The sequence below is a fragment of the Coptis chinensis genome, chromosome 7 (genome assembly GCF_015680905.1).
Source record: "Coptis chinensis isolate HL-2020 chromosome 7, ASM1568090v1, whole genome shotgun sequence".
NCBI classification, from domain to species: Eukaryota; Viridiplantae; Streptophyta; class Magnoliopsida; order Ranunculales; family Ranunculaceae; genus Coptis; species Coptis chinensis.
Genome location: NC_141462.1, coordinates 9,634,064 through 9,706,152, shown reverse-complemented (window position 1 = coordinate 9,706,152; position 72,089 = coordinate 9,634,064). Strand labels below are relative to the sequence as shown.

Here is a 72,089-nt window from a genome sequence, read left to right as displayed (position 1 = left end):
TTTTTGGCATCACATTCGCATTCGGTTGAACTTACAGAAAGTTATGACTACATATGTTAATGAATTTGTTTTTAGGAGGATAGAGTTTGCCATTCATAAGGAACTAACGGCGCAATTTGTAGCACACACGTTTGCAGCCTCCCCTCCATAATTTTTTATATTATCATTCAACAATTAATTTATTTGTTTTTTTTTAAAAAAGAAAAGAAAAGAAAAAACTATATCTAGTTAGATGTACAAAACAAAATAAAATTCTCCTCCTCTCTCCCCTCCCCCCCCTCCTAATATATCTAACAAAAAAAATAGGAAAGTGTGGGGCCCAAAAGTCCCCAATCCAATGGTAGGTAATTATTCTCACCAAAATATGACTTGGCAAATCCAAGTGTTTGAAGGGTTTGTGCAATTTTATTAAGTGCAATCAATACAATGGGATTTATCCAAAAATCAGCCAAAAGTCAACTGGGTTTCTAAACTGTTGGGCCTCCAAATTTGATATGGTACTGCATCAATTGGGTGACCCAATTGATGTTATTGGGTTTATGGATAATGGGCAATTGGGAATGCCTTGCGCCAAAGGCGCGATGAGTTGTTTCGTGCCAAAAGCATGACGTGTTGTTTCACGCCAAACGATGAGTTATTGGGATTGCGCCACAGCGTTGAGGTCTCCTAGGTTGTAGGCCCGGGCATACCCTAGTGTTAAATAATATAATCCTGGTTCCGCCGCTGTTGTTGCCCACTCTCACCAAATTTTGCTATTACTGATCAAATATTACTTCTTACTTCATGTTAATTTGGCAACATGCCAATATAGTTGCTTAGGAAGGGTGACAACATAGCATGTGCATGGTCTATAAAAAGCTCTAAACTTTGTACAACAGTGGAGCAATAACTGCAATATTTATATCTCTCTATCACCAAAGCAGTGAGAAGGGAACAAAAGAGATTGGAAGAGATGGAAAGGTCTAAGAACAAGTGGCTGGACGTGTGGCTAGCATAAATTTCAGAAGAATGTGTTAGAACTACTGTGGGACGATTTCAATTGATTGGGTTGCTAGACTTGCTTCTATGAAATGAAAGAAACAGAAAAGGATAAATAGTCTCACATTATGTTCGATGACAAGTGCAGCTTGTGCGTACGTACGAGTGTATATATATCTTAAATTGAACTGGAAAATAATAGAGAGAGAAAAACAAGTGCATTAGTTTTACGCACCAGAAAAATGTATACATAGGAAAATGTTTAGCCCCACACGCGGCTCGCCCCATTTCAAATCACTACATCGATTTGGGATGTATGTCAATTTTTATGATTTTCATGACAATGATATGATAAATGCAAGCTCTTAACTATATAGAGACATAGAGCAGTACAAGTTCATTTAGTCAAGGAATATCAAACTTGTCAATTCAAAAAAATAAAATAAAATAAAAGCGGAATATAAAACCTGTCCTCTGGAATGTCACGATGATATCTTTACAGTTTACACCACATTTTGTTTTGTCATAAATAAATGAGCTATTGTGGAATTTAGTGATCACGCCGAAGTCTTTTCCAATATACTCGACTGTTTGATTTTCGTTGGCTGTGTAACCCACTGTACCCCTCAAGTGAAAAGGCTTTTCGAAACAAAATGAATTCTTTCCGGAGCCGTAGTATCCAAGTACAGCATCGACTTGTTGGTATACGACTCAGATTTGGATAAACCACACAGTTAAAGTTTTAGTTTCCTATTTTAAATAGGATTCTAATTTGATACCTACCTCTATAAATACGAGACCAGTTGGTGGAATTTGTAAGGTTTAATTTGTGAGAGAGAGTTTGTGAATTCTTCGGAATTAGTTTGTGAGTGATTGTACTCTATTTATTTATCTCTTGATTAGTAAAATTCTCCTCTTGCTTTGGTGGATTACAGTTAACGCTTAAATCACGTAAATCTCGCCTCCAACTTCTATTGGTTATTCGCTTTGCATTGGTAAGTGTTTTAATTAATTTGTTTTTTGTCGATTTCTATCACCACATTCAATCTTCTTTGTCCAATTGTCACGCTTCCACATTCATTTAAGTAACACGACTAACAGACTGTCTAACAATTCCCATTTTGTAAGTGGTCAAGCCCTTCAATTTGGTTTGGTTTGTAAGGTACAAAGGTGCAATATACACAGTTAAACATTCAAATGAACTTGGTTGAAAATTGAAATTGGCTGCATATGCATGCAGGTATAGTTTACCTTGTTCAATATTTTGTGGAGAGAAAATTGATGAAGTTGGTTGAGTTCATGATCTGGTAAGGACAGCCCGAACTGCCACATTGCCCAACTTATTGCATTCTCCCACAAATACAAGATCAAGAACTAGAGGAAACATCATCCTCAACATTTTTATTTTTTTTTTTTTTTTTTTGCCATTTATGCAAAAACTACTACATCGTCCCCCTGGAAATCAAATAGTAATGAAACATCAAACGTACATTGCACACGTACACTGTATCATTGTAGATATATGAAGTTAGTTGGAGTTTGTCACAACCCGCCATCAAATGATATTTTGTCCATTGCAATCAAAGTTGGATATATAATAATGTCCTGTAGACAAACTTATAATATCTTTATTTGTCTGCAGTCTCCAGAGGCATTTTTGTTTTGGTCTCTAAAATATTACAGATTTGTTCTAAATCACAATCAATTGGACCACATAACTGTATTGTGCTCAAGAAAGTGATAATTTTCCTTATAAAAGTTTGGTGTGGCAGAATATTTGATGAATTGGCGGTCTCATTTATAATTTAAACCACATATACATACTAAATATTTTTCTTCTTTTTTTTTTTTTTTTTTTTTTTTTTTGGGAGGAGTAAATTGACATTACTTTTATTTACAAGCGACCAAATAAAATTAATCAAAATCAAAATTTTAAAACAAGAAATCCTAAAATTGATACAACTAATAGTCTAAGGGTATCTCCAATGGGGAATGTAAACCGTATAAAGTGGAAATTTTACACCCCAAATATAAAAAAACTCTCTCCAATAGAGTTGCTATACCGTAGGTAAATAGTGTAATAGCTAATAGAGAGGGTGGGGAATTCTCCCTCTCGCTATTAGTTAATAAAAAGCCCGGACGTCACTTAAAATAACGTCTGTTTAACTTAAAAACTCGGACGTCACTTCAACACCAAACTTTATTTTTCTGTTTGCGACGGTCTAAGTCCGTCGCTCAGTAATTTATAAATATTAAAAACACGGACGTTGCTTTGAATGACGTTTGAAAGTGGACAACTATTTGTTTTAAGCTTTTGCGACGGACCAAATCCGTTATTTTACATTATTTTGAATGGGCTGTGACAGTTTAAGTCCGTTGCTATCTATTTTTACACATTTGCCTCCACCTACCATTGGAATAGCCACAAATAGTAAATATACACTTTATGTATTTGGGATTTCTCTAGAGTGTATAATCCTAATGGCGCCTATGTGGAGCCTATGTGGAGGTGGATTTTTCCACTCTCCATTGGAGATGCCCTAAGAGTCCAAATTTATTCACTTTCATGGCTTCATGTTTGGCAGAGTCTATTAGAGTATCTTTAGGAGAGAAACCAAGAAAACACAAAAAAATTTAACCAAACCAAACACCAAACCAAAAGAATACCAACCAGCTTCAGGAGAAACATCAAATATTCGACATCAAATGACGCGGTTTTGGATAAATCGTGCTATATAGCCCACACGGCTTTCTCAAAATCGCACCACTGAAGCCCATCTTAAAAGGCCAAGCCCACACGATTTTTCAGAAACTTCGGCGATGTGTCGCACATTAACTTTTTTCTTTTTTCTCTTTCCAAATCTCTCGCGCGGTTTTAGCAAAATCGCATGATTGAAAGTTCACACTCTAACCCAAGCCCATGCGGTGTTCAAAAAACCGCGCGGTTTTTCCAACTGCGAGAGAGATTTGATACAGCACCAAAATTATAACCAAATTTTGGCCAATTTGGTGTTTGGTTTGGTGTTTTTTTAATATTTTTATCAATATGTGTCTCTCCTGTAGATGAAAAAACACCAAATTATTGGAAATTATCTCACCTAAAAATGCTCTTACAATTTGCCGTCTTGGTACCGTTTAACTGGCTTACTGGCCTAAAAGATATAAAGACCTCCAATTATTTGATAAGATTTTATGAGAACAGTAAAGTGTTGTTTAAATTTTACTTAATATTAGGGCCAAGTAAAACATTGCCCAATTACAAATTACTTCAACAACATTCCATATTATATATTTTCTATATGATGGGAAAAAAAATGAACATGTCTTCAGTGCGCAGGTCGTATGGTGCGCAAGTAATATGGGCCTTTGGATCAGTGCTTTTGCCATTAAATACACACGTACTCTTTGGTATGAGTGGCCGAGATGTAATGGCGCACCATACATATGGCGCACCATAGATTTAGCCAAAAAAAAAATAGAGTACCGAAAAAATTAATGTTAATTGGGCCACTAAAAACAAAACGCTTCAACCTGAAGAATCTCATGATTGGGCCCACGAACTGACCCACTAATAACAGGCCCGAGATCTCACAAACAGGGCAACAATCAATTCCGTTACGTTATTACGACAAATATAGGACACGTTCGACGACATTATCAGGCGTCTGGATCTTCTTCCTTTCACCAAACGGAACCTTTTGTTTGATTTATACTTTTGTAAGTGTCTAGACTCTAGACTTGGGTCCCATAATACTTCAATTAAAACTCCAATATAACTTATTACAAAAGAACAAACGGGTTTTAGAGAAAGTGTTCGATTCAATGTTCATGCGCTAAATATTCTAAAACGTTAAACGCACATAATAGTATGCACTTTGCACTAAGGCGATCGAAGAATGCTACACCAGCTGACCGGCCTACACAAGTTACAGATTCCACATACCAGAGCTTGTGCCTATTAGGGTCAGATCAGGCCTCAGGGTATATCCATATTCATATTTATTTGGCGGCAAAATCTTTATCATATCCGACTCATTTGGATTCAGGGCGAATTCGGATATTCCATATATTTTATGACACAAAAAAATATAGAAATTTTCTAACAAATCGTGATTCATGTTTTCGTCGCTGATCCATTTTAATTTCCTAACAAATTGTTTTAATCAAGTCTTAAAAACATGCTTTAATTTCTCAACAAATTGTTTTAATTAAGTTTTAAAAACCCATTTTTTTAATTTGGGGGAGGGGGAATCCCGTTTTAATTTAGAATAAGGATTCCGTTTTAATTAAAAGTGCTAGATTTTTCTTTTTGAATAAGGGAGGAATTCCCATTATAATAGATTCTCGTTTTAATTAAAAGTGCTAGAATTTCTCTTTTCAATAGGAGAGAAATTCTCATTTTAATAGGAGTTGTTGACGTGGAATTTTAAGAGAGCTAGAAAAATACCTCTTGTGGGAGCTTTAATATTAACAAGGTTTTAGACCCGGCCATATGGCCGGAATTATTTCTAAAATTCACAGCCCATAAATTTTTGCAAGGAATTCAATGACGGATAATTATTAACATAATTTTTTAGAATTGATTTAGAGATTGGAGTTGTATAAAATTTCCTTGCGAGATGTTGATTAACTTATTAGAGTTGTGATTGTATTATGAAACTTCTTAAGATTAAGAGCTTATGTTGTATTATGAAACTTTTTATGATTTAAGAGTATCCACGTGGCATACTTCTTTTTCAAAAACGTGCTATCTAGAAAATAGATAGTTCACATAAGATGTACTCTGCTTTAATATAGAGAGAGGTGATATACATTGATCGTGTGATATTAGAAATCTTAACGTCTCTTCCACTCCTTCCTAGATGTTGCATATTGACAAAAACACGTACAGCATAATTTGTTGTTCAAATTTTGTGTATGTGGAACTTGATCATGTGGCTTACTTTCTAATTTGAAATTGGAAACAGTAACGAACCCACAACTTTGTGTTGGGAACATATTTTAGGCATATTTTAGGATTTTGGAATTGCCGTTCCAAAAACCAAAATTCTAGGTGGAGATCCAGTATTCTGATTAAATATCAAAATTTTACATTAACCTTGTATTATCATTTCAATACCGTTTTGAAATTGAAATATTTGACGGCATTCTGAAAATCCGTTCGAAATGAAGAACTATAATTAGTAATATAGTTGGAAACATCCAATTCAACGCACACCAATATAATACAATTTCGAAAATCCAATATGGCAGGTTTTGCTTGGGTCTATAAATATTCATTGTAATGTTAAGTTTTGTGAGCACACAATACACAATTCAGAGAGCTCATAATGTATATGGTACAATGCAAGAAATTATTGTAGGCAATAGCCAAATTTGTGAGTCAATTGTGATTATTGTGCAATATCGTAAGTTTGGGCGTGTCAAAATTGTGTGCATTGTGAGAGAGAGATTGGTGTTTGTGTGAGGCTCATGACATTATAATTATATTGGAATTTGGTGTGTGCACTTGTAGACCTAGGCAATTGTCGAACCACATAAGTTCCTTGTGAGTAATTTAGAAAGTGTATTAGTTGTAGTGTTTCTTTCTCTTTGTATGTGAGTTATTTGGATATAATGAAGTATTCGTAGACAATTAGCCCATCTTGGTGCCATGTCCCATGGCAAAAGATTAGTTTCAAAGGGGAGCAGTCGAATCCGATTCTACCCAAACTAGCAACCAATCAGCCATCCTCTAGTGATAGAAAGTTCTACTCCTTCAAGAATGACTCATCTGTAATTGTTATCCACACCAATAGATCTCTAATATGTGAGCTTGAACTAACCTTCATGATCTCTGTACCCCTAATCCATCAACTGGTCCTGAATTACCCAAAGCACAGTCATCGGTGTTAATCTAGCTTGACAATGTCTATTTCTGGAGGTAGCTTAATGCCTTGCTTGATATTAGGTATTGGGCAATGTCTCAAAGAAATCTTACAAGCAACCTCCCACAAACTTATCTTTTTCATTGTTGAAAAAAAAGTCGTTTGACAAGTATGCACTAGTAGAGACTTAGCTTGATACCTGACCGAGGCTTTACACTTGTTTAGGTCCCTTGAACTGAATACTATTTCTCAACTCTCACAATTAAAAGATACCAAAGTACTAGCAATTGCATAGTCCTATGGATGTTTCAATCTTGGACTCTAAAGTCTTGCAATTTCACTATTGCTTTAGTGGTTGTACGTGTTGGTGTTTTTGTTTTGTCGTTGATTCAAAGATCTATAGTGTAATTTGTAATGATCGAGTAAGGATTTAGTGCAAATTTTTGTTAGTCAGCTTTAGTGTGATCTCTAATGAGTAAGGAATTTTTAGATAAAACCCTCCATGGGTTGCGCTTTTGAGTGAACCCCCATTATTTGGCAACTCACACTTAACTACAATTCCATCCTATTTATGTTAGTGTAACCTCCATATTTGTGCTAATGACCATTCTACAATTGTCTTCTTCTTTTTCCCCAATTCTAATTGCTTCTATTGTAACAATCTTCTTCTCAAAACCCCAAATACCTAAAATCCACCATCAACAATTTGATATGAAAAGATGTATGCTCCATTAAACACATATGTCTAAATTTAACTCAAAGGATAGTACTAAATTTAACTTATCTATCTTAGCCTCTACTGCCTATATAATTTGGGTAGATAGAAATTTTCTGGTTTTTTATCCTCGTTATAAAGCTGTTAACCCATCTCAGGTGCTGGAACAAGCACGAAGGTGTTTTATTCCTGCTCATTCTCCAGTGAATTTGAAATACTTGATACCTGATTCTCATCTTCCTGACCTTTTTATGCTTGCATGTGACGGCAGTTTCGACCCTATTTCCTCACAAGCTGGTGTAGGCTACACTCTAAATAAATGGGCTTATGACTTATGTTTTGCAGGAAGCATGCACGTCTCAGTAGGCTCAGCCGAAGAGGTAGAGCTGCAAGCGGTAAAAGTAGGATTAGAATAAGCTCATCATCTAAGTGTTAGCAAGGTGGTGGTTTGTTCAGATAATAAGAGTATTGTTCAAGAGCTCAATGGAGATTCTACTGTGTCTTGGTGTTGTGATGGTCTTTTGCATGAGATACTTAATCTCAAAGCTAGTTTTAGTTTCTGCAAAATTGTCTTTTGCCCGAGGGAGTTGATCAGACATACCCATCCATGGCAGCATCAGCAACCCTTCATAGTCTTTTAGTCTCTACTAACCAAGTTCCTATGCCTGTGAAACTTGGTTTTTCTGAAGTCCAATTTTGTACGAACTATTTGCTATTTGTTAATGAAATCGCAAAGTTTGGCAAAAATAAATAAATAAATAAAAAATAAACAAATATGTCTTGATCATTAACACAGTAAAAGCTTTTTCTAACGAGTTATTATTATTAGGGTAATTTTGACTTAACCCCCCACAGATGGGTAGCGGTTTGACTAAACCCCCCATTTTTAAAATCATTTGAGTTTGCCCCCCATTCCGTCAATTTTGTGTGTAAATGGACTTTTGGTATTTTAGCTATTGACCATTTTACCCTTATGAAATAGATGTTGCATTGCCCCCCACATTAACACGTTAAACCTAGCTTTGCGAAAACCCCCCAAACGTTGCCATTATTTAATTCTTGCACTCTCTCTTTGTATTTTACCTATTGACCATTTTGCCCTTTCTGACAAATTAAGGGTTTTTTTTTTTTTTTTTTTTTTTTTTTTTTTTTTTCTTCATTAAAACAAATTAAGAGGTTTACTATTAGTTAGTGTAAACCCCCCAAACGTCAGTATGCTATTTGCATAAACCCCCCAATTTTTTAGTTAACCGTAAACGAAGAAGAATAATGTAAAGAAGAAGATGAAATATGATAATAGAACCTGAGATCGTTGATTTGTGTTGCTAACCTCGCAAGTAAAGTACCCCACTAAATGCTCCTGCCATGCTATCCAAAATCAGTACTAGATTATGATTTATTTGATGTTGAATGACAATTTGATAATTTCAGTGTTGGGCTTCCTATTTAATTAGATCTACTTCGGCAAACTTATCAAATTAAACAACAAGACACAACATTGTATGGATGCTGATCGAATGGTAATGACGGGCAACCATTCCGCCCATGATGACGGGATGGGCTTTTGGAAATTCATGTTGGCGAGCTCAGTTGCAGACATGGTTGAACACATGGCAATGTTCCCAGTTGACACTCTCAAAATCCATATGCAAATGTTCGGCACCACTTCCACCGCCTCATCATTTGCCCACCGCCATAATACTGGTAAAGTTTTTACCTCAATTATGCGAAAAGAAGGTCCATTAGGCTTTTATTGTGGCATAGGTGCCGGTCTAGCTCACGCCGTTTTATTTTACGGTTTACGAAGTATCTAAAGAAAAACTAGGCAGAAATAAGCTAGGACACCACCCGTTAGCCCACATTCACAAAGATCGCGTGCTTTCGATGATCGCAAGTGATGTAGTATTGACTCCATTGGATGTGGTGAAACAAAGAGGTTGCAATTAAAGAAGAGTCCTTATAGTGGAGTTAAGGATTGTGTGACAAAGATGTTGAAGGAATAGGGGTTTAGAGCTTTTTATGCTTCGTATAGAATTACGGTTGTGATGAATCGCCTTTTTTTTGTGCACTTTGCTACTTACGGGCGATGAAGAAGGTTTTTGAGTGAGATATCGTTAGAGAATGCGAGTGAAGAACAAATCTTGGTTCATCTAACGGCTGGTGGAGTGGCTGGTGCTTTGGCTAGTGCAGTTACCACTCCATTGGATGTTGTCAAAACCAAATTGCAATGTCAGGGTGTGTGTGGTGCTGACAAATTTAGCAATACTTCAATCCGAATGGTGCTCAAACAGATAGTTGCAAAAGAAGGGCCCCAAGCTCTGTTGCGAGGATTGAAGGCAAGAGTGTTATTTCATGCTCCTGCAGCTGCCATATGCTGGTCCACGTATGAAGCCATGAAAATATTTCTTCATCATGTTCATGAGAGCTCAGTACCCTTCCAATTGTGAGAACTTTGGAAACTAAACAAATATGTCCCAATCGTGAGATTTTTCTTTCTTTTGTTTTGTTAACTAAAAAAAAATTGGGGGGTTTATGCAAATATCATATTGGCGTTTGGGGGTTTACACTAACTAATAGTAAACCTCTTAATTTGTTTTTAATTAAAAAGGAAAAAAAAAAAACCTTATTTTGTCAAAAAGGGCAAAATGGTCAATAGATAAAATATGAGAGAGAGAGAGTGCAAGAATTAAATAATGGCAACGTTTGGGGGGTTTTCGCAAAGCTAGGTTTAACGTGTTAATGTAGGGGGCAATGCAACATCTATTTTATAAGGGTAAAATGGTCAATAGCTAAAATACTAACGTCTATTACACACAAAATTGACGGAGTGGGGGGCAAACTCAAATGATTTTAAAAATGGGGGGTTTAGTCAAACCGCTACCCATCTGTGGGGGGTTAAGTCAAAATTACCCTTATTATTATCTATGTCAATGTCCCCACTTCTCCTTTTTCGAGCTTATAAATGTGTTGACAAATAGTAAAAAAACCTAACAATAATTTAAATTTAAATAATAATGAGAACGTTGTGCCAAGTACACCAATCAACCAACATGAAATCGTCAATTGACAAATTTGACACAACAAACAATCAACTAACCAAACAAGCTTGATAGTTTATCCATTTTGATTCTTTAGTATGAAATGAATAACAAATTAACAAATATCCAATGAAAAGATATATACCAAATAAATCTAAAACTTACCAAAAATACCAAATAATACGAATTGAAGAGACAAAGATATGAGTGGTTCAAAAATATCTACGTCTACGAGAGAGGAAAGAAGAGAATTCACTAATCAAAAGAAAAAGAGTATAATTAGGGTACCCTATAATCACTCTCAATAGAACTCACAAATTTTCTCTTAGGCTGGGTGCAATGGCTCTCCATTCTCTTAAAAACGGAGGGAGTGGCGGTGGTTTTTCCCTCCTATTTCTATATAACTCTCCATATATATAGAGTATTATTGAGAAATAGAGAGTGCATTCCACGCGAGTTGAAATAGCGTGGTTTGTAAAAATCCAAATGGCTCCACTTAAAGTGGCGTAGAATGCAAAATACAATTTCATATTGCCTCATTTGAAGTAGCGTAGAATATTTTTTTTTTTTTTTTGGTTTTCATTCTGCATTGATCGAAGTGGTGTGAAAAATGGGTTTCAAACCACGCCAGTTCAAGTGGCGTAGGATTGTTCAAACTATTGGTTCACCTAAACCTACTATTTATCCGTATAACACTGTTATTTTGAGAGATAGAAATAGAGAGTAGCATACAATTGGACTCAGCCTTACAAACAAGGCTAACAAAGTATTGCTCTCACAATAAAATCTTGGCTCAATCATAATATACAAGACAACGGGTATTTATAGAACCTATGTACATGGCTGAGATTAGTAATTTTTTTTATTGGCAAATTTGTTTTAAATGAGATCAGTAACTTTTTTTTATACTGGCGGGATTCGAGCCCCAAACTTTTGGTATCATCACCCAAAAATTTTACCGACTTTGAGATTAATAATTGGTTCTCATACCAATCAAATCTCCAAAACCGTATGGAGATGAGCTTCATAGCCAATTAGAAAGTGTTTCCATAACCACGGAAAACAGTGGCCCTGTGTTCCCAACTAGTTTTACTGGGCACCAAAAAAAAAGTAGTTTTGGGCACCCAATAGTTTTGCTGATTTCTTCATTTTGATTCTTGGCTGATGTAAATAGCAACTGATACATCACAAGGTAGAAATGGACCACAATTCCCTTGATAGAGGGTAACCTGGTCAGGGTACAGTCACTACAGTGTACCTCAAAATTTGAACTATGGGAAGTTTGGACGACAAGTCCACAACATGATCTGGGTCCATTGCGTGATAAGTTAGCAAGGACCACTTGATCGTCAGGACCAAGGACATCTACTGTCACCTCCGCAAACTTCGATTCCCCCTCCGTCCATGGTCAGGACTCGGGACATGGTTTGCATTTCAGTATCAATAACTGTTAATTGCAATCAATTGTATACATTTCTAGTCGCTGGTTTAGCTTGAGTAGTTAAGTAACTGATCGAATGACAGCTGATATAACATATTTTATAAAAAGAAAGCCTCTCTTGATGTTTCTGGTTGGTCCTAAATTGTGTATGGAGAACCTTATTTAGAATATACGGTGAAGTACCATATATTATTCATAATAATATATATATAACCATTTCATAAATAGGTCATAGGATGAATCTCTGATATGCCGTTTGGATGATATCAAACAACTTGCATATATGATCATAAATGCCTCTAAACTAATAAACAATAACTAAAATCATTCAAAACACGTATACTAAGCGGGCAAACGACGAGTCTATTCAAAATACCACCAAAGTTCAAATGATCAAATTGGAAAAGAAACCCCCACCCCTGGAAAGTCTGCAAACTCTTTGGTGCTTTTCCATATTAGCATTGCTCGTCAATAAAAGGGCCCTAGCATCGTAGGGCGAACATATTGCATACTAAAACAATGGGCGTATTGAAGAGAACATTTGGGCTACCCACATGAGAAGTATACCAATGACATTCAGAGACAGCCCTGAATACAAACTCTAAAAAAATTTCATCATAAAAAACAATGAATTAGAAACTGATTTTTGCTGGAGATGTTCTCCCTACAATATAGATCATCATTAGAAAAAATTAGTACATCTGAAAATGTTTAGACGTATCAAAATTTCCATAAAATTATCCAACGGTCCAAAAATTTTAACTTTCAAAACAACTTTTGACAAAATTAAACATTTTCGTTTGGGATGATTTTTTTGTAAAGAGATTTTCCATTATGAAAAGACTATTTTCACCAAAAATCAGCCCTCAATTCATCTTATAAATCCTCTTTTGGCAGTAGAGTTCATATGAAAATGCACCTAGATTTTATTCTTGTAGAACTTAACACTGTTTTGATCATCACTGCTGGAGAATCATAAAATACTACGACTGTTGCAGAGCATCGGATAGTCATCAACCTAGGAAGGCAGCATTTGGCATTGCTGAATGCTGAAATCTAAAGTTCTTTTTTCTCTTTTGAGTACGTACCACATCGCCAATTCTTCTGTTTTTTTTCGCTAGAGCCACATGATTTTTCGCAATTCTTCCATTACTGAACTCAAGTAAATTTTATCCCAAAATATGATTTTTTCAGAAGCTTGAATTCAGAAACTGAGAAATCACATTAACTCACCAATTCACTCATGCTTGGTTCTTGGATTGGTATGCATGTTATATTGTTATGCTCATAATCACAAGAAAAAAGCACTACTAAAATTTCCTCAATACCAAATGGGAAATGTTGCTTTAAATTGATATCGGCAGGCTACGCTGAAAACCAATTCAAGTGGTTACAAAAGCCTCAGATGCATAGTACATCATACTATATACTTCCACAATAATCAACAAACGACAGCAATAAAACTCAAAAGATACAACTTAAGAGGGTAGAAAGCTGACACTACTTCAGCTGTATAAATTTACTAATAACTAATTCTTTTACAGAGTTTTATATGACCTCAGAACGGCCATACAACAGACAAGAAGTAACTTTGTGTCAGTTAAGAAAATCACCTGTTGACTGTTAGTATACTATAATCACCCTCAGCGCCTTCATAAACTTCATTCTTCCTTGCTCATACACTATAAACTTAAACCCCGTCGCTCTCATCAATGCCGGAGTTTTCTCTTCACAGGGGTAAATCAAAACTAAATAATGCCGATGATGAAAGAATGCTACTTACTGAAAATGGTACTATTAAAGTGTGGCTATCAGAGAAGGGAAATCCACCATGGTATCCTTCTGTCATGGTTCCCAATCGTTAAATTAACTCCTACGCTACTAGTCATCTTGAATTCTCCTATAGAATAGAACATACGCGGCAGATGTCTTGATTTTGTCCACATTGATGGGAGAAACACGACTGTCGTCAAAGTCAAACCACTGATTACCTCCATGCTACAAAGAACAAAAGGGAAACAACATTAGTAGTTTTAGATTCATATATTTTATGCATGCGTGTATGTACATGGGGATGGTTGGGGAAGTGATTATACTTTGCATAAAGCAATGATCCAGGAGACAGGCCCAACGTCTGATCTTGTTGGATGTACCCATTAAAGACACATATATAGTTTAAAAACAACAAGTGAAAACAGGCGTGAAACATAATAAAACACCATTGATACTATTAGGTTATATCCGGGATGAAAAAAAAATTGATACTTTTAGCAAGGAAATAACTAACAAAGGTATAGAAGACTACAAGGAAAAGTTTTTTCTACTACGAAATATCAAGGACAGTCTGATGCAAATCAAAATCATTGTTTATGAACACTCACCACATCCTACATAACTAATTAGCCTAGCAGGAAGCACCTCAGTCAATCACAGCCCAGTAAGCATATGATGTCACCATATTGGTGCCATGATGGATACCGCTGAATTAGTTATTAGTGGATGAGAGAGAGTAAAATCTTTTCAAAACAAGGAAAAAACAGAGAGACTAAGTTCTACCGCAGCCAGTAAAAAGAAAAGGTTATCCTCTCTAGACATCAACCTAGCTGAAGACACGTCAGTTGATGGAAGAGAGAGAGAGCTCAGAACAAAACAAACAAAACAATGAAGTGTGGCATAATGCGCAAGTCACGTGCACAGCTCCGCTAATTGTACTCCACTTTTAGTAGCTGTACGTAAGAGAGAGAGAGAGAGAGAGACTATGAAGACATGCTACGAACAATGCAAGGTAGAAAACAAGATGATACTACTTACGAAAACAAACGCTGTATAATGGCCACCCCCCATACTTCCGTAGTGGTTACTAACTGCAAATAGCCTATAACGGCAAGATGATTGATTGTTTATGCAGGCAATATAAGTTGACAAGTCGAGATCATCAATTGAAAAGTCCACAAAGCTATCCAGCTTGTTCTTCATAAAGCGACTATAAGAGAACCTCTTTAAGTGAATTATGAGAATCTCTGGCAATCTCCAAAGATCTAACTTCTTGCTAGCTTGACGAGGCTCTTTGCAACCAGGGCAATACCTGAATTTGTAATTACATAAACAGCACCTAACATTAGAAATATGTAAAGATATACCCACAATTAGAGTAGATAAGGGAGAGAGCTGCTAATAGTTCCACATATTTAATTGTAAGTGAAGACGCTTTAAATAGCATACAGGATAACAAAAAATATGAATCCACATAAATTTGCACATAAAACCACGCGTTGAGTCATTAAAAGAACTGTATGTGGTCATGAACTAAACTCAAAGCTAAGACACTAGCAAAAGGAACTACTTAAAACAAAATACATGGAAGCAGTGGAACAAAGACTTACCACATGTCTTCCGGTCCTAGAGGCTCCTCCTTCAGAAAGGCCTCAAGGCACGAATAGAGAGAAACAGATTCCTGAGGCCTCTTCGCAAAAAAACCAGACTTGAAAATCTCAGGTAACGAACTAAGATGCTGTGTGTCATAACGTTCAATCAATTTATCTGACCAATTTACATGCAAATTCAAACGCCCTGTTATCTCTGTTACTGAAATCTCTTCATCCATTTCCATCTTGGAATCCTTTATCTTCATTCCCTTGTCATTTGTAAGATAGAATTCTACTTCAATGTCAGAATCTGGGTTATCCTCTACTTTATTAGCTACGTCTCCACTACTATCACGAACATCCTCCATCTCTGGAGCATCCTCCATCTCTGGAACATCCTCAATCTCTGGAACATCCTCCATCTCTGCAACTTCATCACTTGTAATTTCTCCATTACTATCATGAACATCTAAAGCAGCAGCGGAAGGCTTGATGTATGGAGTAAGTAATTTCTGGAAAAGATTGTGGATATCAGATCCATTAACAAGTTTACACAACCTTGCTACCAGTGGAATTCCAAATCCCTTTGAGTATGACGACACCTTCCCATAGATGAATTGCCTAAATATATGATTTTATCATCAGAAACATTAGCTAAAAAGTAGAAATAATGATATAAACTTATTAACTACAAAATCATGAAATAATACTTTAGAATTCAGTTCCCCCACAAGAAGCAGATTTCCCAAGCTGGAATATGTAAACAGGACTGCTATTGTCCAATATGAGGTCTATAAGTGTCTTCATAGAGTAATAACTTGATTTGACAGGATAAGTTAAGAAAACAAAATTAACTATTACACAAGTACAACTGCAACTTTGGCCAGATTATTGGGAAAAAAAAACTGTAACTTTGGCCAGTACACGAGTAGTAATATACAAATATGAAGAAGTAGTTTATGAAGCCATTTGCAGATCTTGACAATGATGAGCAGTGAGACCAGTGAAGACAATGCAAAAGTATATCTGTAAATAATTCCTTGAAACCCTCAGATTTAGTTTGACTTACTACATTATTATTTGAGGAATAAATGAAGTTGAACGGTTTTAAACCGGATGATATTTAGATTAGAAAAGTTAATTACTGTGTCCATGCAATTTCATATTGAATGTTAGTTGCTAGGAAGATTACATTTTTCAGTAAGAGCCTTTGTGTTTGAAATGCTCTGTTGAACTAAATTTGGTTTTAAATATGCTAACTTAGTCTCCGAAAATGCATTCTGACGAGGAAAAAAAAACTCTTTCGAAATTTGTTTTGTAAATTACTGTAATTCATTATATAAAACCTTAGTTTTAGTTTTTTTTTTTTTTTTTTTTATCAGTAAAATGTGATGTGTATATATATAATCATATAGTCAATTTTGTAGGATGAGATATCCTACTCAGATACAACAAAGGGAAAGATAGATACAATATCGATACTAGAGAAAAGAAAAAGGAAACTGCGACTACTAGAGAAGATTAAAACAAAGGGATGCAATCATGCATGGCCGAGCAAGGAACCCCATCTAAACATAATATCCCCGAAAGATGTATCTGTCCACTCCTCCCAAAACTTCGACCAGAGAAAAACGAATCTCTTGATTGCTACAATCATCTGTGCCATAGTCATCGCACATCCTTCAAAGTGTCTCATGTTCCTTTCCAGCCACAAAGCCCACATAATAGTAAAAGGTAAGATGCTCCACACTCTGCATCCCTAGGGGAATGGACACTAAGCACCCAAGAGCTCAACAAATCTTTCACTAACCGAGGAACAGCCCAATACACTCCAGAGTGGTCCACAAAGTAACTCCATATCTCCCAAGAAAAAGGACAATGAATGAGAGTATGACTCACTGACTCCCCATCAGCCATACACAAGGGACAAAAGTTAATGATTATTTTCTTTCTCCTAATGAGATTGTCTATGGTCAAAATCTTATTATGGGTCGCACACCAAATGAAGAAAGAAACGAAACAAGGGATCTTTGCTGACCAAATAAAAGGACTAGGAAAATCTGGAATCATGACCCCTCGGGTGTTAGCCAGTAGATGAGAACACAAAGAAAAGTAGAAAGATTTGGCTGAGAATTTCCCATTCCTTTCTATAGTCTAGTGCCGACGATTCCTACCTGGTCTCATAGTAGGAATTGCCTCCAGCATAAGCGTGAGGGTGGTAATGCTCGCAATATCCTGATCAGTCAAGTGAACATAAATCTCCAAATCCCACCCAAGATTACCATTATTTAGACGCATGAAATCACAAATGGGGCGATTTTTTAAAGTTGAGATGCCATAAAGTCTCAGGAAAGACAAGAATAACGGTCTCTCTGCTACCCATCTATCCTCCCAAAATCTAATTCTACCCCCGACACCTAAGACGTATGTTATTTTAATGCTTATTTGCATCTTCAAAATGTATTATTTGATATATCCATCAGGCATGTATCTGAGCCTTGCACCTCATGCTTCCTAACAGGCTAGCACCTCAAATACGCCTTGTGCAAGTCAATAGTTCTCACTTTGGTGAAAACACCTACATCCCAAGGTAGCTAAGATGCAAGATCCATTACTAATAACAAGGCTTCTTATCAAAGAATCACAAGACACAAATTCAATAAATTTGCTGCCTGAGTTTTTCTAAGCACTAAAATTATAAATCAAAATAACTGTTCTGCCACGACTTATAGCAGCAGATCAACACAAAGACACATCAAACAATTCCTATTTTTCTAAAAAGAGTTAACCAGATCATTGCAACAAAATACTGAACTTCCAAGCTAAATGATAAAAATGATATTATGGATGATCCAAAATAGCAAATGAGACGGATCCATGAGAAGCATGAGACTTCATCCACAATTAAAATAATTCTAGAAACATGTGGATGACGAATTAAATAGTGACTCGATTCGGTCCATTAATGACAAACTATACTAGTGTTTTACGAGTTCTGTTAATTATGAAACCTTTAAATCGTGTAGTAAATTCAAACTGTTCAAAGCACCATGTTGACTTTATTAAGTTGCAACATTAAAGTATCATTTTTTAAAATGAGCCCTCAACGAACGCTGAAAGTATATAAGCCGAGTCATTAATTCATTATGGCGTAGGTAGCAATAAAGAATGAAATTCCGTTAAAAACAAAAACAACAAAGCCAGATGCTCAAACACGTGCTACTTATCCAAGAAGTATCGCATCTATTGTATTACTGGATAACCAAACACTTCATCTCTGATTATATGGCAGACTTCAGAAGCCCTAGGAGAAAACTTAAAATTTATTTATGTTGTAAATAGGTTTAAGATAAATAATGTCACATACTTAATTTTACTAATATAAACTTTGCAAATATTATATAAAACGTTCAGGATATTCAAAACTTGGCTTTGTAGTTTTAAAATGTAAAAGGTGTTACGAGAAACATAGCAATTATAACTTTAGAGTATTGATATCATTAAAAGATGTGATGTTTCCAGACTAAAGCCTGAGAAACTAGCAGTGTTATCAGACCCGGCCCGGACACCAACCCGGTTGAGGTACCTGGTCACTGGTTGGACACTTGGACCGAATAATTACTATATATTCCTGAAACGACAAAGAAGTTGTAGCGCACTGGTAAATATGTGTTATCTGTTTCTTTGAGGTCCTTGTTTCGAATTTTTATCCAAGCTTTTTTATTCTTAAAGACTTAAAGAAAACCCATTTCAATTTTTAGAAAAAAAAAAAATAGTATGGTCAGTTAATATAAAGTTAGGAGATCAAATTTAGACGCAACCAGTAAATATGGCTTGCTGGTAAACCTGAATGGCCCACATTCAAGGTTCAAGTCCCCCCATCTAAAATCCATGCACTTGTCAAATTATTTTTCTAATTTTTAAAATGTATCCTGAAGTGGGTTGAAACGGTTGGTCAAAACCGGCTGAGTTTAGCTGGTTTGATGCAAACCCACCCTGTTTAACTGGGCTGGTACTAGGATTATGCCATTCTGAAAGAGTATTTATGCCATTTTATCTCTCACCGCATGTATGTACATACTTTGTGTGTGTATTGTATGAGTGTGTGTTACACTAAACATTACTAATGTAACTGCTTGTCAACATCAGAGATCAGTTCATTTGGGATTTCTATTTATGTTAAAAGAGGATTCCAAAATCCAAATGTACATTCCAGGTGAAATTGTTTTAAAAAGCCTAACCAAATTAAAGTCATAACTGTAAGTGTTCCCACCATATATGCATACAAGCAACTGATGCAGTGATGCACAAGAAGGCAAATTACACCAACAGACACCCTAAATATCACAAATCAACACTTTGGCAGTGCTTGACAATAATTAGCATGAAATGAAATTGCTGTTCTCCTATGGTAATGTTTTCTTAAAGATTCAGCATCCGGATGATAGCAGACAACATTATCGACATCCAGTTTTTCTGATTTGAGATCATAATAATTAATGTTTTTTATCAATAATAATGCTATGAGAAAAAAGAAAACTCTAAAAAAAAAAAAAAACAGAAGAAGCTTACTTCTCTATCCTTTCATGTGTAAACACCACCAAGGGAGATTTTTCAACATCTTTGGGTAACCGATAAGCAACAAGTCGGTCATCATCTCTTATCAAGGTTAAAGAATCAGATGGCTCTTCAAGGTATCGAATTACCCTATGGTTGTAGATCTGCACAGAATTCCACGTCTTAAAAAAACTAAAAGAACATCTGTAACTCAAGCATACAGTGTTAAACAATATAGGTAATAATCAGTCGTAGTACAAGCATAAAATTAACTTATGCCCTAATGCCAACTGTTAACAAAAGTTACATACCTCAGCCACCAATAGAGTCTCATCATTCTTTAAGCAACATGCATTGCTCAAAGCCTGAATAAGATCCTTGCACTTCCCATACTTGGGCACAACTACGGTGTGCTGAGATGGCTGAGAACATCCATCGCTGCTCAATACTGTCACAGTCATCGACCGCATTGTGGTTGAAGGAAGAGGCAGTGATAGGTACATCAATGGATCAAATGTAACAGAGACCTTACTGCAGGCAGGACAAACTAAAGTGGACCTATACTGACCCTGCAATAGAGTACAGGTAACTGTTAGAAAAGAAGCTTGTGGACTATAATCCTAACTTCCTATTTTAAAAGCCCAAAACCAGCAAGTGAACAAACAAAAGAAACGAGATAACAATAAGCAGTTGGAACTAGCAATGCTTAGGCAACTGAGTTTTAAAACGATAATGACATTAGATGACAGGAAACTAAAGAAACCCTAAATAATACTAGAAAGAATTCTGGATGTTACTCACATGGCAGACATCAACAATGATAGAGTCATTGCGAGCTAGATGGTTCCGCCAATATTCATCAGCCACTTCTTCATCGGGTCGACCATCTGCATCCTTGGCTTCTATATATGGTTTGCACTTGACTCGATTCAAATCTTCATGTAGTCCATCCAGCAAAAAGGCTAAAAGCTCCTGTTAAGAAATCACTGAGACAGATTAACGACGACTTCCTTCTAGATTATATATAAGAGTAACTCTAAAAACAAGAAAGAATGGAGTACCTGTGAATCGTGCTGGTTGAAGCCACTAAATTGAGGTGCGAAATGAGCAAGTTTTGACTTAAAAAGTCGTGCTGCCACTGGAGCTGCTCCAGGAGCCCATAACTTCCGTATTAAGTCCCCAAATGCCAAAGCAAGCTCACCCTGACCAAGAAGCGGGACAATATACGTAAAAATGAAACGAATGTTCCAACCAACAATATATCTCTCCCAAGACCATGAGCAACTACCTAATTAAGAAAGCAATCAAAATAAAAGTCCTTCCAACAACGTGGTTAGAAAACAGGAATAGAAAAAAAATAGTTACATACATTCATTCCCAGCGGATTATCTGGATTTATTTCTCTATTGTAGTCTCCGAGAAAATAATCAGTAAGCTTCGGTGTATGTGCTAAGCACTGAAGAGCACTGTTCATGAAACAAGTGTTACCAAGATTCTGCAATCCTGTCAAGCCCAAAGATCCAGCTGTACTTGGAGCTGAAGAGTTGGAAAGAAAAAGGCAAGATTCCATGTTTCCAGTGCTTCCATTGTTCATAAAAGAAACACCAGAAGAGAAAACTGACATCTTTGTCTGCTGACTGGCTGAATCATCTTTCTTTCCTTCTCTGCTCTTCGTAAAATCAGACAACCCATAAACTTGCAATTCCAGGAAAATCTGCTCAAGTATAACAGAAATTCGAAAATCACGAGTATAATTAGTTGATTTTGACATACAAATATGGTCCAACATCACAATTCCAGTTTTCTACTATATCATTAAGTAGATAACTTCTTTTTTATCAAAGAAAGTTACTATAGCGATATAAATTACCTCAACAGCAAGATCAATAGCCAATGACTATATTACAAGGACACCCAACCAGTACAACTACATCCCCAAAATCAACCAAAAGGAAACAACAAATACAGAAAGGCAAAAAAGCAAAAAAGCCAAAACAAAAAGAGGCAAAAGCCTAAAAACCACCACCAAAATGGTAACATCAGCACTGCAACTAGCAGTGTTCTAAAAAACGGGTAGGTGGCCTTCTAGGCGGTGCCCAACCTTCTCGCTTAGGCATAAAAATGGTTCACAAAACGGTGGGCCGATTAGGTGGTCTGGACGGAAGATTAGTCGAGCAAGGCGATCTAGTCGGTTTTTCTTTTTCTATTTTTTTTTCGCAAAATATGGCTAACTGTCCACAAGAAAAAAGCCAAAAGAAGGATTAAGATTTGAATACTGGTTTAAAAGACAAAAGCCCGATCAAACTTAAAAGAAAAAAGGTGTTTACATGTTCAAATATCAAAAGAGAGTATGTTTCACTTCATCCCACTAAAAATAGATCATATTCTTCAGTCTTCTCTTCTCTTTGTTCAACTCACTTGCCATCTTCTTCAACTCTTATGCTTTTTTAAAAAGTACTTTGGTCTGTGTAATATTTGAAGCACTGAAAATGTTTGATATTTGAAATATTGTAAATATGTAAAGTTAGATACATAGTGGGTGTTTGTGACTATACATAAAAAATATATTATGAAAAACCGCCTAGCGCCTAGCCTGTCTAGGTGCCGCCTAGAAGGCTTAGGAGCTCTCCCACTGTCCAACTACCACCTAGCGTTTTTTAGAACAATGGCAACTAGCAAGTCAGACCACCTCCACTCTCTCCCTCTCACGTACATAGTCAATCCCTGTTCCAACTCATTAATATAATAATTAGACATTGCACTTAAATATTCTGAAAGACAATGCCCGAAACCATTTGTTTTCTTCTCGTAACCAGATTTTCCTTGCTTCCTACTGTCTAACAATAACATTTTTTATAACAATTGCAAAAAGTTAAACGAAAACCATAACAAGTACTTAAGAAAAGGTCAAAAAGAATTGTAATTTATGATGCATCAAATGATTGTCGCCGACTGCTGTATGAATTCTATAATCTTCATACAAAGCCACACAATGTGGGTATAAACAGATATATTGAAAAGATCATTTCAAACTGAATGATCATACCGTCATAATACTTATATAGTTATAAATTACTTAATGGCAGACGAGACCACAAAGTTAATATACTTTAAAAAAAAAAGTTATCATACACTGCTTAATTACCTCCTGATCTGATTGGCGCCGACAATCTTTTGGGAATTTATTTACATCAATCACGGAAAATAAGGTTGTCCGCCCAGAAAAGTCCCAAATGCGTAACTAAGCAAAAGTAGAAGAAATGACTCAGTGAGCATACTGTCCCTTCCGGCGAGACTTTAAATCATTTTTGACCAAGCAATTATATGTACACAACAAATCAACTTACCACCTCATACTCAACATTAAAAATCTTGCACGCTCTTTTGTAAAGTTCAACTGTATTTTCCTACAACAGTAGAAAGTTAATAGTCAAGACATTGAAAAGTTAAACCATGGAACAAAAATTAGTCAAACCATTGAACAAATAACGGTGATTTTCAAGGTCCTAAATGCCAAGTCCTTTATGAAAAAGCTACAGGAAGAGTTTGTACGCCAGAATAAGAAATTCTTAAGCGTCAAGCAAACAAATAGACGTCTACTGCGAAATACTAAAACAGGGTAATAAAGTCTAATACCCATTAATCATCTTTACAGATTACAACCCAATATAGCAAATCTTGCAGGTTTAGCTAACTTGTGTATTTAAGAGAATAGCAGTAACGTAGTCATACTATGCAGAAACTATCATCAAACCTGCCTAGAAATGCATGCTATAGAAGACAAAGACGGGCTTGACCAGAATCAATGTAACTAATTGTATTATAGTAAATAGCAGGAAAAAGAAAACACAAACACAAAGGAACACAGGAGTGTGTTGAGAATTTCTAACACTGACATCATACTTTATACACCGGTTTGTTTGTACACGACTGAAGAAGAATCTCTATAGACCATGTAAAATATCGCCACAAAAAAACAATGAAAGAAATGGCGTTGAACCCAATTCACACCTGCTTCACCTTAGTAATGAAGGAGAGAAAAGCAAGAGGTAGAGACTAGGAGGAAGCACAAGGCTCTTTCTATATCAGCAAACAACAAATACATTAAAAAAAAACTAAAAACTAAAAAGGTGAGAAGCCTATAGACCTACTGCAGAAAATAGAATGAAAGAAGAAAGGAGAGAAAATCTGAACTCTGCCATCATCACGTATATGACAACATTCCAGAAAAAACAAAATACTGGTAAGAATTCCCCAACTAAAACTATTCAAATTCTTTTGCAAAGGTTAGAAAGCACTTTGGTTGTCGCTTAGCTACACTGAAACCTGCTTAAGGAACCATAAAATGCAAAACCGCCGAGCAAGGTGAAACTCCACTTTCAAGATTTCACTTCTAGATCCCACTAGTAGGCTGCCTCTAGCTTGGTTCTACCACTTGGATTTAAATTCCACCAGCACTGTGATAAACCTTATTATCCCACTGTACTATACTCCCAATCCCGGTTTACAAAACAAGTGAGCTAAACGGTGTTTACCACATTGGCCTCCCTTCCCTTGCAAGCAAACCCTAGTTCCACAACATGGAACACTTAGGACATGCTCCGCTTGTATTCATGTTACCAGCAACATTTCATGACTCCATTAACACAAAAGATGCAAGAATTTTACCTTTTTGCTTATCTTCACAGTTAATAAATTTGTTTCCCGCAGCACAGAAAGCCTAAGTTGTAATGGATAAACTTCCGCTGTATCTTCTTCAACAGTTGTGTTGTTCCCAGCATCCTTTGCCACTGCATTAGAATCACTATGCCTGCATGAAAAAAAGAATAACTAAAACAACCACCAACTTTGAGCACACCAATAAAATAAATTCATATCTCAAAATTAGCTATGGCTGTGAGTCTGTGACAAGAAGGCTCGTCATGCTTGCGCATAAAAAAAACCATACCTATACTCCCTGGAAATTGTAGAACATGTGAACTGTGCAAGTAGTTGCTGCGACACAGCATCCTATATTTAACTATTCATACACAAAAACCGTAAAAACAACTGGGAAGTCAATTTCTCCCACCAAAAAACATAGGGGTCAAAAGGCACGCGGGATGAAAGAGCTTGTTTGGATCCTAACATCATCGTACAAAATAGACCATAAATAAGGAACTTCCTATGAACATTGATAGGAGTGGAGTGGAGTATCAAGGAGGATTCATATCAGTGTGACAAACGTTACTAATCTTCCGAGCTAGTAATTTCATACATATTCCAAATCTACTTAGCAAAAACAAAGTAAACTCACTACTAAATTACGTATAAAAGCATAACTGAATCGAAATATTCTTACCATCTGAGTGCCTTCAACCACATTTCACCAGAAACCAAGGCGTAATCCCGACCCGACACCCCCTCCTCCATAGAACCATTCTGACGAGATTCATCTTCTCGATGTAGATTAAATACAATATCCGAGTTAAAATATTGGTTAATAAACTTCACTGCCACATATGAATTAGACGATGACCTCGCCGTATACAAAATCCCTCCTCTATTATTCTCATCATCTTCACTCACAACACTCCCCTTTTGTGCTTCTTTCCACCACCTAACAACAAATTCACTTTTCAAAACCCTAATAATAACAACAACAACAACAACAACCCTATATCTATATTTATGAGATTTAAATGTTTTGAGGGTGTACCTGTAAGGAACGAAGTACACTCGGTCATCATCTTCTTCTGGAAGAGAAGTGTCTGTGACGTCATCAAGGGGAGTAGTATTATCCATTTGAATCTGATAGGAGAGACTGATAACGAGGATGGATCTCTTTTTTATCGTGTCAAGAGAGAGAGAATCAAATAAAAAATATATGTAATGATTTTTGGTTTTTATAGTATGCGGAGAAAAGAGATGAGTAGTGTGTTGTGGAAGTTGATAAGTTGCAACCGTGTCTAACGTTGTACAACCATTGTACTTTTTTTTAACTCACCACTCCAATTACACGTTTACTCAGTAGTAAAAGTCCACGTACATTCACGACATCGGGATACGTGTTAAAAAGAAGCTGTTTATGGGGTGGTGTATAAGTTGATTCGGTGATTCTGGGAACAGATTATCTAATCTCCGGAAGAGTGACAAGAAACTAGTTCTGGTGGACCCATGAATAAGGCAATAGCTGGTGACTCGAGGATATATATATATATATTTTTTTTTCGATAATGACTCGAGGATGAATCCACTAGTTTTAGATGAAAATGTATATTCTTATGCATATTCCTAGTTAGGAATTTATTTCGAGAGAGTGATAGGCTGTCATAAAGATGAATATTTGCGGGATTTGGGAGAGAAAGATTAGAGATAGTGACATGCAGTTGGCATCTCATGGTGACATATGGTGGCAATTTAGAGTATAGAACTTCATAAAAGAGAAAGGTATTCACATGCTACTAATCGTCAATCTTATTATTTAGAAATAGATAGACAATGGAAAAAGGTTTCTTTCTTTCTTGATCTGAAAAAGAGATGCCAGCAAGCCGAACACTCTGATAATAGAACACACATGAACTGGCTAGTTTACACCAAAATAATGAGAACCAATAGAAGGTGTAAATTGTTTAAAGTGTAAAATTTACACTCTAAATGTCAAAAACATATTTCCAATGTAGAAAATTGGGTACACAGACACAAATTTCTTAAGTTAATAGGAAATAGCAAACTTTTTTTTCATTTTTCCTCCATAAAAACTGAAATTTGACATTTGTCTCAAATTTCAGACTGAATTTTACTATTTTGACCTTTTTTATTAGTCCCAACTAAAAAAACTACCGAAAAAAAAAAAAAACTACGAACTAAATCAATTACCAAAAGAGTAGTGGGTTAATCAAAATAACTAAAATTCATCCGAAATCTACAAAATTCCAATTAAAAGTGAGATGAATTTATGGGGAAACCAAAACAATGTGGAAAACATCAACTTCGAAAACAGAAAAAAGGTATGTTGATTACAACTAATTTCAATACAGCTTTGTTTGATGTAATTCAAATTGTAAAATTGTGAAAGGACAAATGGAAAGTTTTTTTTTAATAAGACAATTGTATTATTTGACAGAGAAGAGGAATGCAATTCTGACTCTGATTTTGAAGAATGTGTTGGAAAAAAAATAAACAAAAGATTAAGGTTGAAGAGCATAGAAAGAAAGGAGATGTTAAAAAGGAAAGAGAGGCAACAAAAGAAGGCAATGACAATCGAGATATTGAAGAACTGAAATTTACTATTGGAAAACTGCAATTCCAAAAGCATGAGGAAATAATGGAGCTGAAAGACAAACAAGGTGCAATGAGCGATAAAGAAAGTGTAACTGAAAATATGATTGGAATGGGGAAGAAGCGACAAGAAATAGACTATATTTATCTAGGCTTTGAGTGTCAAACATGTAGAAAAGAGTATACAAATGACAACCTTGCAAATGCAGAGGGAAAAGGAAAGAAAACTACAATCAAAGTTGATTCAGAATCGATGTCATTGGAGAATCTAACAAAAGACAAGTTGAGAGACGTTGCTACAAGCCCACTATGGAAATTTCTGGATGATGACCAAAAGGTTGTGGTGCAAACTTTCTTCAATCAAGATTCTAAAAGGTATTTGATAATAGTTTATGGAATAAGAATGGCACACCCTTTTATTATTTCAACTAGTAATACAATATTATGTAGAAGGTTTTTATTTTTTCTACGTTGGTTTTATATATTTTAAAGATCTACCTTGCCGTCGCATTTTTTTGTTTGGTTATGATGCTTTAACTGCTTTTGCTTTAGTCGTAATTCTTTCATTTATTTTAGCTTGTGTTGTAAATGAGTCCAAAAACAAATTAAGAGTAGTAAACAATAGAGAACCGAGAGCCTTAGAGGTATAGCAATTGGCCTAGGTTGGTTGCATATATAGTCAGAAATCTTAAGCTGTATAATAAAGAAAGATAATATGGACAAAGAAAATAAAGAGTACCATGTTCAGTTTATGCGTTGCCATTTTTGGGTTATTGGCTTTGTTTTCCTTTGTTTATAAATAGTTTATTAACATTATATTGAACAATCATTATGGCAGCACAATAGCATGGACAGGAGATGATTTCAACAATAAAGGAATTGTATTTGAAGATCTAATGTTTAATAAATTTTTAAGTAACGAGGTAATATTTGACAATGCATTATAGTAACACTTCCCATAAAATTATTAGCATTTAATCGTAAAAGCACTAACTATTGTTGACCTATTTTTGTTTTCATGAATCATGTAGATCATTGACTGGTTCATGTCATATTTGAGAGAAAACAACTAAAATACTGCAAAGAGCAAATTCTTCCATTCAATGTGTAAGGTAAATGATATCTACCAATCCCATATTTCTTTTTTATCTATGTTATCTTCTTCTTTTCCTTTTTTTTTTTTGGATAAACTAAAATAGTTACATCTTGTTTCTAGACATTTATAACAGATGAGAACCAAAAAAATGTGAGATCCTTTATAGAAGATGTTTTGGAAGAAGTTGAAGAAGATGTCATGTTCTATTTCTTTCCGATTAACACACCCAAAACAAAAAGGTCAAGGGACAACTACCATTGGATACTTCTGAGATTGGACTATGACAGTTAGGAGTGGATTTATTTCAATACGTTGCTACCAGGAAAGACCTCAAAAGACAAATACAAAAAAATGCTAAACTAATGGTTAGTGACCTTATTAAATGCATCCCTACTTGCTTCTTTTGCGTGGTTTAACATTGTAACTAAATACATTATTATGTTTCATTGTGTTAACCTTAAAGCATTGCATTCAAAACTTATCTTCACAATGTCCAAATAGTTTGTTTTTGGCCTCTACTTGCGAATCATGTGACCAAGTCCTTCCTACTTGAACCCATTAGATAGAGACTCACTTATTTGTTTCTTGTATTATTTAATCTTCTAACTAAGTAATTGAATTTACAGAGAGATAAAGTGACTGAGTTGGTGAACAAAAGACGCTATAGAGGAGGCAAAAAATTGTTGCTAACAGATTCCCCAATTTAAGTTATGGACTGTCCACAACAATGTTCACCGTAAGAGAATAAACTCAACAACTTTATAATTAAAATATATTTATCCTAATTTGGACTTAATATCAATTTCTTCGCAGGGAAGACAATGCAGTTTATGTATGCAAGTTCATGCAATGGTCATACAAGGAAAAAAACCCAATTCTCGTTCCCAAGAAGGCAACTTTGAAGAAAAAATCCAAAAGACTCATGCAAAATTTGCCTATAAGATCTTGTCTGACAAGTACAGAAGTTGGCCTTCAAAGTCAAATAAAAGCAACGAGACTTGAAAAGAAGGATGTAGCTGATTTTTTTTTTCTTATTATCATTTGTGTGTCCAGAGGAATAGGGGATTGGACAGATATATGCACTTGGACAGAATAATTTTCTTAGAATTTCTTCACTTCGTATAATTTCTTTCTATTTATAGGAATCCGTGGATTTTACTTTCAGATTGATCTATATATCTATACCAGATAACTTTTTTAACAACTCACTTGACTGAAATATATGTAGTGATAGGTGTTTGTAGATAGAGAGAACAGATGAAAAACACAAATGCCGCATCTATGTAATGTGCTCTTTACCCAAATAAGAATGGAAATTCAGATGGGCGCATGGCTGCATGTGTGGAAATGACTAACTTTTCTGTAGACGCTGATGCTTTTTCTGAAACTCTGAACACAATGTCTTTCCTGCAACATCCTATAGTAAACAATGACCCACCCTGAACAATTATCCTACACCCTAAGCATTAACCCCTAAACCCTTAGAAACTCAACCCTAACCCCTAAGCCCCTAAATCAATTAGGCAATGAGAGTGTGAATAAGGGATCATGGAAAAATTCTGCAGAGATGTTTGGTCCAACACGCCATACCACATCTCAAAGATTAAAGATTGTTTTAAATTACAAGATAGATTGAGACTCTGTAGAATTATAGCAATCTCATCAAGTGTTTGCAGTGATCTTTCATGGAGTTGGTTTTCTTCTATTCATTTTCTTCCCGTCTTTGAAGCATGCTTAATGAAAATTTTAGCAGACTAGCACAATCATGCCTCAGTACGTGATGCTTTGGAGTTTGGACAAACTGGAATATGACAAATATTTACAAACAAGTGGTCACAAGTTTTGCTTTGTTTAGCTAGTAGAACGCACGTTCATGACACAGGCCCATCAAAAACATAACAAACAACGTCAAAACTGAAAGTCTAAAATATGAAAAGGAAATGAAATCTATAAATAAATAAGAATCACTGGTTCAACAACACAAATCCATACTAAAAAGAAATATAAAAAGAAAAAAAAAACAGTAAAAGAAATGAAAAATTCATCAAACTATGGTTGTCTCTAGCAGCCCACAGTGCAAGTTGCACGATTATGGTACCCATACAAATTGCACCTACTACACTTACGCAATTTTCTCTCTCTCGCACCCATACTCTCTTTCCTTTTATTCCTCCTGCGTCCTGGAGTACGTTTAGTATCAGGTGGCAGTATAAATGACCCTTCAGGCTTCCCTTTTGGTTTCTCAATATCAGGAACATGATTAATCGACTGTGAGTAAGAATCACGAAAAGCAGTAACAGCAAGATACGGGTCACAGAACTTGTGCACGTCTTCACCAATACCGAGTATACATTGTAAATCATGCTCACAAGGAAAAGATTCAATGGTCCACACATTGCAACTGCAGAAGAAACGCTTTAAATCAACGCAAAAGATATTGTCATAGTGAACCTCGAACACATCATCAGCTGACTTTGTCACTTTCCAAGTCCGACCAAGTTGAATTCTCTTGACCAACCTTTTCTCCATTTTCGGACACATCATTGATTTCCATTACCTTAACACGAATCGCATCCAACATTGATGTAATCGGCATGTATCATTCTTTGCCTATCCAAGAATTAAAGCTCTCAGCAATATTTGAACACATCTCCCCAAACCTAAGTCAAAAGAACCGGAACAAAGCGAAACAACTTTAGTTGCTGACAAAAACAAATTAAATGAAAAAGGTCATATATACAACTAACAAGTTTTCTCAGTAAGGATACTATGTCTAACACCATGTCTGACTTATATGTGAATAAGAACTAGTACATTACAAGCCTACACCAACAAACATTATACCACCAAATCTATATACATCTATATATATTAAAAAAAACATTTAGAAAGGATAGAGTACATATTCCCCTGAAAAATATACATTTGCCCAATGCTTATAAGGCACTCTCTCCAAAAATTTATCGACTTCATCTCCACCAACAAGTCACAGCTCACCCATAGTTTTGTCAAATTTAGTGTTAACCACAGCTTACTGTATTTCTGTTTTCCTTTTTTATTTTTCTGCCAAGTATTTTTTTTCCTTTCATTTCCCCTAGTCTCGTCTTAATTGCAAATGCTACATATTTGATTTGCCTGCCCACGCTTGTAAGGCATCTTGGTTGTAAATGTCTGTTAAATGTACTTTTGTCACCAATACCTTAGAGGCTTAGAGTGGCCACTACATGTGTTTCTAGTCCTGTTTATCATTACGAGTTACACTAACAGGTATTGTACAGGTCAGACCATTACATGAGGAGAAGAGGCTGGAAGTGCTAGTTAATAGGGACCTAAATGGTTGTTTCTTGGTAGAAGAGCTGGAAAAGACAGTAGAGCTGACTTTGTAATGCACTCAATCAAATCCCAACCAACGACCAAATATGTCTGAAGTTGTAATGAATAAATACTAAGAGTTATAATGAACAAAGCGAAACAACTTCAGTTGTTGACATAAAGAAATAAAAAAAAGTCATATGTACAACTAACAAGTTTTCTCAGTAAGAAGAAACCTTGAGAGATCACTTCAGCAAGTATGGTGAAGTAATAGACACTGATCATGAGAGGCAGGGTTACATCAAGGCTAAGAGGTTTTGGGTTTGTTGTCTTTGCAGATCCATCTATAGTTGATCAAGCACTTGAAGAAAATCATGTTATATGTTCAAGAATGGTGGAAATGAAAAAAGCTGTACCAAGAGGTGAACAACATCAACATTACCACAATTCTAACCAAGAACAACATAGTAGAGGTTTTGGTAGGAAAAGTAGTAGTAATGGTGGTGGGAATAACACTCAATTTAGGTCTAAGAAGATTTTTGTAGGGGGTTTATCTGCTAGCGTAACCGAGGAAGAATTCAGGGGGTATTTTGAAAAGTTTGGTAGAATTACGGATGTTGTTGTAATGTATGACAAGATCGACTCATAGGCCAAGGGGTTTTTGGGTTTATCACGTTTGACTCGAGAGGAAGCTATAGAGAGTGTGATGAGAATAACTTTCATGAGTTGAATAACAAGTCCTGTGGAGGCTAAGAGGGGTCTTTGAAAGATCGACGACTAATGCTGGTAGGAATCATACTAATAGTCACAATATGAGGAATGGTGAAGGAAGAGGATCTATTATTGGTAGGTACAGTGGGGGATACCCAACATATAATCCTATGTATAATCTTTACACGGGTTATGGACCTCGACTGGTTGCCAGTTACCCCTATGGAGCATTCGGAGGATATCCGATGGGTGGATATGGTGGAGTTGGTTTTTGCTGCACCAAGGAGTCCTTGGAATGGCCCTAGGATTGTTGGTCTTAGGCGATGTTTGGTGCCTTCTGTAAATGCTCCATTTCATCCTGGCTACTTAAATGGTGGAGTTGGAGGTTATGTAGGCATGACAACCGGGCCGATTATCATGGGATCATGGGGCCCCGACACCAATGGCAAATGGAATCGGGCAAAGAAGGTGGTGATATGCAACTTTCAGCAGGCACATGGCCAATGAGGTTAGATGGTGGAATATCATATCTGGTCTTATGGGAAGTTATGAGGTTGCAGTTGGCAAGCAAAATCAGAGGGCACCCGGTTGGATGATTTAAACCATACCAAGTTGGTCTCTGACTTCATTATATGTCATGTGAGGTCAGACTAATTCATACAAATCAAGTTGTAGTCCTTATTTTTAGATTTATGCGCTCTTGTTTAAAGTCCACCATTGTGTCATTGGTATTTTAATTCATTATTAGTATCATATACGGTCTTCGCTTGTAATATAGTTCCCTTTGAATTAAAAAAAAAAAAAAAAAAAAAAAAAAGTTTTCTCAGTAAGAATACTATGTCTAACACCATGTCTGACTTATATGTGAATAAGAACTAGTACATTACAAGCCTACACTAACGGACATTATACCACCAAATCTATATACATCTATATATATATATATATATATATAACATTTAAAAAGGATAGAGAGTACCTATTCCCCTGAAAATATACATTTGCCCAATGCTTATAAGGCACTCTCTCAAAAAATTTATCGACTTCATCTCCACCAACAAGTCTTAGCTTTCCCATAGCTTCGTCAAATTCAGTGTTAGTTGCAACGTATGCACAATCAGAGAGCAACTTCTGAACATAAGAACGTTTGGAACTTTTACTGGACACAACCGTCTTTATATTATTCTTTAAATGCCGAAGACAAAAGCTATGGTAGGAATCAGGAAACAAGATTGGGATATAGGTCACCAACCCATGATGCCTATCAGTAATAAATGTAAGCCTTCTATCGGGCGAAACAACTTTCTTCAAATTTTTCAGGAACCAAGCCCAATTGCCATCATCCTCAGACACAACTACAGGAAATGCCACGGGAAATAAACCTACAAATACAACAAAAGTGTCTATGAAGAATAACATTTTCATTGAAAAACAAACACATTATACTAAAGATACATCAAAATCTATGAATATAGAATAAAATACAAATTATAATTTATTTGACATATCATTTTCTCTAAAAACATTAAACCTAGGTAATCGCACAAATGTACGAAAAATTTACCTTGATTGACATTTTTGGCTGTTGCAGATAACAAACACCCTTTGTATTTTGCTTTCAAAAAAGTACCATCCAAGCAAAGCATGGGTCGGCAATAATTAAACCCATTATAACACGCCTCAAATGAAATAAAAAGCCTCTCAAACTTACGAGTCACTTTGTTCACCTCCAAGTATGTATAAGTACTCGGATTGGTTCTCCTCAAGTTATCCTCATACCAGTTCAAAAGTGCATAAGACAAAGCATCATCACCATATATTTCCTTCATAGCAAGTTCTTTCCCAGTGTAAGCATAATAGTAACCCAAATTCAACTTATAATCACGTTTGAATTCTTTTACAATATCTATAGGTTTCAACAAAGGGTTGTCTCTCACTTGGTCAATAATAACACTCTTAACAAGTTGACTTGTCATCTTGGGATTCATTGCATCCTTAAACCCAGCACCACAAGTATGGTTAGGAACCATTTATGTAATTTCAAATAACTGAAGCATTTTGAACCTTGCATATGCATGCACTTTCCAAGGACATCCCATCTCCTTCTTTATGGTACACACAGCATTAACTCTCATAGAATCATTCATCTCCAGAAAATAAGAATACCCATTTTCAAGATAGTATTTTAGTAACGTAGTCTTGAATTCAATAGAACCACCATGAAACCTTTGACCAACTCCAGTTATCAATGTTGCCCATATAGAAGACTTCGAAGGCTGCTGAATTTCAGTAGACACATCATGCATATGTGTAACACTACTACTACCACTACCATGAGACAACATTCTAAGTGGTTGTTCAATAATACCAACATACAACTCCACAAAACCATATCCTTTAGCATAAACAAAACATGCTAGAGATTGCAGATCAGAATTAGTGTCAATTAACGCTTTTTTTTCTTCACGAAACACATATAACTTACATGTCGTTGGAGTAAAATCAAGTCATCTCGTACATATAATGCTTTTAACTTCACTAATCCTAGAATCCAACCCAATTTGAACAGAAATTTTTTCATTCTTATACAATGTCACCGCAACCACCGAAAAGTCCATTAACAAACAACAAGAAAAAGTCCGAGAAAAAAAAGAAATTGTAAACAATAGTAATTGAAAACATTAAAATCAAACAATAGTAGATTGAATTCTAACAATTTACCTCCTTTTTTTTTACAGCAATTAGATCGTATACAATATCTCAAGAAGAATTCATGTATTCGTTGAAATAAAAAAAAATATATGAAATTCTGTGAAACTCCAGCAGTATAATGGGAAATAAATTGCCAAATGTGAAATTTTGGTTTGAATTCATTTTGGGAGGGACAAAAGAGCATCGTGGTTACGGTTAAGAGTTTTCTTTTTTCGTGTGCGAAAGAAATTGGCAGTTATAAGGACAGGGGTAAAAAAGAGAAATAAGATTTCGTTAGAATACTAAAGTCAGATGTGTCACAAAAATTTGGAGTAATATCAAAAGAAAATTTTGGTGTTTCTCAAAAAAAAAAGGACACCAAAGAAAGTGTCTAGAGCCTAATTTTACATATTAGTTAATAAACATCTTGGGCGTCACTTGAAGTAACGTCCCAATTAAAAAGAAATTCGAACGTCACTTAAACCCACGTCTGTTTTATTTTTTTTAGAATTATAACATTTGTGATGGGTAAAGACTGTCATTTATTGGTTGGGCCAATTTTAATAAACTACGGATGTTATTCAAAGTGAGGTGCATTTTATTTCTTTTTTTTAGTTAAACCACTTGTGACGGACTTTGATCATCGTTTTTTCTCAGTTTTTTAATTTTACAAACTCTTAAACCTTATTGTATTGGATACCATTTTGGATGTGGAAACTATTAATGTGTAAGAGGGGTCATAAAACCCTAGTGGCACCTATGTGGAGGTGTATATATAAACTCTCCATTGGAGATACCCTCATGATTACAAAATAAAGCAATCCCCACGTCATAAATGCAAAACTCGCCGAATCTCAAGCACGTAAATAGTGACTCTCGATCAACTCTCACCACATCATAAATGTAAAAAGTAGGGAGACATGGAGTCTTGCTGCATTGGGTGGAGATTGCAGAGAGTTTTGGTTGGGATGGAGGTGAGGATTTTGTAAAAGACATAACCTGAACTTGGGTTTAATGCTCACTTGACAAACACCAACCATGAGCTGCTTTACTATATTCATACAGGCCAAGATCCTGTATAACAGTAAGATAAGTTTCATAGGTTCATATTTATACTACAAGGACTTTTTTATTTGATTGGAACCAAAAATAAAACCCCTCACAACCGACTCATCGTACCAAATTTGCATATCAAACAGGCACATATGTAACCACAAGGGATATGACATAATATTAATTGAAGTGCAGGGACCTAACTACCTAAGCAATCTTCTCAGTAGTAGCGCGGGTTAGTATTGTAAGCACGGCCACCTGGATAAGGACCTTTTGATTCAAAACCATCTTTTCTGGTACCATCAAGGTACTGACGCTCTAAGTATGAGTCCAACTTAATACGCGCCTCTACTGCTTCATAAGCAGCTAACGCTCCAGCTGCTGCTTCTTCTGCTGATTCTCCGCCATAGCCATGAGGGTCACTCGGGCCTGTAGCATTCTGGTAGTGGGTCATCCCTGCTTGTTGATATTGATTTTTTCGGGTATGTGATTCCCTCTGGAGAAAGTCATCTCTTCGATTGGCATGTTGAGCTCGAAGGGCAGTCAGCTTCTCCTGATACTGGACATTGATCTCACCTAATTTCTGAAACAATGAGAATCACAAAAAATCTAAGGCTAACATCACATGGTTGATAATGATCATGTCATCTTGAGTTTGATAATTCAATCATTAAAATGATAAATCCAAAAATCCATACTCAAACATCATAGGTACCAAATTGAAAAACCCCTTGTTGACTGTTGTAAAATATACACTTTCTTTTCTCAGCTAAAATAGAAATCTCATCAATAACCAAACACGGGTCAGAGAAGATTGCAATATGTAAAAGTAGAGAACAATACAATCAAGGAAAATACAGCAAAAGTAACCACCATCCACAACCCAAAAGTAACAATTTATCCCATCTAATAACAAAGTACTCAAATGAACAATCTCCTAAAGACTTCGGTCCACCAAGAGAGGAACTCCCCAATGATAAGCAGAAGACACTACCCCCAACACACACGGATGCAGAGACACAGTCAAACTATGGAAGGTTTAGTTCAAGCCAAGTACCTCTTGTCCTCCACTATTTGATTGATCTATGATCTACAATGATATGGAGACAAACATGAATATTACTCCTATCACCTTCTCCTGAATCTTACAAAGACAGAAAGTGTTGCTAATCCTAGTGCCTCAGTCTTACTCCCTATCTTAGTTGTTCAATCAACTCCAACAAAAATGAGGATCATCCTTGCTTACCTAGCCCATTACCTCAACCAAAAACTATGAACTATATGTTTAATAGAATCTTTCAGTCTTTACACATCAGCGATATCTCTGAAGAACAAATGCAACAACTAAACAGGCATTATTTGTCCTTAGTGTTTCTTGCAAAGCAAAAAACGCAGAATCAAAGAATCTGCCAGAAAGGTATATATTCTCAAATTTTATATCCCTTGGAAATAAATGCTCGTCAATTAAAGTGAAAAGAGAAGGATGAAGACCTAAAAGGAAAAATTCATAATAGACTCACCTGCCTATGCCTAGCGTTTTCGACATCCTCTGCCTCGTGCTGTTCTTTGGTTAATTTTATAATCTCATCATGGAACTTTTGTGTCAAACTTTCAAATGACTGTTGAGAAGCATTGTCCTCATAACCAACTTCCATGTCCTGTTCATGAGGCTGGGCTCTGGGGTCCTTGTTTCCATGTTTGTCTAAACCCATTTTGGATCCGGCCTTTGACCATGATAAAATGTTCGAGACATGTCAACCCCTTGACCTAGATAACCACAATTTACATTCTAAATAAGAAACACATCAAATTAGTAAACAAAAAAACAACGACAAACTTGCTTAACCAAAAAAAAAACATGCGATGAACAAGAAACTGCATATTTGCATGGGTAAGTGTGGCTTCCCCACTCCCTTGCTCCTTGGTAGGAGTGTAGGAGAAAATGCACAGGTAAGTCTGATGTATGATTCCAAAAACTTTCCAGGTACCACACACCTTTTATGCAACATCTAAAAGTTATAAATAAATTTAGTAGATTTGACATGGGTACAGAAAGAGTTGGTTATAAGCTAGACAATAGATGAGAGATTGTAATGAGATCGTTAGAGAAGACACATACTACGTGCTAACGCATACAGATTCCTAAGAAAATAGATAAGGGATCTTTGAACAGTAATGAGGAAGTTCTACAAAAAGAAAAGCCTCTGACATGGCTGAAAACAAATTGATCAATATTGTTTGATAAGTGTGGAAAGAAGCACTTGCCTTCATTATAGATTTGTGAAGATAATGGATTTGATCCTTTTGTTCCATCTCTATCCCGTTGCCACTGTGCTTCTGCTTTTGAAGATATATATGGATTCTCCTCCTCACTGGGTAAAGTATCAGGTCTTCTTGCAAAATGGTTCATTCCAGTACCATGATGCGTTCTCTGGGAAGACATATGCTGCATCTGAGATGCAACATATGAATTCACATTGGAATCACCATATTGTCCTTGCCGTCTCATCCTTGCTGTTTAACAAACAACATTTCATAATTAATAAAAAAAAAAAACAATGCAGCATCCTTTGAAAGTCCTCTCATCCATGTTCCAATCAATTGAAAGTATATATATAATATAAGGGTACAAGTGACAAGACCAGATAAAGAACAGTCCAGCATATTCCATTCACGTCAATTCTTCTATCATAAAATAAGTCTGTTCAGTTAACATACTAGTATACTGCTGGCAGTGGGGCATGACAATATCTGTTTTGATGAATTAGTGCCTAAGAAGATCAATAGAGCAGATTCAGAGTTAATTTCCAGTAAACAAAGCTAAGTAATGGAAATTTTCATCCTAGCCAAAAAAAAAAAGGTCCTTTGCATAATTAAGCTGTAGTTTGCATATAAGTAAGTATTACACATCAAAGTTTGTACCATGTTGTTTATATATTTAATTTGAATTCGAGTTCATACTTATGCCTTCCTAAATTATTGTTAATCTTCAGAAGGCCAAAGGATGATAATAATAATAATAATAAACTGAAGTAGAAAAAACGAACAAAAAGTTACCGGATTATTCGAGTTCCGTTGTTAATTCAATTGTTGTTTGTTGGTTTCTCCTCTCCTATTTGAAAAGGGAGATGGGAGAGAGTTTACGAAATTATTGAAGAGGGGAGAAAGTGGACAGTATATCTCTTTTGGGCCCAAACCGTTAGCTCAGAGGCTCAACAAGGACGCAGAGAAGGAATAAGAGTCCTGTATTGGGCGCCACATAAATTGGATTGGGAAGCCTCCAGCCCAAGCCCAACAGCAAAAGGCGCCCCCCCCCCCACCTCAACGCATATCGGCTACAATCTTGCTCTAACCAGTCATCTCTCTCGTGATTTCTCACCAAAAACACCCAAAACAAAAAATCACTCCACCAATCACTCGTGAGACCACAAATCACTCCACCAATCACCAATCACTGTCTCCAGTTTCGAATATCAATTGGTGAGTGCATTTTGTTTATTTTTTTTAAAAATTCAACTCTAGTTTCTCAATTTGTGGTTTCTATTGTTGAATAATAAGCTAGTATGGTTGTTATTGTTGAATAATTTGTGGTTTATATTGTTGATTATTATACAATGCAAGTTGTTTGGACTGTTGGTACGAAGTATTGTTTGAAAAACATTGAAACGATCCAGTGAAGTCGTTTTGAAGATGCACCAAACGACTCAGTGAGATCGTTTTGGAAATGGCCCAAACGACCCCGTGAGGTCGTTTGAATGTTTTTTTTTTTTTTAATATTCTTGAATATTCTTTGTATTGTTGAATAATTTGTGGTTTCTATTGTTGATTATTATACAATTCAAATTGTTTGGACTCCAAAATGACAAATTATACAATGCAATTTGTGGTTTGGCATAATAAGGATTGAGAAGCCATAACAAGGATTACCTTCTCAATCCTGTACATAATATTGTCGTTGTTCATGGTTTGGCATGTTTGTTGGAATACTAGTAAATCTGTGGAAATGTGAAACTATTGTAATTGGATGAATAAAATACTTTCAACGGTTGTCGATGAATAAAATATTGTGGTTGGTTTGTTGGAATAAAATGAGATTGCCGTTTTCTATCTCCCTTAGAACGGAGCCCACATTGGGCTTTTATCGTGAAAATCTAGAGTGATGCCGTTATTATTTGGGTCATTATAACTAAACGACCTTCTCCCTTTTTCTCTCTATCAAGACTACCTCTATATAGCATATACACTAAAGTTTGTACTTCATTCTATAGCATAATTAGAGTGAGAGTTACAACGGATACGCTTGTGACTGCTATTAGTGTCTTAAAGATTGTAGCCATCTTGTGCTACTGAAACTTGGTTATCTTGATTGACATTTTCATGATATTCGCTAAGAGTTTCTATTTAAAGTAGGAATTGACATTCAGGAGAAATAATAAAAAAATTTTTAACATTTCTAATGGAAATATAGGAGCTGGCAAGTGATTTATAACTTTTAGGGTTTATTTACTCTTCGGGAAACCATCACACCATATTTAGTTGAACGACTGTAGTTTATTTTTAAGTCAGCAGATTGAGATATATTTACTACAGGAAAAAAAGTATACAAAATCATAGAGTGGATATCCTAGTAAACTATAACAAGTCTTGAGCACTAGCCTTTCCACTCAAAGATGATGTCCCCAGTGCTCCCACCTAAAGATACAGAGCTTGGTGGACATTACGTATACAAAAGTTTCTAACATAGGGTCTATGCCTATGGATAATGACAACTTAACTAGTAGGAGTAGCAGGCATATCATACATGGAATGTAGGTTGGGCAAGGGTATTAGGGAAGATTATGGAGGTTTTGGAACTGTAATAGTAGTGTTAAAATCAGAATATGATTTAGATTTGATTAAACTTATTATAGTTACTAATACTTGTTTTATTTTTTTTGTAGCAATGGGTCCTCGATCAAAGAATATGAAGAATGTAGCGAAAACTACATTCAAGAGTGTGAAGAAGTTGTTTGGTAGCGGTTCCTCTAGTGGTGACGCGGCTGAAAGAAAGAGAAAAAAGGGAGAGGGCACCACGACATCAGCGCGTAAAGGGGACCATAAAGAAAAAGAGGTTCCTGAAGTTCATTCATCGAGTGAAGATAATATAGATAGTGTAGATAGCGATAACAATGTAGGTTTAGATGTAAATATGGATCGTGGGAAGAGTATAGTGGAAGAGGAGAGTGAGGAGGGGGAAAGGAGAGTGAAGAGGAGGGTGGGGAGGGGGAAGAGGAGGGTGATGAAGATGATGAAAATGGAGATGAGGAGGAGGAGGAGGAGTAGGATGATGATGTAGAAGAAAATGTGGTAGAAGTCGTACCACCAGTGGAAGAAGCACCTCTGGTATTGGATTTTGTGAGAAAATTCAATGATGATTTGGAGTTCAAAAGAGGTGAGTATGGGGGTGGCCCGTATGAGTCAGAACTGTTGTATGACTACGCGGTGCATGTCGCTCGCGATATTTGAGAGAAGAGGGTAATATTTTGATTTTCTTTAGTACTTTAATTTTATTTTACAAAATCTTTTGTTTCTACTCATTGAGCATAATGCGTGCTTGGTTGTTTCAAGAGGATCGCGGAGCATTAAAGTGTGTTTCACACTTAGCAAAGTTGTGCCAATGGAATTTCATGAATGAATTTAGAAAGTCTATGAGATTTGCCCACGAGCTGAGAAGGACTGGGTTGTATGATCTCGTGTTAAGTTATCACGAGCATATGGATCCACCATTGGTCTCTACGTTTGTGGAGAGGTGGCATCCGGAGACCAACACCTTCCATATGCCATTTGGGGAAATGACTGTGACTTTGGATGATGTTGTGCAAATCTGTGGAGTCACAGTTAGAGGAAGAGCGGTGCAATGGGACAATGAGTTGAACTTACAACAATCGGTAAATCTCCTACACCGTGCTCTAGGTCTCCCTATTTCTTTGATTAAGGTGGAGATGGAAGCTAGCAAGTCCACTTCAAAAGTAAGCCTAGAATTCCTCCGGAAGAATTTTGCTAACAAGGTTCATGATAAGCCCATATGTATCGCTGCTGGGAAGGTGGTGGAAAAGGTCTCGAGTTTGCAGGAAGTCCAACAGGTTGTCAGAGCTTTTATCATGTTTTTCTTTGGATGTGCCGTTTTTACTGACAAGTTTGGGACTGGAGTGTCTCTATGTTATCTGAGGGCGTTGTTGAAAGTTAGTGAGATAGGAGAGTATGCATGGGGTGCAGCAATTTTGGTGTTTTTGTATAGAAGTCGTGGGGCTGGCACATGTGCGAAGGTGAAAGGGGCTACAGGCTATATGACTATTCTATAGGTAAACCTTTAGTATTTTAGAGATTATTTTTAATGTTAATTTTAGTACTTTATCAATATTTAACTATTTGTATATATATAATATGTTAACTATATGTGTGTATATATATATATGTTATATATATATATATATATATATATATATATATATATATATATATATATATATATATATATATATATATATATATATATATATAGGCATGGATCATCTATGAGTACTTCCCGGTATTCAGACCAATTCCAAACATGGACTATAGCTTGTCTCAGGCGCGTGCTCATAAACACACAGTAAATCTTGAAGCACTAATGAACTCCTAAATGCATGAGGACAACATTAAATCTTAAAGCAAATAGGTATCCAATAAAGGGCATGCTCATCCACTTATTTAAGGGGTTACCCTTCTTCATGTGGGATTGTTTTCTTCATATAAACAACCTCATTTTGAGTGTACAAAGTACAATAAAGGGGAGGTGGTCAATAAGCTCTTGGTACAAGTCATTTTTCATCAATGATAAGAGCCTCAAAACTGTAGTTTTAACCCCTTAACAATAATACTTTTAGACCAATTATGTGAGTAATAAATAAGACTTAATGCTGATTACGTGTTTTTATGTATTTCAGGCATTGGAGTAAATTATGTGTAGAAATGTGTCACTTTTGCGAGATAAATGAGCAAGGGTTGGCTGCTAAAAAGTTCTATGATTAAAGGCTAAGATTCAAGGAGAAAAAGCCTTTTTAATGCCCGGTCAAAGTTGAAAAGTGATATCCGTAAACATAGTAGATCCTAAATATTAATGTTAACAACACTAATACGTAATCCTACCGTTCTTACGTTTAAATCAATTCTTCTTACTCTCAAAACATAATCATGCAATATAATGAGTAAGGATTCGTTCCACTCTTAACTGTCTAGACTTAAATTGAATTCAACTAATCAAACCCAAAAGGAACAATGGTGAGAGTAATGCTTTGATGTGAAATTTCTATACTACCATTCCCAACACTACATCATAATAGGATATTTGCAACACGCACCTTTTTTGTTTTGCAACGCTTATTTACCGTTAGTAAATTGCCAACGCTAAATAAGCGTTGGCAATGTTGTAAAGCGTTGGTTGGCAATGTTGTAAAGCGTTGGTTTATTTGAGTGAATTTCCGAATTAATTGCTAACGCTTAAAAAGCGTTGGAGAAGTGTTACAAATCCAAAAAACCAAAACAACTTCGAAATTTCAAAAATAGGGAAACAAAAAAGAAATCGCTGTCGGTATTTCAAAATAGAAAACCTCTCTTTCTCTCTCACAGCCGCTGGGTTAGGTTAGGGTTTCTCTCTCACAACCAGGTTTATTGTCTTTTTTCCTTCTAAAAATTCATTTAATTTGAAGTGGAGATTCCTCATTGTTTTGGTGTTATAATGGCAGTCAGTGGAGAACTTTCCAGCCGAAATTTCTACTACTTTATCGGTTCAGGTATTTGAATCTCGAATTTTACATTTCTTTGCTATATGTTTGTCTCATGTGTAGAATTTCATAGAATAAGGCGATGCAATTTTTTACTTGAGTTTAAATGTTGAAAGCAAGTTGCTTTAAATTTTGGATTTTAGAATTTTGATGAACTTGAGTTGAATTTTGCAGATGTACTTAGAATGTTTGGATAAATGTTTATATATGGGACTTATTGCATCTGTTTTTACGGGAAATTATTCTATGTTTGATAATGCATGTTGGTAAATAGTCAAACTCATGTGTTCAAGGATGATTACTATCATGATGCTTTACCTCTATGTAAGGAAGTTAAAGAACTGTATTGGTGTCACAAACATGTTTGGAATGAAAATCTTAGAGTTGGTACTTGAGAAATTGCAAAAAACATTCCATTAATTTTACAGGGGTATGGTAGTTCCAGTACGAAAACGTGTATTTGTGTATAGGGGTCCTTAAATGTTGGATTTGGGGCTCACATAGCATCTTACAACAACATAGGCACAGCTGCATTTACTTAGTACATGCTTATTGCTCTCGCGTCTAGTCCATTCAAACATGTGACTAAGCTTGTTTTGATTTAAACCATAATATAGTAGAAACTAGAAAGTGTGTGGAGTTTTCTCTCTTTAAAGAAAATGGTTTTAGCTATTTTTTTTTTCAAGTCTGCATTATTTACTATAAGCATGTAATTATGGTGTAGTGTGTATATCTAGTGCATAAAAACCAAAAACAGGTCGACATACTTCTATATAACAGGAGACAGTAAGATGAGTCCCCTTTTCAAGATTGGAAAAGAACACACATACAAGTATATGACCATATTTGCTATAATAGGAAACTAAATATTCAGTTAGTTCTCCTGCAATTCCTCCTAATATCTCCATTGGAACCAGTTAATGGTCTGATGTCTCCCTTCTTAATCATGGTTGCAACAAAATCGGCATTAAATGTGCTAGGATTGTTTATGTAAAGTCTCACTTGGGAATCATTTGCATCTGAGATTTGTGGATGTGCATGCATCTTTTGGCTTTTATTTTCTTAAATTAGGTACATTGTGAAGGCTACATACTACACTAGCTAATTTAACATGTATATATGTACTTGTAAAATTGATTATTTGTAATTTTCTAGATAGAGTGTGTTTGATTGTTTTTGCTTGTTTTTGTGTTCAAGTGTTTCTGTTTTAATTTTATAATTTTGTTTGTGTGGTTGGAATTTGAATCACCCATGCACTAAATAACAATTGTTAAATACAATTTGGATGTTATGGATAAGGAAAAAGTAAGAAAGAAATGTCAAGATGTGTTCTAGATAATCTTTAAACAAACTAAGGGAAATTTTGTTTTTTTTTTTTCGTTCTTTTAATTTGTTTCTTCCTGATGTCATAATTTATTGTAATCAAGGCGGCTTTATAAATGACATTAGTTCGACAAGATCTCGAGGTGGGGTTTTTTGTTGCCGGTGCTAGTCTTGGTTAGACGCTCGAAAAGGTAAAACAAAATTTTTTTCTTTTGCATTAATTAGTCTAGTAGCGTATCGGTTTAACAATGCTGTTTTTTCTTCTTTTTTTTGTTAAATGATTAATTTGTTTTAAGATCTTGTGAGTATTGTAATTCATCATCTATGATTATCACCCATTTGCAACATGTACCAAATTAAAAATAAGCATGTCATTTTATATATGAGATATCAATATGCATTGCGTGCTTTTTGTTTGGTTTTGATTGATTTGCTTGCTTGCTTTGGTAGGAATGTCTAGCTTGCTCTAGTGTGATATTTAGCATGTGTGTCATCTTATTTTATTTGTTGCCTACTAGGCTACTACTACACCATCTTAGGGTGATTGGTTCCCTATTCACTAAGAAGTTGCAATGCCAGATTTGCATGTACTTGGTTTATTGGACTCTTAATATGCGTTTCCATCTCATGTTGTATTTCCCCATTGCTTTTACTTGTTATGAAGTTTAACATGCTTGGGCTGAGATAGTAAAATGTGTTAAATGCTTGTGTTTTGTAGCTATAAGCATACACCCCGTTAAGTATGATTAGCGTAGGTCTTTGAGAAATGAATGCCCTGTACGAGTTTTCTTGTTTGATTTAATTTTAGTAACTTATCATCCTTAATGGATTTTAATATTAATTAGGCTACTTGTGTCTTAAGAATGGATTTTAATATCTGAGGAGTGACTTTCAGCCCCTGTCAAGTTTCTTTCCGAGTCCCAAATGAATTTACTTGTTTACTCCTCATGACTCCAAACAGTAACTCTAAGGTGGTCGATTCGTTAAATCTATAAAAGTAAATACCCCGTGATGAGTTACCTGAATTTCTACTTTCTATTTCTGAAGTTGTACATTGTTGTTTTGTTCTTCCAAGTTTCAACTCTGTCATTAAATCACCCTCTTTGTAGTATTGTGGTCGCTTGATTTAGTGGTGTTGTTGACCATCACGCTTTTGTTTTTCTCTGACTTCATGAATGCTTTGGTTTAGCTCTTGGTGCGATGGGACGAAGCGTTTCTTAGTTCTTCTACCCCTTAACCCGAAGCTAAAGACCCATCTAAAGCCAATGTGTGGTTGTTTCCTATCTTGAAGCAATATCTTTGTTGGTGCTAGTTTAAGCTTCTTTGGGAAGTCCATCTTGGGCAAGGTTGGAGAGTTAAGACAAAAGTCTCGGATGGTATGAACCTTATCATTTTAGATTGATTCGTTTTCTTTCTTTTATGTGGCCTAATCAGATGCATCGTGATGCTTGGCAGCTTGAGCAAGAGGGACAGATTTATTCTTCAAGGAGTGCAGATGCACTTATATACCCTCTATGGTCCTTGTTACTTGCCTTTTGTAATTATCCTTTAGACATCGCTAGTAGTTTCAAGGATCCGAAGAAAGGATTGTGTGATGCGCCGTGATGAGCCCGATGTGGCGTGGCATAACTGTTCGAAGTCTACTGATTCTCATTCAATGTAACAAAAGTTTGTTGGAAGAAAAAAAAAATGATATGCTCAATGATGACATAAGCATCATTTTGTACAAAGAGCTAAAGCAACTTATACCCCTCAAGTTGCAGCCGAGAATTTGAATGCACCTGAAGTTAGCCGCTTTCATGAATTTTTTTTTATCGGTATTATCCGGCGTCTTCATGAAATCAACAACCGATAGTGGTGGATGTGTGCGTGTATTTGCATATGCTTGTTACACCTTCATTGAGATAGATGTATTTATTGCATGGATTTCCATTGTTATTTTTCTTAGTTCAAAGTCTGCTCACAAGTTTCATTGTATCTTTAGTATTCACACGTTCATATAGGTATGTAGTAAAGTGTATTTCGCGGATACCCCTCAATTGACCCACCGGAAATGTTGATAAGAGCGATCTTTTGTGTGGGGCAGTCTTGTCACTGCATATAGACAAAATCACATAGTTAATGAGGAGGATTGAAATTTTGGACATTGTAAACTTTTATCCATTCATCATATTTTTTGTAGTTACTAAAAAGGGATTTCGATGATCCCCATGGTCGTGTTATCCTTAAGAACCATTATTTTGGCTTTGAGAAGTTTAGTAATTCTATTTGTACCGTTTTGCATCCACAATCGGGTGGGTTTGCTTCAATATCGATAAGGAAGTAGTCGGGGGACTTTTTGAGCGCACAATGGTTAAACTTCTAAAGGTGACTCAAGGAGTCATTAAAAGCAGAGTCGTCGCAAACTCCACTTCCACGAAGATTGAGAACTCGGCAAATGGAAGTTCTCCGTTGCTAGCAAGGTGCGTGTGTGTGTGTGTGTGTGTGTGTTTCTTCATCTCTCTTTTACCGCACCTTTTTAAAATTTTATTTTACGTAAATAATCTGGCTGTTAGTGGAAAATGAGAATGACATGGAAATGGATAACCTAGATATGGTGATATGGGTACGGGGCTGTGGTGTGTCGAACACTTCATTCTAGTACATTAGTAGGAGGTGGCCATGGATGTATGCAAGGAAGTAGGTGGTGTCTTAAATTCTGGATGTTGGGAAAACCTTGAGTATAAGCTGGTGGTGCCTAAGCTTAGTGAGCACATTATAGCTTTACACTTTATAGCTAGGACCACTAAATCCCGAGGTATTGTTTTACTTAGTTTAAGAGCTTGAGAATATTATATCCAATTTATTAATTCTACATATAGATAAGTGGCCGGTGTTGATGATTACTCATCTTTATGTTGTTTTAGCATATGACGACTAATACTTTAAGTGACAAGTATTAAGCCTTGTTGGACAACACCAACTTAAGTAAAAATAGGAGTTGGACTTCATGTTGGGATTTTTTTGGGAACATCAATTCAAGAATATGGGGGAGGACACATCACTGACTTAGAGGAGACGGGGGGGATGTTAGCACTACACCATAATAGGATATTTGCAACACACACTTTTTTTGATTTGCAATGGTTATTTACCGTTAGTAAGTTTCCAACGCTAAATAAGCGTTGGCAATGTTGTAAAGCGTTAGTTTATTTGAGTGAATTTCCGGAATTAATTGCTAACGCTTAAAAAGTGTTGGAGAAGTGTTACAAATTAAAAACTTGAAAATTTATTGTAATACATTGTTATGGAGAAGGTTTCTTGTTCATTACTTGTACTAGGTTAGTACAGACTACAGCCTGCCTTTGCCGCAGTGATTGTTAGTGGACTTATATGTATCAGTGTTATATCTTGCAGCTTATTCACATGATAGGAAGTTCTTGGGCAGTATTTCACATGATCAAATGTTGAAGGTATATGATGCTCTCTCTCTCTCTCGATAGTATGATACATATATTTATAACTAGCGTTATATCGAAATTCAGTTTTGCACTCAATTGATGTAGTTGTTTAGTACAAATTTATGCATCTGTGTAGATAGATGACGTACTTGCGGTTACTACTAGAGATTTTTTTTTTACTTTCTATTATAAATATTAATTGCTATAGCTTTTGATCCACTACTCGTTGGATATACTTATTTCTGTAAGAGAAGTGGAAAATCAATCAGTTCAAAGAACAAAACTTGTTTGAATAGTTTAATCCTATGTTACATGGACATGCCATATTTCAAAAATAATCCGTGTCGGATACGTATCCACATGTCCGTATTTTTTTTTTGGGATAAATAGATTTTATTAGAATGGACTTTGCACTATTGCACTATTTTCTTTACTTTTTAACATCCTAGCTTGGTTGACACTTGCCAGTTGCGTTATGGTTTCAATTGTGTATGTCTTTGTTCGTTTGCGGTTTAAATTGTTTATGAAAGGCTGAAGTGCCGATTTTTTAATCACATGTCATGTCATTAGGTGAGAGTGCCCGCTACGGGGTCGATATAAACACTGGTGGAATCATAGATACATTTGCCAACTTTGTATGGGAACCCCTTTGTTGTTAAGGTATTCAATGTTCTTTCCCATGTTGCTTTGTTCAGTTTCTTTTTACCTACATTGGTCGTGATTGCAAATGTCTCAGATAAATGCTATAAATGCGACAACAGAGGCAGCTTGCCTAATTCTAAGTGTGGACGAGATCGTGAAGAACCCAAAGGTAAGGTTTTCTCCAGCTAGTTGTATGGCGTTTGTAGTGTTATCTATCAAACATGTTACACTCGGCCAAAAGTTCAGTGTCTTCATATCCCAAGAGTTCAGTTGTTCAGCCTTCTGTTATTTCTTTTTTCATTCCACTGTGCCATCCTTGGTAGTCACAGTGTTTTAAATTTTTCTTTCACTACACCAAAACAGAATATTAGTAACGCTCCAGTTTTTTGCTTAGTAACGGTTTTAAAGTGTAACTAGGTTCCTAACGTTTTATAAGCGTTACAATTATATATAAAGTGTTACTTTAATTTTGCCAAATATGAGAATTAATTTGTTACGTTTTAAAATTGTTTGTTTGGACCAAAAAGCGTAAATAAATCGTGAATATTAAATATAACATTAAAATAATAGCTAAATTAGAATTTAAGATTTCTAAATTAAAATTTTCGTTGAGAGGAAAGAAATTTCGGTGAGAGGGAAAGGCCAAAATTCTCGCGCTCTTTTCCCCTATTTAAGATTACTAATGAACAGCCCTATTTTCATCGCTTCTCTCGTTCAACAAGTTCATCCTTCAACAAGTTTTGGGAGTCAAGATCGGTCGATTGCGCCGCCGCTATTAGGTAACGTAGTTTACGCGCCTTCTTCTTCTATGATTTTCTATGTTTCATCATCTCATATCTCTTTTTCAATTTTTCACACTACTACTAGGTGATATCACAACTGAAATTAACTTGGGTGTTGGTTGGCTACTGATTATAACCAAAGGTGCGATTTTTATTACTTGTGTTATTCATTAAAAAATTCGATTTTTGTGGTTTGATTTTGCTCTTCTATATGTAATTAGTAATTACTTATTTTAGTTATGTTATGATTTATATTTTTCCTGGTTTGTGGATTGTTAGATTAATATTCATGCTAGCAAACACACACACGGTCTGTATAATGAATACACCAGTCCTGTTGATGACAAACCCAAACCCAAACTCAACTTCATACGGTTTAAATATCAGACCCAAGAAAGATACGGGTGTGGACAAAAAGGCAACTAATAATAATGTTGCTCTTGAGTTGAAATTGTTGGAGAAATTTCGTGAAGATATAAAAAAGTTTCCAGATGATAAAGGGTTGGAAGAGTTTATAGGTGTTCCGGTTAATGGGTATGGGAAAGCGGTACTTGCTGGGTATGGGTGGTATAGGGAGAGGGATTGGGAAGAATGCGGAACGAGATGTTAAGGTTGTTCAGTATAGAGGAGTGTTTGAAGGTAAAGCTGGTATAGGTTTTGTTCTTCGAAACTAACTAATTAAGGTACAAGTTTACCAAAGAGTTTTATTATAACGCGTTATGAGTGCCAAAGAATGAACCCGAGTAACTCCTCTCGACTTAAACCTTAGTTTTGGTTTCTTCCCTCGCCTCCAAACAAACAACGCGACAATGAAGCTCGTCAGGGTTTTGATGAAGTTGAACAACGAGACGATTGTCGATCGAGCTTAAGAACGGCACTATTGTTCATGGCACCATCATCTGGGGTAGATATCAAGATGAATACTCATTTGAAGACGGTTAAACCGACGCCGAAAGGAAAGAATCCAGTGACTCTTGATCATCCGACCGTGAGGGGCAGCAGTATTTACTATTACATTCTCCCCCGACAAAGATAAACCTTGAGACTTTCTTGGTTGAGGAGACACCTAGGGTCAAGCCAAAGAAACCAAAGGTTGGGAGGCCTATGGGACGTGGTCGCGTGGCCGTGGCGAGGGGCGACGGGCGTGGCGGTGGTCGCTAGAAATGTTGGACTTACGCAAATTTTTGTAGGATTTGCTTATGTACAAGAGTGGGCATATGGAGAGATTTGGTGGATGTTAAGGATAGCAGATTTTCGTTTACCATTCTTACTTTGTTGAAATGTTTTTAGCTTAAGCCTACTTGGATGGATGCTTAGTAGAATTGTAGAATTGTTTGAACTCATTTCATGTGAATGCATAGTACAATTTGGTTCAAGATCTTGTTTATCTTTTGGCATTTGAGGATTATAACAATTAGAATTGATGATTGGTGATAACCCACATTTCTCTTTTGGAGGGAAGGTTCATAGAATGGCCACCTTCTTTGTTTAATGACATTAAAATTCAGATTTGAAGAAAATAGGTGGCCATGGAGTTTCATTTTCAAAAAAAAAAAAAAAAAAAAAAGAACCCGAGTAAGTTGTTATACTTTACTATATTGACCAAATGTCATCCGTTAGTGTCCTCCCCTTCACCGGTTGAATGATTCTAACACCGGGTTAATATCTCTCTGTCTTGAGTGATTAACAAGGTATGCTCGAATCGAAATGACAGACTCCCATCCGATGTAACAACCGGCCCGTTATCGCTCTCACATAACAGATTAAAGCTACCCATTGTCGGCATTGGTTTGTGGATTGTTAGATTGTTAGCAAGTGGTGGAGCTAGGGGGGGGTGGTACATACTCGCTCACCCCGGATTTTAGCAGAAAAATTAGTGTTATTTTTTTAGAGAGTACTAACTTTACTTATTTACTTTGTTTGGAGTACTACTTTCCATATATTCAGCCCCAAAAAAGCAATGATTTGAAAAACAAACCCAGTTTCACCCCTCCATAACTTCTCTCACTTATAGATAAGATAATTTTCATTTTCAGCAAAAACTTTAATGGCGTATATTGTGTTTGAGGGAGTAATTTGGTAGTGAATTAAAAATGAACCCAAATGCTTATCTAATCTAATCTAATTCCATTTCTTTAATTCAAACTCCCTAAACTCAATCAAACCTTACATTGAAATCCAGAAAACCAATAGGCATGTTTTAGAAATATTTTTTTCAATCAATCTCTCTCTTTTCTATGGAGTGACAACTGAATAAAAGAAAGAAAAAGATTGGACTGTGGAAATATTAATGAGAGGGGAGAATCAACAAACAAAGTGGTGGGTTATATAAGTATTTTCGTTTTATTTTGGTGGAACTCTCATTAACATCTCTGTATTTATTATTTCCATCTTATTCATCTCTCTCAAATTTTTGAAATAATGGCGATAACTTGATTAAAAAGAGGTTGCCTTCGAAATTGAGAAATGTGACCTTTGGATCTTTGGAAATTGAGAAATTTAACTAATGGTTGGATCTTTCTGTGGTCATAGACACACCTTTAATTTCGGGGTTAATTGAGTTTATCATAAGAAGAGATCGAAATGCAAAATTAGAAAGAACTTTCAAAACAAAATAATTTCTTTGAAAAACAGAAAACAAAGATACGACGGAGAGACAGTAGAACGACGAGCTCTCTAATTTTTTGGCATTTTTTCATATTATTTTTGTATTCTTGTTCGTCTAATAGATGTGGTCTCTACGTAGATCGAACTAGCTAATCGTGATGCACACCATCCGACTCTAAACTGAGATAACTAGTAGCTGTGTGTCTATGAATTGTGTTTCTACTTTCCTACAAGTTATCTGTCTACGAAGTTGTAGCATTCATTGGCTCACCCTGGAACAAAATCCTGGCTCCGCCACTGATTGTTAGTAGTATCTAACTCCTTTTTTTTTTTTTTTAGTTTGATAGCGTGGATAGGGTTTTCTAGAGTTCATGCTGGAATGGGTTGAATATTTAAACAAAGAATAACCCATGTCTTGTTTCTGGTAACTGTGGGTTTTAAAAGATAAAATCTGAACTAGTACACAAAGTATCTCTTTTTGAAATTCAGACTCATATTTGAAGCAAGTTCAAAATTTTCAAACTTGTATCGAAGTGATTTGACAAATCCACATCCTATTGGTCGAGCCTTTGGAATAAAATCTACAATGAACTACATGAGTTTGTATATATGTGCAAACCGATAGCATATATTTATATTTTTTTAAGACGGAATTTCAGGCAATTATCTTGAGTAGAGTGCACGCATGTTGGGGGGAATGAGAAGTCTTTTATTTTGTCTTGCATTTTGTGCTTATATGTTATAATGCCTTCAATGTTAAAATGTAGGCACCGTTTAGCTTGTTTACCGAGATAGTTTAATATTTATAGAACGTTATGCATCAAATTTTCATAAACAGATAGTGCTAAAAGCCAGGCTAGTAGGAAATGACATTGACCCTATCACTTGTTCCTTGTGTTTACTTGATGTGCTACTTGCAGAATGTCTCAACCGATTCCAAAAGATTGGATGAATGAAAATGACAGACTTGGGAGTGTGTATAGGCAGGGGGTTTCTGATTTTATTCTATTCGCTAGTGGCAAAGACGAAACGTCGACCACGTGTCCTTGCCCATGTAACAAATGTCGAAATAGGAAAAGGTTTGCATATGATATAGTTAGAAAACATTTGATTCATAACGGTATAGAATCAACATATCGTGTATGGGTTTTACATGGTGAGAACCCATATAAGGATCGAATGGTAAACCGAGTTGAAGAAGAAAATAGTGAGAAAGGACTAGGGATAGGGAATTTTGTTGATGTTGCTTATGGCATGCATGAAGAATTAGTGGGTGATTTGAGTGGAGGCGATGGAAGTCAAGCTGAAGATGTTGAACCACCTATTGTTCTAGAACCTGATTTGGGTAAGAGGTACAATGAATATAAGAAAAAAGCAGAAGAAAAATTATACCCCTCATGTGAGGCTCCTGTCACAACCCTTTCAAAGCAGCTGTGGACCTCCATAACTTGAAGAAGCAGTATAATTGGTCGGGAAATAGTGTGACCGCGCTTTTGTCTTTGTTGAAAACGTGGTTGCCAGATGGAAACACTTTGCCTTCTAAGTATCCTGCAATGAAGGCAATGTTGAAAGATCTGGGAATGAAAGCTGAGTGCATAGATGCATGTGAAAATAATTGTATGCTATATTATAAGATCAAGCTGATTTTGCGGTGTGTCCTCAATGTGAAACGCCTAGGTACAAAGTAAAGGAGGGGAAATCTGGAAAGAAAGAAACAAAAGAGGCGAGAAAAGTATTGAGACATTTCCATTTGATTCCTAGACTTAAAAGGTTGTACACTATATCATGGATAGCACGTGAAATGACGCGGTACGCGAGAAGCGACACCTTCTTGGAATTATATGAGGCATCCAATCGACTCGCCGGTGGAAGACATGTAAAGATGATTGGCCAGATTTTGCTAAGGAAGGCGAATGTTTGGCTTGGAATTGCAACCGATGGATTCAATCCCGTGGTGTTCAATCCATCGGGTTATAGTTGTTGGCCTGTTTTCGTGGTGCCTTATAATCGCCACCACCGCCTTTGTGCATGAAATCTGAGTTCCATATGATGTCGTTGTTAATACCGGGCGAAGGCACCGAAGTCAAAACATCGATGTATTCCTTAGACCACTAGTTGATGAGTTACAACAGTTATGGAAAGAAGGGGTGGCGACTTATGACATGCACAAACAGGAGCATTTTACTTTGAGGGCTATGTTGATGTGGGGCATTCATGATTTACCAACAGATGGCAATTTATCGCCGTGGTAACACATGGTTACAAAGCCTGCCCTATTTGTGGTGATGAAACTCCGTCTATGCATCTTCGAACGCAAAGGAAGATCGTTTATACAAATTACCGGATGTTTCTTAAATCGATCACCCATTTAGGCAAGGCAAGTACTTAGGAGTTAAGACAAAAGAGTTAAACCCTCCTCCGCCAAGGTTAAAGGGAGAAGTAATTAAGAAAATGTTAAGTCGCGGTCCATTATGTACCTGGGAAAGTATTAAAAGGTACCAAACGGAGTATAGATGATGTGGATGTGGTTGCTATTGGAGATGATGAAGATGATGAAGATTATGAAGTTACTGAAGCATGGTATAAGAGGTCTATTCTCTTTGAACTGGAATATTGGCCGAAGCATAAAATTCGACATGTTATTGACGTGATGCACGATGAGAAGAACGTGGCAGAACACATAATAAATGCGATTCTTGACAAGAAAGACAAAACAAAGGATACAGTTCAGGCACGAGAGGATTTGAAGAAAATGGGGATTCATAGTGGTCAATGGATGCAAACAGACCCAATCACAGGGAGATCTGTTAAACCAAAGGCCCCATTTGTTTTGAATAAAGATGAGAAGCTTGAGTTCTGCACAATTTTGAAGAATTTGAAGCTTCCTACAGGTTTTTCATCGAACTTAAAAAACATTGTCACTTTGAGTCCTCCTGGTTTGCTTACAATGAAATCACATGACTATCACGTGATTATGTGTTACTTGCTTCCAGTTTTGCTTCAGCATGCTTTTCCAAAACACCGCGATTTGCGTAGAGCTATTCATCAGATTAGCTTATTTTTTAATCTTCTATGTTCGAAAGTCTTAATCCGAAAGGAAATCCAAGATGCCAAATACATGGTTGCAGAGGCATTGTGTGTATTGGAAAAGTATTTTCCAACCGCTTTCTTTGATATCAGCATCTACCTCTTGGTGCATTTGGTCGATGAAGGGCTGATTTGTGGACCTATGTATCCTAGGTGGATGTATCCATTTGAACGGTATGTAAAATGCCTTTACTTTTATTTTTATTTAGTGGCAATTATTATTTAATTTTAAACTACAAAGTACAATTTTGGTTTTGTTTATTTTAATAGGGCAATGAAGGAGTGTAAAAATATTCGAAAGCAATAAATGTTATGTTGAAGGCTCCATTGGAGAGTCCTATATTGTTTCGAAGTCCGTTAGGGTATGCTATGGAGTACATGCCAAATTCTCGGGATGGAAATCACAAAGCTACTCGTGAGGCATTTCTAGATGAAGATGGAGAGTATAGTGATGAGGGCCTATACTTGAGGGTAAAACTGTGATCCTAGGCAAGGAACAATGGATACAAATCCGTAGGTGGGTTCTTTTTCGACTCGACATCGAAAAGCTTGATGAACATTACAGGTTTGATTGTTTTTGATAGATTTGACTCAAACATTTACTAGTCTAAAAAGTCGTAATAAATAGTCGTGTCAAAACGGTATAAACAAATTGTAGTGAATATCGCGGCCTTTTGCAAGCAACCGCACGCGTGCGGAAGAAAAGGGGTAGCAAAGACAGAAGTGGAGATACAGACTGAGTTTATTGTGTGGTTATATGACAAGGTATTGTTTTATATATAATTTAGTTTAGTAGGATATTACAATTAGTATTTTAATTTTATCTTTCTAATTGTCATTTTTTTTACTTCACAGTTGTTGGTTGCAAAAGACACAGATTGTGACTTATGGCGATTTGTCCAAGGACCATTGTTCAAAGCTAAAACATATAAAAGTACCGTGTTAATGGTTTTGTGTTCTCTACTAGGTCGCATGACGAAACAGTTTCCACACAAGATAGTGGTGTTTGCATGAAAGCAATCACTACGTTTACGTCGAGTAGGAAAGACAAAAATCCTATTGATTCATCGACTAAGTGGTATGGGGTTATCGAACAGATAATAGAGTTGGACTATACGACCTTCCAGCATGTTGTCTTTTACTGCAATTGGGTGAGGGTGGAGGACAAGACCAATGGTTGTAAACTTTGTCCAGATTCTAATTTGGTGATGGTTAATCTCAATAGGCTAAAGAGTGTTGATCAATACTTTGATGAGCCGGTGATTCTTGCTTCTGAGGCTAGTCAGGTGTTTTACTCGGAGGATTTGAGAAATCCTAACTGGTGGGTAGTCATAAATTCGCCTAGGCGATTGACAAGTCGAGTTGATGAACTAGATGCACCAACCGACTTCCAATCTATTCTTGAGGACCAACCTAATTTGGTTTGTTGATGGAAAGTCTAACTCGATTGTAATAGTTGCACTCTCATATTGTGAGATTTTTAGTTGCATCACGAACTTCTCGTTTTCTACTTTTAAATATATAAACTCTTTCTATTTTGAAGTTTGTCAATGCGGTTGGGTGAAAGGTGTGTTTGAGTTGTTTTTATCTTTTTTTTAATCAAGAATAGTCTCTATAAATGTATACTTTTGAACTTTGTCATTTTTTTGTGGTATCCTAATTTTACCTATTTGTTCTAACATTTTTTGTTATATAGTAGGCTATTTAATAATGGCACTAGGTCAATCTCAATCTATTGCTTCCCACCATCGAAGTTCAGTCCCACTTCCATCTCATAATTAAACTTCAGACTCTCACACATCTCAGCCTTCGGGAAACTCACCAACGATTACCAAGTTACCTATAGAGTTCGATGAGGATGGCGTCGCTGTGGGTCCTAACCATGCCAAATGGAATACCCAGGTTGGTATTTATGTTCGATCTCGTATTCCAATTCATTACAAGGATTGGAGGAAAATAGATGGAAGCTTCAAGGATAATGTCTGGAATAAATTAATGGTAAGATTTACATGTACTTTAATTTCGATGATAGCATCCATTATTCTTGAATATTAGTATGTTTTTCAAGTCCTATATCTACATGTTGTCCAGCCCTATGTATGGAAATTTACTTAATATGAAATAAACAAAAGTCACTTTGTTCATGTAGCGGAAGAATTTGAGCCTAATGTTCCCCAAGCAATGGCACGCCGAGAAGTTGAAAAGGACTTTCCCCAAAAGTTCAGATCAGCAAAGTATGCCCTGCGGAAAGAAATTTGGCGTAAGTCGCGGGGAGATGGAAGAAGCTATTGCAGCATGCCCAGATGGTAAGGACCCAAATCATTGGGCTGTGTTTGTTAGAAATGAGAGTACATTTGAAGTGAGAGCTAGAAGAATAAAAAAGAATGCAGAGAATGCCAAAAGAATATATATCGACATACTAATGGTATGGGACACATATGCCCATAAACCGGATAAAATGGTAGGTGTCTATTCTTGCACTAACGATTTCTTATCACATTATGCTAACAACTATTAAGGATTTTTTTTTGTAGGATAAAGAAGATCCTAGCAGAAAACATGGACGGGTAGATAGTTGGAAAAAAGGACATGAGCCGTCGGATGGAACTATATTAGAAAGTGCTCGGACCCATTATGTAAGTTTTAATAACAATGAAGCTTGAACTTACCTGTGTGTTGGTATTGTATATAGATTATGTTGCATATTGTATTACTCATATCGGTGGTTAATATTGTAGGAACAAGTGGAGGCTTCTCAAAAAAGAAAAAAAAAGCAAGCTGGTGGTGAGGGCGATGTAATGGAAGTAGACTTCGATATGATAATGATGAGTTGTTCAAGTCTTTGGCCCGACAAAGGAAGTAGAACTTCGTGGAATCAGCTCCAACAAGTCTAAGAAGCAATTGCAACGTCTAGGTATTGCCAAGGCATTATTGCGACAAGCAAACTCTTCATCCATTCGAGTTGAAGGGAAATGAATGAGATGAAGTCTTCCTTAGTTAATGTCATGGGCGTGTTAAAAGGTGAGTTTGCAGTTTGCACTTGTGCTTTATTGCATACAATATCATTATGTATAACTAATTGTTACTATAAATTGTGTCGGGATGTACTTAAGGTTGTCAAAAGCAATGGAACACCGACTATTCAACCACCGTGACCAAACAACACCGAAACTGAAGTGGGTTCCAGTTCTATTCGCCACTTTCGACTCAACAAAACTTGATGAATATGTTTGCAAATTTGAATCCTCCTTACGGGACGCTTGGTTCTTCACCAAATGTATCTTTATTAGATAGGGATGGTGTAGTGGTTGCTAAAGGGGTATGTCATGATGAGAGGCAATTTGGAGATTGCAATGGCGAAAAGTTTCGCAGTGAAAAAAAGGTCTACATAGAGGAAGTCTTGGTTGGTGATGCTCTTGTTTACGATGGGCCCCAAGATGGAGTTAGATTTTTGGATGGCTTTAGTGCGGGGAGGTCCTTTAATTTGGCTCGAGTCAAGGATGCACGCTTTTTTCTTAATAAGTTGTTTGGGATATGCAAACTTTTCTGAACTTGGAATTTTTCAGTATGGTTTGGTTACTTTATGTTTTGAATGTCGTTTGTTTTTTATTTAATATGGATGTCATAGTGACTTGACAAACTTATGGTCTTTTTTTGGTATGGATGAGTATTGACTTTAATATGTTCGTACTATATCTATTTATTAAATTTGATTGCAGTATATGTATGCTTGTTTGCTTAGCAGGTTGAAGAAAGTACTAACCCATTTTTAACTCCGCTTGTGCAAATCAATATAATTGGTTTGCACTACCGGTCCCAAGCCCGGATAAAGGAGGAGGGAGGATGGTGGAGCCTTGGACTGTTTCCTGCAAACGCTATAAAGAGAAGAAGGAAGAAGTGGAGCCAGAGGGCAGAGGCTGATCCAGAACGAGATCAAAGGACTGTATTTGCGTATCAGGTACCTGGTTTATTTTCCAATTCATGTTTATGCTTATTTTTATCATTTTTTCTACTCAATTCTCAGAGTTTAAGCTTTGTTTGACAGATTTCTTTGAAGGCAGATGAAAAAAGCGTGTTTCAATTCTTTTCAAGGGGTGGCAAGGTTAGTAAGGGTGCTCTTTTTAGCATATCATATTACCTCTTAATATAGTGGATCGTAAATATTTTAGAGTGTTCATTTAAGATCATTTCCAATTTCTTGGATTCTTAATTGAATAGTTTGTCCTATATTGGTTAAGTGAAATATGAATAGAGAGCATGATTTAATGCAAAGCAATCTCTATGGCAACAAATTGAGTGGAGGTATCCCACCGGTTTTGAAAGACTTGAGAGCATGACGCCTTTGTGAGTCCTGTTATTCAACAATTTTTAAGTAGTTCAGAATGTTATCCTTTTAACAGCCGTACCTCTCTTTTTGCTCTAAGTTCTGTCATATACTCGTATGGACGGTATGGTAGCTTATGGGTATGTGTTGTTCTTGCGAACCACAGGAATCTTTGGTCCAACAATCTCAAAGGCCCTATCCCTATATCTCAAAGGCCCCATTCCTTCTTCTGTTGGTGATTTGGAACATCTTTTGAAATTGTTAAGTTCTACTATCTGGTGCCTTTCCATCTCCATTTTTCTTCTTTATAGAGTTATAGCTAATGCCTTGTATATTTATCCACTAGAATTCTTAGCAAGAACAGATTGACTGGTTACATTCCGGCAGAGTTTGGAAATCTGAGAAATGTTATGGAGATGTAAGGAACCTCAGGTTTTTCCTATTTTATTACATTAACATACATGTGTAATGTTTCGAACCAATCTAACCATGCTATTATATTGTAGAGACTCATCGGAAAATCAACTTTATGGTCAAATTCCTCGGGGAACTTCGATTGGGACTACTGAATTTGTTTTCACTGTGAGTTATACTTCTGATGTTTAATATTAGAGAATGAATCCCGAATTCAGCCTCTCGGGGGAAGAACCTTAGGTTTTAGACTTTTAGGACATTGGCTCTGTGACAAATGTGTGTTGCATTGCACCTTTTGACAGATCCCTAAGTGCGATCTGTCGCGAATTGCAAAGAACATCAATGGATCTCTTTCACTTTAACTGGAGACCTTCTTTCACTTGTGGAGAACAACAATTTAACTGGAGACCTTCTTTCACTTGTTAACTGCTTCAGTCTAAATGTTCTGTAAGTTATCTTTTTGTCTGGGAACTCTATCAAATTTATTATTAGGTTGATTATAGGTGAAAATTGCAGTCCTCATAGTATCTTATTTGCATCTAAGCAGAAATGTGTCATACAACAACTTAGCTGGTGATATTCCTTTGGGAAAAAAGTTTTCAATGTTTCCTCCGAGCAGGTGAGTGATTGTAAACATTTTTTCATGGTGGGAGAGCTTACCACTTCAGCTTTCTTGACATAGATGGTTTCGATTTTCAGATTACGGGTGGATTGTCTTCTCTGCAACTTTGTTGGAAATCCTGGGCTTTACGGTCCTTGGGTTGATTCTCCTTGCCACAATTCTCACTCTCCTGAATGAGGTACACATAAGTTCTTAGACGGATCTTTCTACTGTCACTATTCTCCAATTCGTTGCTCGTTGTAACAAATCTGTGTGGTCGTTGTGCACATAAATATCATTTTGGCTGCATGTCAAAATCTGAAATTTGTCAAAATTCAATTGAATGGGCACCACACGGGACCTATGGTTTCCTTATTCATGTAAATGGCTGCTATATCGTCTAAGATTATTCACTTCATGAACATGCCCTTTCGGAGTCATCCCCACTTTCTAAAAACCATATCATCGAACTCATTCATTTTCTTGAAAACCAAAATTAATGTGGTTATATTTGCGTTTAATTGTTTTTTCTAGTTCTTGGTAATTTCATTATTTTCCTCCAATGTGGTCTTTGCAGCCTCAATATATAAAGCAGCTATCCTAGGAATTGCTTTAGGTGCACTGGTCATCCTTCTCATGATCTTAGTGGCAGCATGCAGACCACACAATCCACCTCTATTTTCTGAAGGAGCTCTGGACAAACCAGGTGCGTCCCCACTCCATATCTACTCAAATAGTTGTTGTGGCCCAAAGTTTGTATGGATTTTTAAACTTTCCCCCAGAGTGCGAGTTACACAAAGCACTTGGTCCATCTCTCCAGCAAAGTTGCAATGATTATCTGTGGATCCCAAATGGCTCAGGTGATGATGTGCGTAGCAGCTCAATTTGCAATACATTTTCACTAGAAGTAGGGAGCCATCAGCTCAATTTGCAATGCAGATAATCTATTGGATGCAATGGTTTCATATATGTGTGATGCTTCTGGGGATATTGCATCAGTTAGATCCAATAGTATCGGATCACCTACAAGCTCCTCGGACAGATTGCCGCTTCTTGCCAAACGCCAAAGCAGCAGAGTCAATCGAATGCAGTCGGTTGGGAGAAAATGATTCAGTCCATGGAGCTCGGTAAGAACTGGTTTTGTTTCCGACGAGGGAAAGATCTTACAAAGTGTCCATCTAAATCTTCTTTGAAAAGATCGAGAGCTAATTTGATTGCGAAGAACAAGAAATGGGTTTTGGGTGTATTCTATCTAGGAAGTATACCAAGCCATGTCACATTGGCCAAAAGAAGGCCAGGAATAGTGATGTTCAAAAGCCAAGACCGAGGGGACGACATACAGTTGATCCAAGATCGAGTTAAGGAGCTACACGAGCTTGTCCCAAATGGTGGAAAGGTGTATACTTGTTTTATAGTAGTATATCCTCCGTTCTCTGGCTGTGGTTTTACCGACTTTTCGCCTTTTGCTTTCAAGTAATTCACATTTTTCTTCTGTGATGAAACAAATTGTAGCATTGATTCTTTGTTGGATCAAACCATAAAGCACATCTTTGTTTCTAAGAAGTGTTACTAACCGAAATGAGAAGTTAAAGCGGTGTGTATATACAAATGTAAGTTCTTTCAATGCGTCTAAAAAGCATTCTTCTTTTTTTTCCCACCTAGGTGGAATGTAATTTATTAACTCATTATCAACTCAAATCTGAAAACAACAATCTCTGCGCAGGCTTAGTGGCAAGCATGCGACCGAGACCGCACAATCCACCTCCATTTTCTGAAGGAGCTCTGGACAAACCAGGTTGGATATGACCCGAAATCAACTCCTACCCAAAGTGGCGGTTTTCGGCCTTATTTACACATGCCTTAGTCATAGCTCCTAGAACTTGGTTGGCTCGATGAAAGAGGATGTTAGAGTGCAGTTTGGTATGTTATATGTTTTGAAGGCCGATGATATTGCAATATTCTAAGAGAAAACTACTTGTCATTTTGAAAGTCATGAAATTAGAGAGTGAACATATTTGAACTAGTTTTCTTGATGCTATTAGGTTCTCTTAAGTGAATTTTGTGAAGCCAGTCATCTTTAGAAGTTTAGCAATCAAGCGGTCAACGTTACAGACTGAGTCTGTTCTTTTCACTATTGCCTAAGCTGATTTTCCATACCCAACATGGTAGGTTTTCCAAAAGAATGTGTTATCTCATGACAGGGACAACAGATAGCATAGTCGCTTTTCTGCAAAGACGCGTGCTACACAACTGGGAAAGCCGTAAGACATTTTCAAAACTCATCTTTCTTTGTATTCCTCCTAGAAACTATAATGTATTCTTCAGAGAACATCACGGATATAGTATCAACAGATTACACCAAATGCCCATTCCATCTCATTATTTTGGATGTTTTGAAATATTTGACCAACTATTCAAATTTTGTTTATAGAGCAGTTTTAAGGTGAACATTCATTCTATATACTATAAACGCGTTTAATAGTGTGGGGTATCTTTCCCTTAAGTCCCTTGCATCTGCTTGGTTTTTCCTTCATTATGTAGCTACTAATGAACATCTTGTATACTTTGTTAGGTAACATCGTTAGGCTCAACGCTTGCGGTTAAACTCCTTAGCACCGCGGGCGAAGTCGATGATTCACGATACAAGGTGTATAGTCATCGCCTCGATGATAGGTGGCTTGTTGGAGGTGCCTCAAATCTTGGAGGAGCCGTTCTTAGGCAGATTTTCACGGATGACCGGTTGGGAAAATTGAGTCAGAAAATAGATCCCAAGAGATCTTCTCCTCATGACTACTACCCTCTCCCGGCCGGTTTTAACGGTTTCTGTGGCGGATCAGAAATGCCACCCGTGTATTACCCTCCTCCTAATTTGTTGAAAAGTTTTTCAGCTAAGGTTCTAGTTAGCAATCTTTTGGCGGTCGAGTAATAAAGCTCGAGTATTGTTTTAGCTCCAAGTGATGGGTACGATTGCAAACAAGGACCGAGACCCCAAAGTGGTCCATGCCAAAGGGCAGTCCTCAAAACGAATGAAGATCTAAATTCTCTTTGTTGTAGGTTTTCTATGATCTTTTATCATCGAAGTAAACATTGTTGTTTTTATTAGGTTACATCCAAGACCAGCAAATGATGCAGAGTACCTACATGGCATTCTAGAATCCATTGCTCGCATTGAGGTGAAAACATTTCTAAATAGTTTGTTTTCGATAGCTACTAACAACTAATTTATATACATTGGGTTTCAAGGTCTTACCAGCCAATGCTCATATCTGCAAAATCATTTCAAATTGCCTATTTACATGTGATTCGGGCAAAGGATTATGGATTGTTAAAGGATCTAGGTGCAACTCCAGTGGAAGAAGTGTTCCTTCTTTGGAGGGGAGCTAAAATGAGAAATGGACATCAGCTCTCTTGTTGGCGCTAGTACTAATCATACATGCGTGGAATCATGGGAACAAAGGGTAGTACTCAATATATGGAAAACCTGTTCCCCTTTATAGGTGACCCTTGATCTAATATTCTTATAAATTCCAATATGTCACACGTGCTCTCTTGAAAAATCGAAGCTGTTTTCCTTGCCTCTTGTTAATCTTGAAATGTAAACTTCCCCTGCAGGTTTATTTGGATTAGTTGTATAACACATGTTCATGTATGCTGTCAACATATTCTTTTGGAGGCGTTATCGTGTCAATTATCCATTTATATTTGGTTTCAAGCAAGGAACAGAGTTAGGATCTGAGAGAAGTCTTCCTCGTCGGCATAGCTCTGGCGACACTTTGCTCTCGCGAGGCTGTCTTTGTCAAACTTGGACATGGAGATGGACCCCAAAACCAAAGATTATGAAACTTTACAGAGTTAATGCCTTTAGGATTAGTTACTATAAGATTTGGAGCTAGACTTGTGCAGTTTATATAGTCGTTTACAAGTTATATCTTCTTTGAAATGTGTTACTTAATTAAGCTGGTGACTTTCCCTCGGCAAGCCTTGTACTTTTCATAACGTCGCCCATTTAACTTTATATACCGCTCAAGTCGTTTCTTCCTACTCCCTTTGTCTATTCCATAGTATCGTGCTCCTCTCTATAAGGTAAATATTGAACTAAACTTTAAATCAACAATTTCTACAACTCAACGTAGAAAGGATAATGAACATTACATTTTCATTTTTCCTTGATTTAGGTTACATTACCGGACTTTTTCTTGGCTGACGGATTACTAGCTAGGTTCGGTTCAACAAGATGACATTAAATTTTATACAATCGTGTTCTTCTCTAACTTGGTATATCTTATACAGCAATGTGATCATCATCTTTTATGGTGGATAACAACATTACTGTGGTCCTCTAGAAACCGAGTAACCAAGTGGCCTCATTGATCATCATCTTTTATGGTGGATAACAACATTACAGGTCCTTTTATGACTTTATTTAATTTGCTTGCAGGTCCTACTTGGTATTGATTTACACACATGCAATCTTTGGTGCATTTGGCTAGTTCGCCCGATTGGAATTGGAAACACCGATGCGATTTTGTTATGGGTCTTTGGAAAACTCCTTAAGGTATGTTCGTGATTTCTTTGTAGCTTATTGATATTCCAATCCCATCCGGTCAAGCTATGTATGAAAGCATAAAACCGTTTAAACCTAAGTAAGATGGACATTTCATATTCTTGAAACCCCCTCCCCTAAAAAAAATTTCCCATTTCGCGAATGCAAGGTATACTAGTGTATATAGTGTCCTTTTGATTCGAGGATTATTTATTTGACTTAACTGGCATTGGTCGAGATGGTTAAGTAGCTGGTTCTACGAATCAATATATATTTGAGTAGTTAGGTTTACGACCGAGGTCTGAGGTTTTAATATATGATTCGAGGATTATTTATTTGACTTAACTGGCATTGGTCGAGATGGTTAAGTAGCTGGTTCTACGAATCAATATATATTTGAGTAGTTAGGTTTACGACCGAGGTCTGAGGTTTTAATATATGATATGAAAGTATATTATTTGATTTTCAGGTTATGACGGGATTTATGTCTATGAAATGTTGAAAATACAAAGGAGATTTTGCCAAAATTTTTATGTCTTTCGTCAAGGTGTCTGACAAGGTTATAGGGTTTTGGGGCGTTACATAAACTTTCAATACTATGCTTCTATTGCTACTAGTCTATTACCATACTTTCTTTTCTGAATTTTATAGTTTGAGTATAAGGAGCTACTACTTAAGAATAAGATATAATGATATAAGTATATATCTATACATATTTGTTTTCTCTTTGCTGACTCTTTTTATTTATTTCTATTGGTGTATATGATGAAAAAAGACTTTTTCGATGATACCATCCCAAAGTCATCCCCGATGCTTGCAACTATTGAAAGTGGGAGTTCGTACAAATGACGGAGAGCTTGAGTTTAGGGACAAGTCCCATTGATTTGGAAAACAATGTATATTTCATTTGTGACAAGTTTTATTTATGAAAAGACGTTTTGGTGATATTATTTTAATAAAAGATTATGTGATTAGATGTACTTGTGAGATTTTTTGTTTATGTTATGGACGATTGTAGAATACCCAATAAGTGGGGACATCTTTATGCAGGTTAGTAGTCTCCCAAAAAGAGTGGTTTTGGGAGAAATTATTTTTTTTTACATATGAAATAGTTTTGTGACGGTGGAAAACCGTAACTAAGCTTTGTAATAAGTAACACTTACAAAGCAACAAAACCGTTACCAAAATGTTACAAATTCTATAAATCAGTTACATAAATAAACGTTACTAACTTTCTAAAACCGTTACTGTTGTTGGAAAAGAGTAACACACAAAAGCGTTACTAATACTATAAAACCGTTACTGTTGTTAAAAACGAGTAACGGTCAAAAAGTGTTACGAACTCTATAAAAGCGTTACTAATGTTAGAAAAGAGTAACACAATTAAGCAAATAAAACCGTTAGCAAATATTTTAGTTACACGAAAAAACCGTTTAATAAATAATTATGTAACGGTTTTAAACCGTTACAAATATTAATAACACATTAGAAACGCCAAAACTGTGACGCAAAAAAACCGTTACAAATATTTTTAGTAACGGTTTTTGACCGTTAGGAATGTCCTGTTTTGGTATAGTGTTTGCATTGTTATTTTCTAATGGCTATTCATTGTATTGATAATCCAGTCGGAGAGTGCACAAGGAGATGCTACTGCTAGAGCGATGGGTTGAGGGCGTGGCGGGGCAGGTTTCTGTGGCCGTGGAAGGGGAATGCGAAGGCGTTGAGCTTTTTGGGTTTGAAGATGCCAATGACTTCTTAGGGTGAAGGGAAGATTTTGAAAGCAAGGGTGGTTTGTTTCATGGGAAGTTTGCTTTCTGTTCTTAATTTTGTTTGCTTCAGTTTGGAGTGAGTTTGTAGCTATATATATATATATATACGGTTTGTCTAGGGTGCCACTCTTATAGTGACACCCTTATCTCACACTTCTTCTGGTCTCTCAGATCTGTTCATCAGATCACCAGATCTAGTTCGAAATAAAAATTGTGAAATTTCAAAATTTGAACTAATTCAAAAGCGAAAACGAAAAACACGAAATTCTCACTAAAACCCAATTCCATCGCTCGGAGAGAGTTCTCTTGACGCCATTGCGACCACTGAAGCTCTCTTGACAGCACTCAACCAACGACCAAACCCCACCGAAAATCGGTCGGTTTTAATCCCAAAAACCCAACGCTTATGGTATAGCCAAAACTCGATTTCCCCACTCTTCACAAATCGCGATTTGACTCCATTTCTTGCCTTTCAAAGCTTCAGCGATGCGTAACGTATCCATATCGCATTATGGGCATCGTGATATATATTAAGATATCACGGTGGACTTGCTTTATGGACTACTTATAGATGGAGAAAACTTACGTGGCCGAAAAACAGAGTCGGACTTCTTCAACAACGTCTTCGTTAACTTGTTGAAGGTGAAGAGCTTTTCTTCTTCTTCTTCTTGACCACAATTGATAAACCCAAGGAATAGTTATTAGGTAATGTGTTTGAAGAAAATGTTAACCCCTCATTATATTTAGTTTTGTTTTGGAATGTGGTTATGATTGTTTTGGTGTTTTTAGGTTGCCCTACGAGGAAATGTGGAATTGGATCGGAATGGATAAATGGGTAGGAGTTATTTTTGGCTTTTGAATTGATATTTTGGGAGTATTGATAAATTGATTAGGGTTTAGGGTTTTGGTGAATGAAGGGTATTTTGGTTATTGTGATGAGTTTTTTTGTAATGTGTTACGGTTTAAGATGTAGGTAGTGTGATACATTTGGTAGTTCACAAATGAATTCACATGTTTTATGGAATTCAGAAAATGCGCATAAATGATAGTGTTTGTGATTTTTGTAAAAGTTATATAATGTCTTTGAATGAATGCAGTTTCGAATAAGAATAAAAATTATTGCATTATGAACCATAGTTTTAGTATAGTTATTGAGGCCGTGACACAATAACTTCATATTTGATCCCTATGGTTTTACTTGTCTTTGTTTCCTGCCTATGTGTTTCCATTCTTAAGCAGTCATACACATAGGTATTTAAGATTGTTTGGCTATGTATGACATGATGAGGCCTTCTTTGTCGAGTAAGCTGTAAGCCTCTAGCAAGGTATATGATCATTTATATAGTTCATATCATATATTCTACTACATTTTAGGGTTAGTGCATATTCATGACTCGAGTCTTTGGTACCAAGTCCTTTAGAATTGCTCACTAAAATTAGACTTTTATCGAAAGCAAAACCACTCAAATATGCATTGTGTTAGTAAAAGTGAGATATGGGATTTTTATAAAAGTGTAAATGAAAAACTGTTGCCACTTAGAAGTATGTTGTGGGCTATGAAACTTTTATGACTTTATATTTCTAGCGTTCTTTGGCAGTATTTTAAAATACATATTTAATTATTTATTAATTAATTTAATTATTTATTTTCAAAATTAAATTGAATTGACTTCGGGATACGTGGGCCTGGTTTTGGGCCGAGTCGGTGTTGGGCTTGGGTTTAGGACCCAAGTATATAAACACTTTTTCTAGAAAATAGGGTTCTGGAGAATAAAATATATTAAAATGGAGGAAGAGAGAACTGGTTTTTTTGAGGCGTTGGAGGTAATTTTAATCGGGCTAGGAGGATTCGCCGATTTCATTCATATCAGCGTGAGTAGTTAGTTTTCTACTACACCGGTATACAAAAATTGTTTTATTGTTCATTCTTTTGTGTCTGTTTCGTTATTTTGTTTAAACTAGTTAAATATTGGTATGTTAAATATTGGTATAGTGTTTTGGGTTAGTAGTGAAACTGTTCGGTTGTTGAATCTCGACAGACGTCGCCAAGCCACAGGGACAAATCGTCCCCGATGGTCTTGTTTAAACTTTTTTTTTTTTTGGTTATCTTGTGATGTTAGAGTTTAAATGGATTGTGGATGTGGTTGAACCGGTTTGGTAGTGGGGAGTTTGGGGTTCGAGTGAAACTTCAAGATCGCGAGAATGGCGGTGGGGCGAATCGGTGGTCACTGGGTTTTGGGTTTGCTTGGTTGTTTAGTGTTGATTGTAGTGGGTGAGGGCGGTAGATGGGAGCTGCCGAAGCTTGCGACCGTCCATCAATGGCGGCTTGCCCAAACCAAACACCGCAGTAACACAGTTGAACGTTTTTTGTTGATATTGTTGTTGTTTGGGTTGAGGGGACGATGAATGGTGGTAGTGGGCTGTCGATTGGAGCTTGGAGCATGCTTTAATGGCGGTCAAATCTCGAGATCTAGTTTTGGTGGAATCTAGATTTAAACATTTGAGGTGTTTGCCTTAATTAAAGTTTGGTTGGTTTATGATGGGGAGTCAAACCGATGTGAGGGGAGGTGAGATAGTGGTGGCGGATTGAAGGTCGGTGGAGGAGAGAATTGAGGGAGATGATGAAGCAAGTAGATGTCGGTTTGGGCTTGGGCCTGGGTTGGTTTATTTGGGCCCGAGGTTATGTTTTTTGGTTGGGCGAACCAAGTTAAGTTATTTGGGCCAAAACCGATTTGTTTGTTGGGCAATAAAATTTCGGTGGTGGTTGGACCGAAATTTCAGTTTAGTGTTAGTTGTGGGCGAAGTTCTATTCGGATTGGGCCAAACTAATTAGTTTTGGGGCCCGATTCGGTTTCAGTTTTTGGGCCTAAACACTAGTTAGTTATTGGGCCGGATTAACCCTTGGTTTCGGACCAGTTTCATATTAAGTTGTGGACCAGTTTAACTTAAGTTTTGGGACCAGTTCTAATATTAGTCTATGGCCCGTTTCATTTGTATTTTTGGACCGAACCACTTGACTGTTTTTGGGCCCGTTTCTAATATTGCATGGACCAGTCCATTGGACTTAAAATAGATCTACATGGGCCTTCCACTGTTTAGACTTCCGGGTAATAAGGTTTGGGCTTGGCCAGTTGGGTCTGAACCATGACCTTAGCCATGAGCCCATGAGCCATGCACCTTTGACCTTAGCCATGAACCATGGCTATGACCATGAACCTGTCGAACACGAAAACGACAGTTTGACTTTGACCAGGACCTGTTGACTTTGACCAGGACAGTTTGACTTTGACCAGGACCTGTTGACTTTGACCATGACCTGTTGACTTTGACCAGGACAGTTTGACTTTGACCATGACATGTTGAGTTTGACCTTGACCATGAGGTGTTGACCTTTGACCGTTGACCGTTGACTTTGACCGTTGACCGTTGACTTTGACCGTTGACTGTGAATGTTGACTTTTTCTAGTTTTTCACATATTGGGCTTTATGGATAAATATAGAAATAATATGCTGTCGGATATTGTATAACCTGGATTGTAATTATCTAATTTAGATTTGACGTGAGTAGTGTGTAAAACATACATATATTGGGCTTTGATTGTGGACTGTGGACTGTTTAATTGTGCTATGTTTTCTGTTGTATATTGTATGGACAATCCATACAATAAAATGGTATGGAAGCCTGCATAATTTGGTTGTCATTATCTAAGAAAGATTTGACATTGATGTTGTGTATTTTTGACACATGACGATATTGAAATGTTATATAGTCTGTTGAGTTATACATATTATGCGATACGTTGAAGCATTGTGACAAGATATAATATGTTGGGATATGTATATAAATGCAATATCTTGGAGAAAGTTATATAAACGCTCCATTATGATATATGTGAGATGCTACTATGAGGTAGCATAGTACTGATGAATATTTGCCCACGGGAGTGTGGCCAGGCAATAATATATTGGTATTGAAAGTATGAAAGTGACTATGAGATATAATTGAGATGTTTCTATATATTATGGCTTAGTGCAATAAGGTAATTGACCCTTGCGTGATATAGTGGAATGTTTAGGAGTCATTAAGGTATGACACTTGAATAAATTACGTAACGAAAAATCCCTAGAACCTAGCTACCACAACTCATGTGTTCTACCCTATGTGGGTGGCCCTACGGCGTTCGGTTAATGAATGAATGGCCTCTGACCTTCCGGCGTTCGGTTAAAATTTTGAATGGCCTTCCCTGACCTGGCGTAGCCGAATAATAGTGGTTTGATTATTCCGTCGCAAAATAGAACGATGATGCATAATATTTTACGCGAATAGTGGCGTTATTTACATAATTGCTTCCGTGTGAGGATTTACGGTGGTGCGCGCATCCCGCCGTGGTAGTTACGCATCGAGTGGTTCATTATGTAAGGGGAGGCATGTGGATGTACATGTTCGGCGTTGGGTTGCGATTGTGGTAGCGGAAACTAGGTAAGACATAGATCGACGCGTGATTTTAGGGACACGCAAAGAAAGCCTGAAATAATATAATTATGGTAATATGTTGGTTAATGATGTATCTTTAAATAGATGAATGTATATAATATGTTTGGTTGGTTATTTGTTTAGTTGAACCTAAGGCGCCTCGATGGAGGAACTACATGCCTTATTTATTATGAGTA

General features: G+C 36.4%; 4 protein-coding genes and 3 pseudogenes across 4 annotated transcripts; 3 read left to right on the top strand and 4 right to left on the bottom strand.

Annotated features, from left to right (window-relative positions):
* The first annotated feature begins 9,083 nt into the window (after positions 1–9,083).
* LOC147485880 (uncharacterized) lies at positions 9,084–10,007 on the top strand (annotated as a pseudogene).
* A 3,364-nt stretch (positions 10,008–13,371) lies between these two features.
* On the bottom strand, positions 13,372–25,896 carry UBP8 (ubiquitin-specific protease 8). Its single transcript, XM_086570410.1, has 13 exons — positions 25,660–25,896; positions 25,303–25,560; positions 24,630–24,771; positions 23,309–23,368; positions 23,107–23,202; positions 21,331–21,675; positions 21,023–21,163; positions 20,763–20,933; positions 20,273–20,530; positions 19,977–20,125; positions 15,423–16,025; positions 14,851–15,124; positions 13,372–14,037 (listed from the first exon to the last, which is right to left on the bottom strand). The coding sequence occupies exons 1-13, from the start codon at positions 25,743–25,745 to the stop codon at positions 13,921–13,923; spliced, it is 2,700 nt and encodes an 899-aa protein (XP_086426536.1). The 5' UTR covers positions 25,746–25,896; the 3' UTR covers positions 13,372–13,920.
* A 4,482-nt stretch (positions 25,897–30,378) lies between these two features.
* Positions 30,379–30,846, bottom strand: LOC147485878 (uncharacterized). The gene has a single exon (XM_086573603.1). The coding sequence runs from the start codon at positions 30,844–30,846 to the stop codon at positions 30,379–30,381; it is 468 nt and encodes a 155-aa protein (XP_086429729.1).
* Positions 30,847–31,484: 638 nt separating this feature from the next.
* Positions 31,485–32,382, top strand: LOC147485877 (heterogeneous nuclear ribonucleoprotein 1 pseudogene; annotated as a pseudogene).
* Positions 32,383–33,780: 1,398 nt separating this feature from the next.
* LOC147485876 (uncharacterized) lies at positions 33,781–34,370 on the bottom strand. Its single transcript, XM_086573602.1, has 2 exons — positions 33,905–34,370; positions 33,781–33,785 (listed from the first exon to the last, which is right to left on the bottom strand). Exons 1-2 carry the CDS (start codon positions 34,368–34,370, stop codon positions 33,781–33,783), a joined length of 471 nt encoding a protein of 156 aa, XP_086429728.1.
* Positions 34,371–36,140: 1,770 nt separating this feature from the next.
* On the bottom strand, positions 36,141–39,244 carry LOC147485875 (ubiquitin carboxyl-terminal hydrolase). The gene is given in 6 exon segments (XM_086572678.1): positions 36,141–36,667; positions 37,605–37,798; positions 37,801–37,851; positions 38,350–38,598; positions 38,803–38,855; positions 39,142–39,244. Coding segments are annotated over 5 exon segments (882 nt in total). The 5' UTR covers positions 38,828–38,855; positions 39,142–39,244; the 3' UTR covers positions 36,141–36,304.
* An 11,638-nt stretch (positions 39,245–50,882) lies between these two features.
* LOC147485874 (small nuclear ribonucleoprotein SmD1a pseudogene) lies at positions 50,883–51,234 on the top strand (annotated as a pseudogene).
* The last annotated feature ends 20,855 nt before the right edge of the window (positions 51,235–72,089 follow it).

What these genes read in the sequence shown, in the direction of transcription:
- UBP8 (XM_086570410.1), bottom strand. Translation starts at nt 25,745, where the DNA reads ATGGATAATACTACTCCCCTTGATGACGTCACAGACACTTCTCTTCCA. An exon ending in ATAATCCGCTGGGAATGAAT is followed by an intron (nt 21,164 to 21,330) that starts GTATGTAACTAT and finishes CTTCTTGGTCAG; the next exon opens with GGTGAGCTTGCTTTGGCATT. An exon ending in ACACATGAAAGGATAGAGAA is followed by an intron (nt 16,026 to 19,976) that starts GTAAGCTTCTTC and finishes TCATATATTTAG; the next exon opens with GCAATTCATCTATGGGAAGG.
- LOC147485878 (XM_086573603.1), bottom strand. Translation starts at nt 30,846, where the DNA reads ATGGAGAAAAGGTTGGTCAAGAGAATTCAACTTGGTCGGACTTGGAAA.
- LOC147485876 (XM_086573602.1), bottom strand. Translation starts at nt 34,370, where the DNA reads ATGGTTCCTAACCATACTTGTGGTGCTGGGTTTAAGGATGCAATGAAT.